Consider the following 72,089-nt stretch of genomic DNA (forward strand, 5'->3'; position numbering starts at 1 on the left):
AGAAAACTATAGGTTCAAATGGCTTCACTAGTAAAGTCAAATGATGTAAGACAAAAATGAAAGGATGAAAATTTAAGGATGAAAATCACTAATCCTTTCCTAAATTTATAATTCAGAGTATTTCCCAACTAATTTTTTTAGCTAAGCATAGCATTGATATCACACCCTAGAAAATCTATCATAATAAAAGAAAATTGTATGTCATTTTGTGTCACAAGAAGGAAGGCAAAATTCCTTTAGAAAAAGATGAGCAAATTCAATATAATACTGTAGGTAACATTATATAATTTATCATTACCATGCTGATCTCTTTCTCCCTAAGAATTTAAAATTGTCATAATACATTTTTTAACTGAAAGATTTAATTTTATATATTAACCATTTTTTAAAAATCTGACAACCTCAGTAGGTATAAAAATTATTTGATATGAATCAATATTCATTAATAATTTTTAAAAGGAAACAATTTTAAAAACTTTTTAAATACTGTATGTCTTCCCAGAAATGAAGTGCAAGTATACTTGATGAAAAACTGTAAATTGTTCTCTCTGAGTTCAGTAATCAAAGTGCTACTCCAGATAACATCGCATCTGTTCAGCTTTGCTCTAGAGAACCTTAACCAGAACATTTGGTCAGCACAAATTAATGAGGCTTTTTGTAACCATGTATTCAAATGACCCTTCAGTCCCCAATCTGTATTAAACTCTAGATGGTTGAACATTCAACCAAGGCAGCATAGTCATTCTCTCTCTGTCAAGCACTCTCCTTCTCTGCCATCTTTGTCTCTCACTGTGTCCCTCTGTCTGTCTGTTCCTCTCTGCCTCTGTCTCTCTCTGCTTCTGTCTCCCTTTCTTTTTCACACATCAGGAGTTATCTTTTGTTCCTAAATTGATATCCTTAGAAAAGTGCAGATAAAACCAAATAGCCACACTAGAGGGTAGGTGACAGAAATTAAAGGATCCCTTTCCAGGAAAAATATGAGGATAGGTTGCTTTCCAACCAAAAGCATTTTCTTTTTACATTGTCTTAGAAAATATGTTTTGTGGGCCAGGGATATAGCTCAGTGGTAGATCTCTTGCTATTGAGTTCTCGCGATTGAAGTCCTGGATTGGATACTGACACTGGAGAGAGAGAGAGAGAGAGAGAGAGAGAGAGAGAGAGAGAGAGAGAGAGAGAGAGAGGAGAGGGGGGGGGGGGAGAGAGAGAGAGAGAGAGAGAGAGAGAGAGAGAGAGAGAGAGAGAGAGAGAAGAAGAAGAAGAAGAAGAAGAAGAAGAAGAAGAAGAAGAAGAAGAAGAAGAAGAGGAGGAGGAGGAGGAAGAGGAGAGGGGAAGAGAGAGGAGGGGAGGGGAGGAGAAGGGAGGGGAGGGGAGGGGAGGGGAGGAGAGAGAAGAGAGAGAGAGAGAGAGAGAGAGAGAGAGAGAAAGAAAGAAAGAAAGAAAGAAATGGAAAGAAAAGAACTTGTTTTTGTTAGAAAAGCCAGTTTCCTGGTTTTGATGTGAAGTTCATCTTGGCTTCTCTGAAGTATCATATCTGCCTGACTCCAATGAAAAGGTTAATTGCAGGACAGAAGAGGTTCTCCAGGAAAACTAGAAAAGGATTCCTTAGTCGGTTTTATGTTCTTGGGCAAGTTACTTCGCATCTCTGGGTTTCTCCTTGGGCGTTATAAAGAGAGGGGACTGAACCATGTGACCTCTGAGCTTCTCCCACCACTGAAATTACATAGGTCTGTGATCTTCAAGGGAAAATCTATTTATTGTCTGTAAAGAACTACTGCAAGAACAAAGCTATCAACATTGCAGATAAGTGTTCTGCTAAAAAGCTAGCAAGTTAATAACTGCCTCTAAGGCTTTGCTTTAAGACCTATACTTTTTCTTTTAACGGAAAGAAACCACAGTATTTCTACAATGTAAAATCAGGAAAAATAACACTATTAACCAATTAAAACCATCTGAGAAAAGAGTCACCCTCTGGAGCATGATGTGTACTCCTTAACCCCCTATTAAATTTTCCAGTCTGAATGACTCACATTTTTCAAAACCAACTAGGCATAGATTCTCCTTGGGGAGAAAAACTCAGTGAAACTGTCTTTCTCATTCACAAGTATTTACAGAAGATATGAATATGCCATATGGCAAAAACATGTATTTCAGAAGTCATGCTTGGAATAAATCATGTCAAACAAGTTTCTTTAACTCAGAGTCTCATTCTTCTTACTGATAAAATGGGCAAAAGAGGGACTGCTCTTGGCAGCTCTTGTTTCTGGAATAGAAGATAGTGCATGCAAATGTTCCTGGGATTCATTAGACACTCAATACATGGCATTTGTATTAATATTTGTAGTCCTGTGGATTTCTTTCTATCTCTACTATTTAAAAACTTTCTCTCCTCAACATTCATTGGCTAGGCTAAACTACTTGAGATAAGATACACCAAGAATGAAATAATCTAAATGTTACATATGCATTTCTATTTCTCCATCTAGATAAATTGGGATAGGGCAGGGGTCTCTTGGTTCTTCTTCTCCATTCAGTCTATTCAGGAAGCCAAGATGGGGCATCCCAACCAGTGTCATTACCTGGGTTCCAGACCTACAACTGAATCCACTATTTCAGTGAACAAGAAGTGAGAGAGAACAAGGTAGAGGAGAAATAGCAGAGAGTATTTCTTTTTGTTTTTTCCCCCCAGTGCTGGGGTTCAGGCTAAGGACCTTACACTTGCTAAGTAATTGCTCCAGTATTGAGCGATTACCCAAGAGAGTGTCTCTCTTTGTTTCCAGGGACATGTATCTGACTCCAAGTTTGGGAAAATTGTCATGACACGGTTCTGTAATAAGGACAAAGAAGAAATGGATTTTGATGGAAGGAAATGATGACCACCTTTTGGAAAGTTCACACTGTCCTTCTCACACAGTGTGACAACATGTTCTCCAGTGTATTCATTGAGCAGTGACTCTCAAACATTCAGAAACACACTGAAAAACCTATTTTCCTAAAATACATGTTGCATCTTTGTTTCTCATTTTAAGCATTCACCGTGATCTTAGTTTTAATATAGAACCCCAAAAGCTGATTTTAGCATATGAGTCTCTTTATATAATAGTTTACTACACACCACTAATGTCTCACACTTCTGATTATAGCTGCTTCAGATCTGTAACTGAGTTAATATTTAATTTGTCTATCATGGTCTGCCAAAAGTTGTGTCCCCCAAAATTAAAATGTTGAAACCTAATCCCCATTCTGTAGTATTAAGTGGTGGGGGCTTTGAGAGGTGATTTTATGAGGATCAGCCCTCATTAATGGAATTAATGCCCTTATAAAAGAGGCCTGTGGCAGTTTATTCTTCTCTTCCATCCTGTGAGAACACAGAAGATACATCAGAAATTAAGAAATAGATCCTCACCAGATTATGAATCTGCTGGCATCCTAAACTTGGACTTGCCAGTCTCCAAAACTATGAGAAATAAATTTAAGTTGCTTGTGAACTATAAAAATTATGGTATTTTGTTATAGAGGCCCAAACAGCATAAAACATTATCTAATGCATAATTAAATTAATATTGGTCTGAAATAAGTGAATGAATGAACAAATGAAGAAACTGAGTTCCTAGCCTTTCCAAATAGATATATTCCCATACTATAAACCTAGTTATTCAATAATGTTTTTTTTTTTCTTACTACACTATATGTTTATTATCTTTCAGAGGAAAGCAATAGGATGAATCCCTGCAAGTCAAAGTTCAGAACCAATAACTGAGTTATTGGGTGGTGTTCCATGGTCAAGATAAGTCTATACTTTTTTTCATCCTAAACAAAAAATATGACATTTTATTATAACATGGGTGTATAATTACAAAGAATAAAAAATTCACATCCTTTTAAAAATATGTTTAAGAATATCTGTGTCAAGCTAGTGTTTTTTGATACATACTCTACTGTCTTATAAGACTAATTGAGAGAAAGGAATGCAGACCTGTAACAGCAGCTTCTCTGGTGGCTGATACAGGATGAACTAAAGTTCAAGGCCAGCTTGGGCAGCACAGTGAAACCCCCATCTCAAAAGAAAGATTAAAAGAGAGGAGGAAATATGGTAAGTGATGGGATGGGAAAATCTGAGATACTGGCAGCAGGTGGATTCAATATCAGTTTTGTCTTCATATTCATTTAAATCTCTTAATTTCCCCAAAGTTTAACTCCTGTCAATCAAATATAACCAATGCTGCATTTAAGAATGCTATAAGGACATAATTTGAGATGATGTACATTGAATAGCCCAATAAATGTTAGCACACCTCTGCATATTCAGGTGAATGTACCTAAACATCCATAGACTATAGTACTTGCCAATCCTCAGAAATGTTCTCCATGATATGTATTTAAGTTTTCTTATCTTACACTTCTGTGTGCATATTGCTTTATTTTTATGCTTATGTACCATATGATATGTATATATAAGTAAGTTGTATACACAATTTTTCTCATATTACATTTTTTACATGTATGTTTTTACTTTTTTCATGTACATAGCCACATACTTTCAGTGTTATTTACACTATGTCTTCTCTTATGCACATTTTGTTAGTGATTGACAGTGGTGAAACAGTATCATTAAATATCAGCATATAATATTAACAGATTAAAGTAATCTGGGAAATTGATGGTGATGAATTTGAATATATGTGAGTATGCTCAGAAGGAAATTTTGGTGATGAAATAGGGATGTAGTTGATGAAAGCAATGCATTAAAAATCTTTAACACATAAAAGTTAACATAAATACTGATCCTAGGTACCCTAAGAGCTAAAATGAATCTCTTTCCTTTCGTGTCTCTCTTTCTCCCCCCCCCCAAACACACACACACACACACACACACACACACACACACACACACAAATCTCTACCCCTCTAAATATATAAGCAATTAAGTCACATTAACTGGACTGTGTGTGATGAAGCAGCAACCTGTTCCCAGGGATATGGAAGGCCAGGGAAAGAAGTCATTCTTCATCAAAAAAATAGCCTCCAGGAAGCAGAACAGCAGAACTCAAGTCATCCCTTTACAGTTTCAAACAGACAACTGTTGCAAAGTATATGAGAAGAGTATAGTGAAAATTAGAATAGTGAATATTTAAGTTCATGGATTCTGTTGTGGATCATTATTAATCCTTCTTCTTCCATTTAGATATATTACTGTTTGTATTTGTAGCCTTGTACTTTACAGTACATTTTTGTGCAGTGTTAATACATTGCCATCTTATGCATCTTTTAATCCTACCTTGCACCCCTTTCCTTCCTGCCTCCAGAGGCATCCCTTGGCCTCAGGGATAAAAGATCCTCTGATGATCTTCTGATATGTCAATGTAACTAGGCTACAGTCTCTAGCTGTGGTTATTGAGTTATTCTGTAGATGTGATTGAAGGCTACTATCCACAATCATCTGATTTATAGTAAAGGGGATTATCCTAGATGATCTGGGTAAACCCAATTCAAAAAATTGAGAAGAATTAAAAAGCAGGGCTGGGCATCTCTGAGAGAAGAAATTCTGGGTACGAGCAGCAGCTTCAGTCTATACTTTCCACTCTGTACTTCCTCACAGCCTGCCTTACAAGTTTTGAAGCTGTAGCCAGTTCTTTGTAATAAATCATTTCACACATATTTCATTTTGATTTCTTCTTCTCTATTTGAAATCTGAGCGATACAAATTTCATGGCAGAAATGCAAAGAAAGGCATTGTTCCTCAGGGTCTAATAGTGAATAGGTTTTTTTTTTTTTTTTTCATTCTGTGACAGGACCATGAATTTACAGTGGTTCTCTTAAGAAGTAAAACTCAGATATGACAAATTAGCCATGATAATGACAATAACCAAATTTGAAGAAAATTCAGGATATGACTTAAGACAGTATTTCTTCATTTTAAGAAGCATCTATTGCACTTAGGGTCTTTTAAAATTTATCTTCTGATTTTGTAACTCTCAATTGTGTTCCAAGTTTGTGCAGTTTTCAATAATGTGCCTGTTAACTTGGAGACTGCTGGTCCATGGGTCACATTTAGAATAGCAAGAACTTAAGGGAATTATGAGGACAAAGAAAATGTCCTGAATTCCCTTCCTTGATGTCTTGTAAGGAGGCAATATGTTAATAAGGCTGAAGGGAAAGATGAAAGCTGAAGGCTGCTGCCTTGCTCAAAATGTGAACTCCTGGAAGAGTTTTCCATTGGTGCAGTGCTCTGTCTACAGCTGCACTGGCAAAGAGAGGAGGCTGAGAACTGAGTTGCATACTGGGATCCAAGATTTAAAATGTCTTTATACTTCTCTTCAGGGAATATAAGAATCCTGCATTCTCCTCTAAGATTCTTTCTGAAAGTTCACAGAAATACTGAAAATATGGAGTATTAGTATCTGGAAGTAGGAACCAGAAACTCTGGAACTAAGACAGATATCAGGAATTTGACTCTAGTGATGGGTGACAAAGTCAAATCCTGGCTGGAGAGGCAAGAATGGTGGAATCTCACTAATCAGTCTCAAGCACAAAGATGTGAGGCCTCTTTTCATTCAGTTTAAGCACAGCAATGGAAGCCTCCCTGAATAACCAACATACCAACTTGAGGAGGAGTTAGGAAAAAGAAAATCTGAATCTATAAATATTCCCCAAGTAAGGAAAATTCCACCTTATCTCAAAGTGTAGCATAATTCCATACAGGAGAAAGAGGTGAATTTAAACAATTATTAGGAGAGTTATGGGTATTATAACTCAAGGGTATTATGAGTTAAAAATGTTTTACATATTGACCTGTAATCCTAATCAATATTTATTACTTTATTACTTCGAGAACTAGCAAAAAGTGGAATTTTGGAGTCAAGCATACTAAACTAGGCTTTGAATTGACAACATTGGTGTAACTTGATTCAAATTAGAATGCTGTTTCTGGAAATAGCAAAATGGATTATCTTGTAAGACCCCTGCTGCTTCAAACAACTGGAAAACCTAGATAAAATTGTTTCAGAGAAAATATGTATTTGGAATTTCTATGACCATGAGGAATTAAAGGCTTAAAATCTGGGGCCGATGGAAGGACCTGAGTTATACTCACCATTTGCAGTCTCTCCCTTTGATGCAACTGCCTCTGAATGTGATGTCTGAGAGACTCAGATACTTGGTAGAGCTCTGGAGAGATGTGCCTAACAGGGACAAAACAACCCCCTGAGGTTTAAAGTCTGTCAAGTTAGAGAATTCCTGGCCCAAACCCAATGTTCCATACTAAGTGTAAAAGTGAAGGAGAGTAGACGCATGGGGTCAAGAAAACCAGACTAGACCATAAAGCCAAGTCTTTAGGTATTTAATACTAAGGTCTTAAATTAAATAAAATTTAATAAAATAGAAAGGGAAATGCATAATGATAACCATTATGGCTGATTTTAATACTCTTATTAGTAACTGATAGACTAATCAGGCAAAACCATCATAATAAAATAGGATATTTAAATAAAATAAATAATTGATTTAATTAACCTAAATAGAATACTGCATCTAAAGTTTCAAGCTTCAGAATGTGGTTTCTTAGCCTACCTGGAATGGTTAGTGATGTAACCCATGTGCTGTGCTGTAATATAAATGGAAGGATTAATTCGGTATATCCCTTGTGTAAAGCAATCTACATAATTATTTCTAGAGATTTAAAATATTCTTATTCACTTATTTAGTAAATTTTGTGCTAAAAACATAATAAGATGAAGACATGGTCTCTATATTTTTTTAGAACATGAGATATAACAGTTTTATTAGGCAAAATGTACCAAACAGGTGAGAAATCTCATGTATACATGTGTGGACACATACACATGTAATTAATAATATGCTGCCACAAGCACACACCTGTAATCCCACCAGCTCCAGATGCTGAGGCAGGAGGACCAAAAGTTTAAAGCCAGCTTCAGCAACTTAGCAAGGCTCTCAGGAAATTTAGCAAGATCCTGTCTCAAAATAAAATACATTTAAAAAGGGCTTGGGATATGACTTAGTGGTTAAGCACCTCTGGGTTTAAAAATTCTGGTATAATAATAATAATAATAACAATCTGCCATAAAAATTATATTTTTAAAGAAATTTAATGATTTTAGAATACAGTCATGATCAATTCTTGAATAGAATAGAATAGAAAATCTGAAATATTAAATCCAAAGAGCACAGAATGATTTATTTCAATGTTGTCTCTCATCATCTACTTTGTGACTGACATATACTAGGCATTCAATCATGGAAGGCATTGCCAAATGTTCTCTTTTCTGTCTAAATTTTCATGGAGTATTGTCCTTTGTATTTTCTTCCTTGAATTAGAATTATTGTTAAGAATAAGATCCTTGATATTAACATACCAAGAAGACTGGTACTAAATTTAAACTGGAATTCCATAGAGGCCTCAAAATCTGTCTGTTACAATCTAGGTGTGAGAACATTATCCATTCACTTTCCTTTGATTAAAAAAGACAAAAGCCTTATAATCTATATACTTAATGTTCACAAAAATATAAAAGTTATTGTTGAGTAGCTAACTTTATCATATCCAGGCTGAAAAAATGCCTCATCGGTAGAATTAATTCATCCCAAATATATATTATTTTTAGCACTCTGGGCCTCTCTTGATGCATACATCTTAAAAGGTTCTGCTTATTTCAGTGTTTCTGGGAGTGAATCAACTTACTGAATTTTTCTCTCCACTGCTTTCTTTTATTTCCTTGCTTTGCCGGGGGTCACTGATTAACTCAGAAAGAAAATAGCACCATTAATCCAGTCTACATAACTCTCAGTGAAGCATTCCCTGTCATGCATTTTTGCCTCCCAAAGTGTTAGAGTACATCATATCCTTTGGATATTCCCTTTTGTGAGGGAGACATCCTCTAATTGAAGAGATTTATCATAATAAAACACCATTTCCTAACTTTTTATAAAATACCTACAAGGAAAAATGCATGTCATGGTATTTTTAAAAATGTCCTCTCAAGCAAATACAAAAGTAAAAAAATCTAGAGGAAGATAATCTTGAATGATAAACATAAACCTTGAAGTGAAACTAATGAAAACAATTATTTTTTTTCTGTAAACAGAAAGTACTATTTTTGTCAATTGATTGTTTTTGTGTTTAGGTTTTCACCTTTTTGCTAGAGGCAAAGCAAAGAAATGTGCCACAAGCACAATGCTATTCCTCCTTTCTTATGTACAGCATGTAAATACTGTTCTGTAATTGTTACTTAAATTAACATGTCAATCAGCAAAAAAGAACAAATAACATGGGACTGAAAATACTGCTTGTAACAGCTTAGAAGTTGTGGAATAGGGCACAAGAGGCAAGGAGCTGCTGAGAATTAAGCAGACAAGCTCTTAACTTCCTAAAGATAACCAAGAAAGTATCTTTTATTAATGACCAAAAAATCAGTTCTCAGGGTGAGGTTGAAACAAATTGTAATTCGATTATTGTTAGCACAAAAAGATCTGACAAGACGAAAACCTCACGAGTCAGCTCAGCTGTTTATTCAGGAACAGGGGGTGCAGGGATGAAATGGTGCCGGTGAAATGGTTCCTGGTGGAATAGGAGCCACCAAAGAAAGGGACTGGGTTTATATAGGTTATTTTTGAGAGGTGGTCTAGTGAGTACATCAGTTTGGGCACTTAGGAAACAGGTTTTGTGAGAATTTAAAAATTTGTTCTTACTGGGCAGTATTTTTACTTGGAGAAGAATGGAGGGTCTTGGGTCAGCGTTCAGTGTTTATCTCTTTCCCTTCAGGGTCCTATTTTATTGTCACTGGGAAAGGATTTATTTGGGGAAGAATCAATGCTTTGGCTTCCTTTCTAGGGACTTCTGTCATTGGGAAGGAATGCACTGAGGAAGTTATCAATGTATGTATGTATTTTTCACTCCCTTTTCTCAGACCTCACTGTTTTTTTTTTTTTTTTTTTCTTCATTTTCCCTATCTAATAATTATAATATGGGGCTCCTCTCCACTTTGTTCCTTCTATCATTTTGGCTCACAAAATTGTCAAAATTCCATCAAACTGGACTGTAATGCCATATAGTAAAAAAATTAACACCTTAACTTCAAATATGTTCTGGTTCCCAAATACCTTTTGCTGTTTCCATTGTTTTTGTAGAGATTATGGCTGCTCTTTTAGTTTGCAATATACAATTGTGGCTTAACTGGTACAATTTTGAGTGCTGCCTGCTGATACTTCCAAAATGACATTTCCATTGTTCGGAAATCCTGAAGCCAAACAAAACAGAGAATAATTTCCTTTAAATTTGAAATATTAATCCATTTCACATGCTACCCTTGAAGTTTTGTATTTCTAGAGCTTACAAAAAAATTAAACGGTAGACAGGCAAATAAAGTACCATGAATGGAAAGCTTTTGACAGATGAAAATTTCACACACACACACATGCACACATGCACAAACACACAGACACACAGTATTTGACATAATTATTTACATGGAAACTATATTGCTCTTAGAAAAGAGGGGGGAAGGGCTATGGTTGTGGCTCAGTGGTTAAGTGCTTGCCTAGTACATGTGAGGCACTGGGTTCCCTCCTCAGCAACACATAAAAGTAAATAAATAAAATAAAAGCATTGTGTCTACCTACAATTAAGATATTTAAAAGATAAAGAAAAATGGGGTAAAATAATGGAAGTGAATGTTTTAAAGATTTTCTCAATTTTATTTTTTTTTTGTTTTAGTCATCATTGTTCCCTTATTGTGACAAAAATACCTGAGAAAATAAAAGTATAAAGAGGAAAGGTTTATTTTTACCCACAGTGTTGTAGATTTCAGTCTATGTTCAGTTGTCCTATTGCTTTTGGGCCTGAGGTGAGGTAGACCTTAAAGGGCATGTAGTAAAGGAATTAACTCCTGTATGGCAGTCAATATGTAAAATAGACATGAAGTGATCCAGTTTCCAATATCCACTTCCAGGACATGCCCCTAATAATCTAATTTCCTTCCACTAGGCCTCACCTCTTAAAGTTCCAACCACCTCCCAGTAGGGCCATGGGCTGGGACCAAGTCTTTAATTCATGAACCTTTGGGGGACATTTCAGGTCCAAAGCGTACCATTTACCATTATAGTCTGGTTACCAAAGGCCCATGCTCACCTCATAATGCAAAGTGGATTCCATTCACTTCTGAGGGTCTCCAATATTTTGAATCTTTTAGCATTGCTTAAAATCCCAAGTCCAAAGTTTCCTCTGAGACTTAGGGTGAAATCAGCTGTGGGATCCTACAGAAATTTGAAACTTGTTACATACTTCCAAAATGGAAGAATAAAACAATGATGAGGAGAAATCAGAACAAAGCAAGACCAAAACTCAGCATAGCCAACATTAAATCCTGGTGCTCAGTGTCCAGAATCCAGGGCACACAGTAACAAGTTAGAATTCTGACTCTGCTACACACTTCCTGGCCTCCCCATTTTTCCACGGAAATCTTCCTAGGTGGAAACCAGGATCCCACAATGCTTGCATTTGCAGGGCCTCAAAACCAGCATTGCATAGATGATGTCAAGGTTTTCCCATTAGTATAACCTCTGTCCAGGACAGCGTGGATCATGGCTGTAGTGGCCTCAGCATATTTAACTGGCTGAATGCAGGGCAGACCTGGGAGCACAAGGCTTCTTTGGCTTCCTTTCCAGAAACATTCTGCCCTAGAAATATTTTTAACATATTCACATTTTGGCATTTCTGAACCTGTGATGGATGGGGTGGTCACGCTGATTTTTAAGAGGTTCTCAAGGTATCTTCCTACTGCCCCAAATGCAAACCATTTGGATTCTTTTTTTCAGTGCTAATCTCATTTACAATTACACCCTCTTGGTTGGACCTTTATGTCCATTCCTTCTCTGGCCAAGCTGAGAATTTTTTAAATCTTTCTGCTCTGTTCACATTTGCTCTTGATTCTTAATGTAAATTTGAATAAAAGCAGGCAATCATATGAATGTTGTTGCCTAATTGCTTCGTTGTCTTGAAATTTCCTCTGCCAGGAAAAATTAGTCCTTCACCTTTAGGCTTGGATTCCTACAATGTTCATGGCATGAATAAGACACACCCAGCTTCTTTGTCCTGGTGTAACAAGGTTGGTCACTAGTCCAGTTCACACCAGAATCCTCATTTCTATCTCAGATTTCATCATCCTGTCCTTTAGCATAGTATTCCTATCAGCATTCTGCTCCTAGAGCCCCCTCCAGAATCACCCATTAAGCTTCACTGACACCGTTTCAGTCTTCCCCTCTCCTTTGTCTAACTCCTCCTCCACACATTGTCAACTCTTCCACCTTGTCAGGTATAAATACAGTCAACAATCCCCCTCTCTGTACACATTTTTGGTGTTATTAGACTTTCTGCACTGTAAGGAGATATCTGAGACAATATAAAGAGAAAAGGTTTATTTCGGATCACAGTTTTGGAGGTTCTAATCCATGAGCTTAAGAGGACCCTTTGCTTTGTGCCTCTGGTAGTTGTGCTGGGTGACAATATTTGGGAGCACATGGCAGAGCAACCACTTTCTTAAAGTCAGGAAGCAAAAGAAGAAAAGGAAGAGGCCAGGGTTCCACAATCCCTTTCAAGGTCACATCTCCAAAGACCTAACTTCCTTGCACTAGACCCCCTCTACATATTTCTACCACCTCCTAATAGACAAACCCTGGAGACCATGCACTTAGCACGCAGGACTTTGGGATACACTTACCTAAACCAAAGAAGGACCTCAAGTAGGTATTTTTAATTCCTCCATCAAGCTGATCACAAAGTTCCAATTGATTCCCTTAGCTACATGGAAACCTCTGTCTTTACGCTGTGCCTGTGTCAAATAAGATAAAGGTCTTTATAACCTTAACTATGATCATCTACTTGTCAAAATATTTCATGTGAGTTGAGAGAAATTTTTAGATGTGACTGTATAAAAGTTTCATCATTTTATTTTTTTAAGAGGAAAACCAAAGGAACGGGAATAAAAAACTTTAAATACTTAACATTCTGACTGTTCTCCATTTTTGTTCAGAAACAGGGCTATCTCCCCTACCACGCTTTACTCTTTCTGACTATAAATGTCTCCTAGCTCAGGTCTTTATTATTCTCCAGCCTCACCCTTGGTTTTGTGGAACAATTTCATTCTCTTGTGTATTTACCTACTCAGTTTTATGGAAAGAAAAAGTTATTATCATCATGAAGATGTAGTGGGCATTTGATGGTTTCAATGCTACAATCAAAAATTTTATAACCTTACTATGAGGGAAAATTTTACATAATGAGACCTGCTGGAAAATAATCTCCTAACTGTTGCAGTGCAAAGCTCATATATTTGAAAATGAAACATGCAAACTAAGCCTATTTTTTGTGAATTAAATATCTGCTGAATTGTCTGCTAGACCTTGGGGACAGGGGAGACAATGTTTGGCACTCAGGAGAGCCCGTCCATGTCTGTTGGTGCTCTCTTGCTGAACTTTCATGACAAATGAACAAGTGTAGCAACCTCAATCTGAGAAGAGTTTGGGTAATCAAGAGTACAGACCCTTCTGCTGACATGAATGCTAGAAATTTTGTTACAGTCCCACCATTCTTTGAAGCTGTGTTCATTTGTAATAAAGATTTTTTTTAATCTCCATTGTTCAGGTCGTGTTATTTCTACTGATCTCTATTCACTTTCAGTGACTCTGGAATTGGTTAGGAAATGTCATTGCTGATTGTTTTGAACTGAGGGAACACGGGGAAGACACGCAGAGGCTTCCTCTTTCTCTGAGGTCCCTACAATCTGCTTAAATCAGATTCTCCAAAAACTCAATTGTCATGCATCTCTGCCCTGAGGAATCTTATCAACCAGTGACACTGGAGGTTTAGAGCGCTCCTAACCAGTGTATCATCCATTCTTCTCCAGGTTACTCTAAAACAACTCTTTTCTTCTTATCTGCATAAGGAAATAAGAAGTTTTCACCATATGCTCATCCACCAAAACACTACTGACTTTCCATAGCTTGTTTCACAACTACCACCCGGAAACCAGAAGCCCCTACTCCTTCCTTTCTGTAGTTTGGGATGCTACATTAATATCCATAACTTAAAATGGAGATTGCTGGAGCTCATGCAACATTATGCCCTTTTTGGACTTTCATACTTTATGAGACTCCCAGGCATTTGTAAATACTTAATGAAAATGCCTTTTGTTCCTGTTAATATGTCTCATGCCAATCGAATGTGTCATCCTCAAGGAGAACCCAAAAAGTAAAGGGGGATAGTTTTTCATTCCCTACAACTCTGTCCTCTCTAACCTCCACTCTGGAAACATGCCTTTTCAGTAAATTGATATTTTCTCTTCCTCTTCCCTTTCCCTCCCCTTATCCCTGCCTCCTCCTGTTTTCTTTTGTCTTATAATTTTCAGTTGTAACTCTTTTATTGGGTTCATCTTTATATCTTTTATTTATTCGCTAAGGTTTTCTGCATTTTCATTTATTTTAAAATTATACCATGACTTGTTTTCATTTATTTTAAAATTATACCATGACTTCTTTGAACATTGTTTTTATGATAACCGCTTTTAGTTTTTGTCAGTAATTTAACATTGTTGTCACATTGTTTTTGTCATCTGTAGAACATCTTTACTTATCTATGGTGACATAATCCTTTTTCTTTCTACATGTAATAATAATAACTGTGCCTTCTTGTATGTTTCTCTACTATACCCTAAATCTTGGTCAAATACTTTTGAGAATGTAGTTTTTTTTGCAAGTTGGTTACCAATTTACTTAGGCTCCAGTTACAAACTCTCACCTGCATTCTATGGCTTCTTCCTCCAATGTGATTTTATTTTTCAAATTCTTAGCAAGTATTATTTTGGTCTGTCTCATCTTCAGGTATGCTGGGCCTTGGATACTGTCTTTTTTTTTTTTTTTTCCAGACCTCAAATTCAGTATTCTGAATATGATCAGATCAACACAAGAATAGCTTTCAGGTAAGCCCAGGAGTCACAAGCAACTGTCTGTGGTTGTTTTCCTGAATTCTTCCTCCTCCCACATCTTGCCAATACCTGTCTGCGTGCTTCCCTTTGTCAGTTCCCTGTCCAGAAAGTCAGCACTCTGATAATCTTCTGATGCACATCCCTGTGACTGTGCCTGGAACAGAAATAAATGACTGGAGGACCCAGAATGTGGATTTCCCCACTATTTTGGGACCACAGATATTTGACTTGAGAGGAGGGTTTGGTTCCATCAGAATTCTGGTTTCCCATTATTTGGAGACAATATCCCAAGGTTGGTGGGAAGTAACAGGGTTTTTCTATGATGTCTCTGAGCATTAGGATTTCCTTTTCCTTTTCTTCAACAGAACTAGAGGACTTCTGTGCATATGTCGAATATTTTGGATTGTGATGGGATTAGTTCAGGGGTAGAGAGGAGAAAAAATTAGGACACTCATGACCATTTAAGAGGTATTTTAAATTCTGGTCCTATTTTGTTAATTAGCCTGGTACTATTTACTTTTGAATCCTGAAATACTTGGCTTTTGTATTCCTTCCAGGTTTTATCCTATGTCCATTGAGAGACACAGTGTGCTTACTCTACTGTACGTTGAATAAAAACTCTAATATTTTATCTTAATATATTAAGAAATATTAAAGAATGGCTATGGGATAATTGCCATTGCTTTAAAACAGGTTATATTGTTTCACAAATTTTTGTGTTATAATAAATACATAGATTGTATTTTTGGGAAATCAATTTTCCATATACAATATTAAAAGGCTCACTTTAAAACTGCTTGGATGGAAATCTGCTCCTGCTTCTGCTGTTACCCTGAGCATCAGAGTAACCACTCACAGAAATAATTTTTTGACCAGGAGGGGAAAACAAATAAGAATGATACTGCCTTGGATTTGCAAATTTTTACTATCGTAATATTATTAAAATATATATTTAACTACTTCTTATTTCTTCTTTTCTCTTTCTGTTGATGGCTTCAATGACTAAAGGTAGAAGTTTTTAAATTCAAGACTTAAATTTGTCTAACAGAGCAATATTTTTGAGGAATAACTGCTTGGAGAACAATTTGTTTAATAGGAACTTATTGAATTAACTTTGGCAGTCATATTCAATTTCCACATATGAATAGATACAATTAAACAATGAGTCAGAGGTTGTAAGGAACTATTCATAGGTGTAGATCTACACGATCCTTCTTGGTCTCTAGGGCTTTGCTTGGAGGTCTTGTATCTTACTTGGAAAATAGTCTTTTTTAGGGTTTCTCATGAAAAATTATAAGTCTTTCTGATCCATTTGAAATTTGTGGATTTTCCATTGTCTCCTGCCCATGGCACTGGGGAGTTTCTATTTCCTTCCTGACTTTACCAAATGGAACCACAGCTAACGTGAGTGAGAAATAGATGCCTATTCTCTCATATGCTTGGCTCCTTCCCAGGCACACAGAGAGCAGAACTTGGAGCCAGCAGCTAACCCCTCAACCTGCTTTCAGCAAAACCTCCATATTCACATGCGTCCCAAGTCTTTCCATCTTGAGTGTTGTCATTTTACACACTTTCCTCCTTGGACGACTACTTTTATTATAAACTCTATTCACGGGCCTTCACTAATAGTCACAAGTCATTAGCTAACACTCAAATGCTAAGTTTCTTAACTATGTTGTTTTAGTCTTACCTTTCCCTAGTAACTCAAATTCATGTTTATTTATTTGGTACCATGGATTGAAACCAGGGGCTCTCAACCACTGAGCCATAACCACAGCACTTTTTAATTATTTGTTTATTTTTATATGAGACAGGGCCTCACTAAGTTGCTGGCTTCGATCTTGTGATCCTCCTGCCTCAGTCTCCTGAACCATAGCAAATCAAATTCCTGATTTCTCTGGTCACAGTTTCTAGTATATCCTAAAGTTTCTTAAAAGTAGCATAATCCTAAGAGAAATGAACCATTTATTGCTGCTCATAATGAAACAACAAACAATATCCCGTCTCTTGCTTTCTAGTTCTTAAAAAAGCATCAATATCTGCAACAATTTAATTTTCTTTTCTTTTAATTGGAAAAAATACATCTAGAAGGGATAGGAAGTATCATTAAGATAGATAAACATTGTTTTAGTCAGTTTTTTCTCTGCTATGACTAAAAGACCTGACAAGAACAATTAGAGGAGGAAAAGTCAATTTTGGGGCTCACGATTTCAGAGGTCTCAATTCATAGACAACAGTCTCTTCCTCAGGGCTCAAGGTGAGGCAGAACATCATGGCAGAGGGTGTGGTGGAGATAAGCAGCCTACACGATGATCAAGAAACAGAGAGAGGGAGATTCTGTTCACCAGTTACAAAATAAAAATCCCAAAGGCATAACCCCAATGACCCACCCCCTCCAGCCACACCCTACCTGCCTTCAGTCACCATGCTGGTTAATCCTATGGGGGATTATTTCACGGATTTGTTAATGCTCTCATAAACCAATCATCTCACCTCTGAATGTTCATGCATTGTTTCACACATAATTTTGGGGGGACACCTAGTATCTAAACCATAGCAGTCGTTTATTCAAAAAAATCTTACTGAACTCCTTAAGGATATATTTTTATTCTTTTAATTCCCAAATATGATGATGAACTTAAAGAAGACAACAAAATTACAATTAAGAAGAGTCTGCAAAATCTGTCATAACTTTCCTTAAGCAACAACATCAAATATCTGTGACTATTAACTAGATGCATCATACTTATTATTATTACTGTTTTAAATTTAAAGGGCATATGCTTTAGTTAAAAAAGAAACTCCTATTGCCCATTTCTGTATGGCATACATATAAGACATTTTAAAACACAGCAAGAGATCCCAGTGTGTTAGTGCTTAAAGTCACAAGCAAGCTGGAATAAAATAAAACCATTTTCAGCAGAAACAGATTCTCTGAGGGCATGACTTACATGTCGCACATCAATGTAAGCCAGGTCCTAGTGAACTTGCAGTGCAGGGACCCTTCTGCCAGCTCCTTTGGCTTCTGTGTTTTGTTTTGTTTCTAATAAATATTCATGTAAATTTCTTTCTACCTGGATCTACAAGAAATACATAATAGGTAACCTTTCTACACTACTTACCCATTAAATGTGCTCTTTTAGGCACTTACTTTGAGCACTTACAGAAACTTTTGTGTTGAAAGTAATATGCATTATTCGTATTTTATCAGTGAATAAACTGATGCACACGGAAAGTTTAAAGCATTATCTGCTTCTTACTAGTGGAGTGGGGAGAGGACCCAACTCATATTTCTCCAATTGTGGTGATCTTCACTGTTCTGTTTTGTTTTTGTTATTGTTTAACTTATTGTAACAACTGGAATTAAAACTAAATCATTGGATTCTTGGTCAATACTGATGCTTTGTTTGGGTAAAGAATGTAAATAACTACTATTAAAAGAAAAGAGGAAAAAGTCAAATTTTCTAATGATAATTGAGGAAACTAATTTTTTTTTTCAGTTTTGATAGAAAAAAATCATGTACTGCATTGTAGATGTCAGATAAAGCATCCAAGAACTACCATCACCAAGGGCACTGGTGGAAAAGTGATAGACATTAGGTCTTTAAAATGCAAATTAGATACAAGTGAAAGAACACTATATTTAACATATGAAACCGATTCTGAAGTCTCCATAGCAACTGCTAAAACGTTAAGCATAAATTATGTGATTAAAGTTATCAAAGATAGCTTTCTTTCAGTGGAAGCACATTCAAACCAGATGATGAGCCTGGTTCTTTTTCAGAATTTCCTAGCAAGTACACCTCTGGATGATAATTAGAACAGTTTTTATGTCATGGAAAATCTGACTAATAACTTTAGAAATGAAATACTTTGCTTTAATATAAGTGGAATCTAGAACTAATCTCTGTATTAAAAAATGGAGGCTTGTATTAGTTTGGCAGCTTGTATTAGTTTGGTATTTTATGATGATCCTACATTGGAAAAGGTAGGAACAGAAGCTCCTTGTTTTACTACACCATTTATTGATGATCCACATACTTTAATTAATTTTATTCCTTACACTACTTTATATGAGTGTGTGTATGTGTGTGTGTGTGTGTGTGTGTGTGTGTGTCTATCTGCGTTTCTGTGACTGTGTTAAATTCTTTTGCCTTAAGCAATTACATGCTAATGGTTTTGAAGGGAAACAGAATAGACCATCCCCAAAATATGCCACTTTGGCATCAAGATTATTTTGAACCAGAAGTCAAACGTGCAGAAGACAAGAGAAAAGCTCTCTGACCTCCCCCTGTGTGCCTAAACACAAGGGCATATGTTTTCCCTCCCTGATGAGACGAATGAAGGTTTATCAATACAGATGACTTTGGAACAATATCAGCCTGGAAGTGACAACCAAGGAGTCTGTATATCAATCTTTACTAACTTGACTGTACCTTGTGTTTACTTGCTTACAACTTGGTATTCCTAGATGCTAAAGGTTCTTCTTATCACTTGTCTAAAAATGTATTGTGATTGTGATTTTTTTTTTTTTTTTTTTTTTTTGGTTGAAGATGCCATACAAAAGCTGGAATTCTAAGCTACTTCCTGAGGAATATTTGTTCCCTGATTAACTCTCATGCACATTTAAGTATACATATTAATGAACTTTTTTTTCCCCCTTTTCTTGTTGATCTGTTTTTGTTACAGAGATTCCACCTAAGAACTCATGAGAGTAGAGAGAAAATTATGTTTTTTTTCCACTACAGTTTGGTTTCAGAGTCAAATAAAGACTATATTGTAAAGAATAAAAATCACTGATTCCTCGTGGATTTCTGGAGCATTGTTTTGTAAAACATTTTAGGCTTGATCTATTAAAATCCAACTCTGAAACTGCAACATTTAATACATATTTCATGCAATTCTTTTGCCACATATGAACTCACCATAACTCTGAAAGTTTGTGTATATTTTTAAAGTATTCCATTGAGCTCTGAGAGGTCTTGACGGATCATAGAAGTTGTCTAAAATATTTACCAACGTAAATAAAATTAGATGGAAAAGGTTATTACATTTGGGTCAAAAATCAGCTGTATAAAAATGGGCCAAACTGAACAACAATACTTTGTGTACCTGCACATTCCTTTTGTCAGTAGCATGATAGTTTGTTACAAAAGTAAATCAACAAACACACAAAATATAGTTTTTGTTTTGTTTTGTTTTGTCTTCTTGGTGCTGGAGATTGAAGCAAGGTGTGTTGTACCTCTGAGCTTCATCCCCAGGCCATTGAAGTGTTTATTTACAAGACATGGTCTCACAAATTTTCCTAGGCTCTCCTCCAACTTGCAATCCTCCTGAGTCAGCCTGCCTAGTATCTGGGATTACAGGTGTATGCTACCATGCCAGGTAACCCGGCAAGAAAAAATTAATATAAGTGCAGATGAAATGTTTATGTGGTGCTTTGTTTAAAAAAATGAAAGAAGAAATCACATAAAAGCTCAGATATATCTAGCAGATAAAGAACTTCCTTCCTTTCTCTACTGTTTTTACTGTCTTTAAATTGTTTTTTCACAACATTTTTGGAAGAATTCAACATTATTGAGAACAATCAATTACCTATTGATGTATGTTTATCTCTTTTACTTTTCATAGTTGCATAAATTATCATATTAATAATTCCATTTTCTTTTACTAAATTAGTTCGATTGCCCTACCTTAGATACCTCTTCAGGTATGATTTTTTCACTCAGGGTTTATCTTCTCATTGCAATCTTTCCTTCTCAATTCAAACGCTGTTCTTTCTCCTCAATACTTTCCATCTTTTCCTTTTTTTGGTAGCTTTGCCCTTTCTTACTCTCTCATTTTTGGACAGTGCCTTGAGTTTGTCTTACACATTTCTCAATCGCTTTTTAAAGTATGGGTTTTGCTTTTACTTTTTTGTCTGCTATTGATCTGAGCTGCCTTTCATTCTTTCAATCTACATTCATTCAAGTTTTCATTTTGCAGTATGCCCGTTCCTTGCTTATAGTTCCCTAGTCCTCCTTCATCATTGCCACTATTTCTTTATATTTTATTTTCTATATTTTGATATTCAGAGCACGTAACAAGAAGGAATTGGTATCTTTTTCTTAATCTACATTAAGTCTTTATATATTCTGATTACTGAAATTTTGCATAGCTTGTAGTTCCAGTATGCTATTATAAATCTCTTTTCATTAATGTAGATTTTACTTGAAAATTTTTCACTGTCGTGTGACATATTATTCATCTCTTTCATTGCTAATACCACTTCCAATTTTTATCTTTTCAGTGAGAGTTTGAAAATATTTTACTTGTACTTATGTGACTTTTAACCTGAAAGTTGTAACAGTGTCAAAAACTTTTTTCTCCTTTTTTGATGTTCAGTGATCAAAATTGAATACCATAAAAATAAAATTGAGTGCTGATAAGTAGGTTCTCCATATTACCCAGATATTCTTCTTAGTCTTTTATAAGAATATAAATTCATAATGGTCCTATAATATGGGTCTAGTCATTACCCAAATTGTTGAGATGAGACAACTGTAGTAGAGAGAGATTGGACAATGTATACACAAAGTATGCAGAAGAAAAGTTTGAGCCCAAGACCTTTGGATCTAGCTCAGGCATAAAGACTCTGCCAAACCCTTTCTTTCATTTTAGGTATCTATCTGTCATGAATTTTCAAATCTTAGCTTTGAATGTGTCCTGGTGTTCTGGTCACCTGCTCCATGATCCTTAAATAATAGTAGATTCAGAGTCTGTGATTAAGTCCCACTGGCTACTGGCTAGAGATATGCTGAATAACCCTGTAAAATTAGGGTGACAGGGAATTTGATTTCTCTATCACAATCCTCCATAGGACTGTTTGCTTTTTTAAGTTATCATATTAATATTTGCATGTTCTTTCAGTACTCTAGTTGAATTGCCCTTCCTTCAAGTATGGTTTTTATCTGCTTTTGGTCTTCTCATTGCAATCTTTCCCTCTTAGGCTGAACACTTTTCTTTCTCCTCAATACTCATTTCATGCCCAGTGTTTCAGATGTTCTCAAAATTTGTGTACATGAGCATGACAATACAACTCCATTTGATTCATTCTGTTGTTCTAAAACATTCAGACAACAGATGTGACAATGGTATCCATCGCAGCACCCCCATTCACCCCTACCATTTTGTTAACCCACACACACATAAAACACCAACAACCTATACCATAGCTCTTGAAATGTTGGCTCAGAGAATGTGAAAGAGAGGAAGAACAGAAGCATTTTCTTGTATATAGCACATTTCAGAAAATATTGCTACTAAGACAATGTGCTAGAGACTTGTTTGGAAGCAGAAGCACTGTTAAAGATTTAAAAAAAAAAATACAAAAACTCAAAAATCCACATTAGAGGTACACATGGAGGAATCATCATTTTAAATTATGAATTTCTGTCAAGAACATTTGAAGGTAAATTTGCAGATGAGAAATACAGAGAACATAAATTAAGGTCTAAAATGTGACCATTAGCAGCAATATGCTGATGCAAGATACTTGTTAGGAGAGTTGATGGAGAGGCTGCTATATTTTGGGAAATGTTTCTCTCCTATTTTTTTTAAGAGTTTGCAAATAATTAGCATTAATGTTTCTTTAAATTTGTAGTAGAATTAAGCAATGAAGACACCTGGACCTGGCCTAATTTTTTTTTCCTTTTGTGAATAATTCTTTACTATTTATTAAACATCTATTCCAAATTTGTATTTCTTCTTGAGTCAAATTCTGTAGTTCATGCTTTTTGGTAATTTTTCTCATGGCATGCTCTTATGTTGTTATGCAAATACTAGGAAACTTAATTCCATGGCATCCCAGTTTTCTCTGAAGTTCTATTTGTTCTTCCTCATTCTTTTTGCGTTTTGTTTTTCAGAGTGTAGTTCTATCAAAATATCATGAAATGTACTAATTCCCTATTTTCTCCAATTCAATTAACTTTTGCATCTCTCTAGTGAATTTTTCACTTGAGTTATGTTTTTCAGTAAAAAATTTCCTGTTTTTTTGTTTTTTAATAATTTCTGTCTCTATTGATATTCCTTTCTTGATGATATATGATCATCATAATTTTCTTTATTCTGTTGAGATTAGTTTCATTATTTTTTGAACATATATGTATTGTATCTTTTGGAGTATTTTTTTTTTTTTTTTGTTAACTCACACGTCTCCCTGTTTAATTTCACAAGCAGTTTCTGTTGTCCTGTGTTGTGATCTATGAAGATCAGACGTTTTTGTTTCTTTTCATATTTCACAAATTTTCTATAGAAACTAGACATTTTTTATAACTGTTGTTGCAACTCTGAATACCTACCCTCTTTAGAGCTTATTATTTTTATTTACTTTTTTTTTTTTTTTTTTAGTGATTGGAGGGATTATTCTAGTGATTATAATCTAGAGATTATTCTGCCCTTTTGTCCCCTCAGGATGAATCCTGGAATGTATTTCCTCCATTGTTGCACTCTTGGGTATGGGTACAGTCACAAGGCTTGACAGCAGTTTTAAGAGGAGTTTTTTGAATATATCTTGACATATTATCCTTTTAAGCTTCATTAACTGCAAGGCCGATTGTTCTGTTGTCTCCAATATGTATAATTAAAAAGCAGTATCTCAAAAGAGTTAGTTATATTTTATTTTACTGGTGTGAACATGGAAAATATTTTCTTTGTACCTTTATTCCTTTGTACATGCCTTATGGTATGCCTGAATGAATCACTTAGTGAAAACAAGTGAGATAAATAAAAAAAAAATCAAGACTGTACTGTTGGCTCTAATGCATATGGATTATCACACTATGGATACTCCTTCTGGTTGGTTTCCTTTACTTACAGAAACAATGTCTGTAGTGTACTGCTTTTATGTGAGGCTCAAAATTTCATGTTCCAGATGTAATCATTTGCCTAGGGCAAAATATGTTGTCTCCACTTTATGTTGCAGTAAAGTATTTTGATAATTCCAGCTTACATGATTGAAGCACCCCATTTATAACCACCTGATTCACCTTTGAAACTTCTCCAAATTAATTTTACATTTATAACTCATTTGAGTAGCTAATTTGGATTTCAAAACAAATTTATGTTAAATAGAAGTTTGCCATTAGGCCCTCTGAACATCCAAGTGTTTCCATATCGAAGCTATAAATAATATTAATAAATTGCTCCACATACCCAGCAATGACATTAAAATATGGAAATTTTCTTAAGATTGTATAAATTTCAAAAATTTAATTATGTTCAGTTACCATGTGTGGAATTATTAAATCCAATAGAGCTCTGTGTACGTGTTAGGTTAGGTAAAAGAGGTACAGCATTTTAAAAAGTGTGTGATATCACATATTTGCCAAAAATATCTCAATTAAAACCATTTATGAACACAAGGCACAGTGAAATGGTAAATAGGGTAAGAACCGAAAAATGCACCTTATGTTAGTGATCTCATGTTAACTGAGGTCTGTTTCGGGTGTAGCAGTTTCCTCTACTGCATCGTTTCATCAATAAAACCTGTGTTTTTTTTTTTTTTTTTCTGTTGTTGTTGTTGTCATTTGTTTGTTTTTGGTTTTGGTTTTTATTTCTATTGAGATTGAGGCCTATCTCAATCTTTGTTACTTTTCATGCTTTCCTACTCATACTATTTCACTTCCTCTAATTCAGACTACATCTTGGAAGACAGAAAAAATTAGTTTGAAAATGGAATCCACTTTTCAGTTAGAATTGCATAACCAGCACAGGATCTGGCCCTGCCTCTTCTCCAATCTTATCTCCTACCACTCTGCCTGTGGGTACTCTTTCCTGCTTCTTGTCTTTGGGTTGTACTGTTCCTTCTACCCAAACACTCTTCCCTCAGTAAGCTGAGTTCTCAAAGACATCATGTCATTGCTTCTGTGACCATCACAGCTATTAAGGTTCTTCACTTTATCCATGGTAACTCTGTAACTCAACACAACATTTTATTTCAAAGAGTAATTTCTATTAAACTTATTTATTTGTTGAACTACACACTATCCTTCTTTGCTCTGCATGGTGTCTACATCGGCATCTGTTCCTGTCACTTGATGTCCACAATAACGAGAACATTGCCAGATGTATATTTGATGCTAAATAAGATTTGCTTTTATGAATAAGTGAACTTATTTCGATTCCCACACCATTTTTATTACTCTGATGTGCTTTATTCCTTTTTGGTGAGTTCACCAATATTTTTATGAAAACTTATTCAACTTTTCAAGTTTTCAGAATAAATGAAGTAAATTTTATTCCACCCTGTGCCTTATGGTGCCGAGAAGGGGATTTAAAAAGTCAGGAGGGTTGAATGTACATTATCTGGATACTTTTATGATGTTTGATAATATTTAAGTGTTAAACAGCATATGTTGTAGATGTACAACTTTCTCCCTTGGTCTTTTCAAAACAAACAAAGCTGCAATCTCACTGCTGCAATATCTAGTTTATTGTGCTATTCCTGGATGATGCTTTTAGGCTCATACTCTTCGGTGTGTACCGACATCACAGATGGAACCTTAATCAAAAGACTGCCTGGGCTGGGGAAATAGTTCAGTCAGTAGCGTGCTTGCAAGGCAAGCACAAGGCTCTGGGTTCAATCCCCAGCACTGCAAAAAAAAAAAAAAAAAAAAAAAAGACTCTGCCTGCTACAGTCCTCCACTCTACCAACTGAGCTATCGACAAATGATCTCACGGATAAGCGGATGATGACACATAACGGGGGATGGGGGGGTGACAAAAGTATAGGAAGGAGGGACTGTATAGAGGGACAAAAGGGGTGGGAGGGGTGAGGGGAAGGAAAAAATAACAGAGTGAATAAAAAACTATTACCCTGTGTAAATGTATGATTACACAAATGGTATGCCTCTACTTTCATGTACAGAGAAACAAGATGTATCCCATTTGTTTACAATAAAAATAAATTTATAAAAAAAAAAAAAAGAAAAGAAAAGACTCTGCCTGGCTACTAAGCCTTGAAAAAACAGAGGAAACTTAAATGCATAACACTATGTGAAAGAAGCCAATCTGAATAAACTATACACAGCATGTTTCCAGCTATGTGATGCTTCAAAGTTAAAAATATGTCAGAAGATCAGTGGGGTTAGTGAGGAGGTAGAAATCCTTAAGCAGGGCATAGAGAGATTTGAGAGCAATGTGTGGTACTGGAATGTGGGTTTGTGTCATCATACATTTGTCCAGAGAATGTACAAGAGTTAAACCTAATGCAAACCATGGACTTTGGGTGATAATGGCATGTTTTTAGGTTTACTGACTTTAATAAATGTACAGGATGTTGTGAATAGGAGTGACTATGCAAGCATGGGAACAGGGGATATAGGAGAATTTCTCTATCTTGCTCTCAACTTTGTGTGACCCCTAAAATTCTCTTAAAAAACAGTTTTAAAAATTAAAGATGTATAGGGAAAAAAAAGGCAAAAGAAGATGGAGGAAGAGCAAGAGGAGGAGGAGGAGGACAAGGAGAAGGATTCAGGACTTACCCTGGGCTCCTCTCCTGTGCTCCATTCGGCTGTTTGGGGTGGAATCAGGGCCTCTGTAGGTTGACTGTGCTACAAAGGTGGTTCCACGGACACAGGAAGTTGAGAAACCCCCTTGTATATGATCATAGTTCCTTCACCAGGGGAATATTATAGATTCCCTGCTCAGCTAGACATAGTCAGAGATGCTATTAACTGAATTCATATACATGGAGTGTTTGGGCTAGGTTACTTTCAGTGGTATTTCCAACCCTAAGGTCTTAAAAACAGACGAACAACATTCCGAAAAGATATATCTGAAAACCCAATTGATACAATTTCAGTGATAGTGTTGTTAGGCATTATTGATCCCAGAGGTGACATTAGAAGGGTTTTCCATTCAAAACCCAAAATTTTATTTTTTAAGAAAAGTGCACAGAAGATTTAAATTTAAATATGTTCCTTAAGTCTCTACAGGCATCAAGCTACCTTGCTCAAGAATCTCTTGCTGATCCTTTCACTAATAATTTTAAAATTCTATGTCTGATTCCTGTTTCTTGGAAATATTATACTTATACACCAGTTATGCGAAGCAGCATAGTGAAATAAAACTATGAATCTAGTTAATGCATTAAATTTCAAAATATTTAACTTTACTATTGGTAGAAAGTTTATGTTATTTGAGATTAGAAAAATCATAACACTCTCCATGAGATCTGTTGCTAGTAAAGTATCCCATCGCTCTTTTCTGAGCTTAATCCTTGCCTCCAGATCTTCCCCATAGGTAAAATGTATGGCTGGTGTTTGATCTGGGGCTGTGGCTGCAAGCGCTGGTTGTATTTATTTTCTGACTGTGCCTTGGAAACCTATAGATCGTTCTCAGTTGCTTGTCTTACTGCTCTTCTGTCAGTTTAAAGCACCAATCTATATACATGTATTCTGCGCTTTCACATTCTGATAACTAAACATTTTTAGTAGGCTGCCTAGTGAACAGAAAAAGCAAGTTATAATTTGTTTTTCCTGAAATAAGTGTAATCTTTATTCCCTGAGCAGGGTTGAGCCTGTTAACCACCTTTCTCTTCATTCCTTGAAGGTCATATCCTCAATATTAATTTTAATTTCTGCTTTTGAGAATGAGGGAGGAAAAATAGTTTTTTTGTTTTGTTTTGTTTTTGTTTTAGTACTGGGGATCGAATCCAGGGGCACTTTACTGCTGAACTACATCCCCAGTCCTTTTTAATTTTTGTAGACTGGGTGTCATTAAATTGCTGATACTCCCCCAATGTTGGTGAGGCTGGTCTTGAACTTGTAGTTCTCCTGTCTAAGCTTTTCAGATTGCTGAGAATACAGGCACGCACCACATCCTTAAAGAAATTTTTTTTTATCTGAATGATCTTTTTAAATCATAAAACATTAGACAAAAATATTATTTTGGAGACAATAAATGGATTTAAAAACAAGAACATGTCCTTTCAATTCTTCCAACATGGCAAACATTGTAAACTTTCTCCCAAACTTCAGATTCTAGTGGTTCTCCTATCTGGGCTTCTGTGCAAGAAACAAAGGAAAGAAAATTTGGGAAATGAGAAGGTAAAGAAGGTGGGAGTCATCTGAGAAAAATTGGTGGATCCCAATTGTGATGGGTAATTTTACATGTCAGTATCAAGGGTGTTTGGGATGGTGTTTACATTTAAATTAGTGAATACTGAGTAAAGCAGATTGCCCTCCATAATGTACTGAGTTGGCTTAATTTAATCAGTTGAAAGTGCGAATAAAATAAGAAGACTGATCTTTCTGAGGAAGAGGTAATTCTCCAGAAAACAACCTTTAGATTCTAGATCTGCACCAGTTGCTGTTCTTTGTTCTGCATCAATACAAATTAGGAACTTTTTGGCATTTATAATTAGGTAAGCAATTTCCCTACAATCTCTCTCTCTCTCTCTCTCTCTCTCTCTCTCTCTCTCTCTCTCTCTCTCTCTCTCTCTTTCTCTCCTCTCTTCTTCTTCCTCCCCCATCTCTCTCTTTTACTGAAAGGTTCTAGGGTTTCTGAACTTGAATTTATAATTCAATTAGATTTAAAGATACCAATGACTCTATTCCAGTAGAAGAAAGTCCATATTGTGATTGGACAATAGAGAAACACAAACTAGCCAATCAAACACTTATAAAAAACAATAACATTAGTGGTTATTTGAGATTGGTTGCTCCAATGTCACTGGACAATATGAAGAAAGAAAAGCATGAGCTCAGGAACTTGAATTCCCAGCTCACCCACCTGTAGGGAGACTCTAATGAAGCTGGGGAAACTGAGCCCCTGGGTTCAGATGAGTTCTTCTTGCCATTAGAAATAGCCTTTCCACTTTCAGCAGAAACATCTCTCCACCTTCTTATGAGGATATTAACCTTGGATTACCTGAAAAAAAGCCATAATGGTCTTCTCTGAGGCCATTAGTGATTCTTTTCATGACACACCAACAACTCCTTTTTCCTTCTAGACTCCTAACCAAAGTCAGGTACCAGCAGTACCCAAAGGAAAGGTACAAAGTATAACTTATGAAAAGGTGTCCTACATTCCAAAAGAATTACTTACCATCATCAATTTATATAGACAGAAATTTGGAAAATATATATGGAAATGCATTTGGAGAGAATCCAGAAGACATGCCTCTCACCAGGACTGTGAAAAATAAATTTGTGAGCTACAATGTTTGAAGAGCTCTGTGACTGCTCTTCTCTGTAGGTCAGACCTTATAGTGGAAACTGCAGCCTCTGAATTTGGAAAGCTAAATGCAATTGGAGTAATTGAAATCTGGGGTGATAGGGAACAAGTGGTGGCACTCAATTCCCAAAGGCAAAGTGACTGTAGTTATGGTAATGGACAGCAGTTGAAACAGCAATCTGAATGACCATACCTATGTCATTGCCTTGTTGATTCTGTTGCTCCTAGAAATGAAATAAAAGGAGAATATTGAATTTTTTAAGATTTGTGTAAACAGAAAAGTTCAAGGTCAAGTAAACAAGTCTAACCTGAATCATAAAAACAAGAAGTTGCAAACTCTGAACAATATTCCAGACTCCAGCCAGGTTACAGATCCAGAACCCTGGCATTCCCTTGAAGAAAAGTTCTAATAAACTGTGAATGTTTACATTGTAAACTTTCCCCTAATCTTTCCCAAAGGGACCTAAATGAGGAGTGGGTACAAGGAAATAATCAGAACTTTGGGGAACTACTAGATGTGAACTCTAAACTGACACTATTTCCAGGAGGTGCAGAATGTCGCTGTGGCCCATTAGTCAGTGTAGGGGCTTGTGGAGGTCAAGTGACAAGTGGAATTTTAGCTCAGGTGTGTCTCACAGTTTATCCAGTGGGCTATTTCCCATTCAGTGGTTATTTCCTCAGTTCCATGTTTCATAATTCGAATATATATACTCAACAAACATGCAAAATCCTCACATTGGTTCCATGACTGTGGAATGAGGACTATTAAGTGGAAAAGGCAACATGACAGGTTCTATAATTGCCTCTATGTGGAAAAGTAGTAAATCAAAAGCAATAATTCATCCCTGAAGCCATTGTAAGGATGAGTGCTACCATCAATGACTTGAAAGACATAGGGGTGGTGATTCTTTCCATATCTAAATTCACCTCTTCTTTTGGCCCATGCAGAAGACAGATGGAACTTGGAGAATGACAGTAAGTTACTGTAAGATTTTCTGAGTGGTGACTCTAACTGCAGCTGCTGTATTCAGATATAATTTCCTTTTTTGAACAAATGAATATCTTTCCTGGCATCTCGCATGTAGCTATTCGCATGCAGCTATTGATCTGGCAAATACATTTTTTCTTCATGCTGATTTGTAAGATCTATCAGAAGCAGTTTGCTTTCATCTTGGCATGACCAGCAATATGTCTTCATTGCTCTACCTATGTCATAATTTAGTTTGAAGGGATCTGGATTGCCTTTGCCTTCCACAAGATACCACACTTAACATTACATGGTCCATTACATTGATGGTATGATGCTGACTGGACTTAGTAAGAGAGAAAGCAGCAAAACTACTCTAGTCCTATTCACATTTGTGAGTCAGAGGATGGAAAATAAATTTGACTAAAATTCAGGACCTTTATATCTCAATGATATTTCTAAGAATCTAATGGTTTGGGGCATGTTGAGATATCCTTGGTAAGGTAAAGAATAATTAGTTCCATCTGACCCCTCTTACAACAAACGAAAACACACAATGACCAGCTAAGATGCTACAGAATGTGTACTGAAAGTAGTTATAAATACCATCACTGACTATATAGAAATAAAAACTGTAAATTGTCATAACAATTTTATTTTTATTTTGCTATGAAGAAGATTATCTGAGTATATGTCTATCTACCATCATTATGCTCGTTTTTTTCATTTTTGTTTTCTTCATCCCATCATGTAATATATAGTGCATTTACTTTACAGGATTTTGTATTGATAACTTTACATCATAGTATTAAAGTTGCAGGATATCAAGAAGGAAACAAAATATTAACCAATAATTTTTCATGCTTTGTTGGTTTGTCTGCAGATGGTAGTATCATATTAGGCACAAGCATGAACTTTGTTATTGTCCTTATTTGCACATTAAATATGGTTTAAGATGATGTACATCAAATTGGACATGGTGGTGCATGGCTGAAAGACACCAGCAACTCAGAATGCTGAAACAGGAGGATCGAAAGTTCAAAGTCAGCCTCAGCAACTTAGCAAGGCTCTAAGCAATTTAGTAAGACCCTGCCTCAAAATTAAAAAAAAAAAAAAAAAAAAAAAAAAAAGGGCTGGGAATGTGGCTCAGTGTTAAAACACCTGGATTCAATCCTCTATACAAAAAACAAAAAAATGCATACAATGCCACATTGACAGGTTGTTAGGCTCATGTAGTTTTATGTATTTATGAATGTAATTAACATTTGAATTGGTGAACTTTGGTTTAAAGCAGATTGTCCTCTACAGGAGGCCTCCTTCCATCAGTCGAAGACCGAACAGAGCAAAAAGACCAGCTTCCCTTACTCTCCAGCAGAGTGCTTTCAGACTTTGTTCCTACCATGGGCTACCCAGGTGTCAGCCTTCATCTTTAAACTGCATCAACCTACACATCTTGGACACATCAGTCAGTTATTATAGATAATAACTATCTATATATGTATAGACATATCCTTTGGGCTCTGTTTCTCTGTGGAACTCTACAACACCACCCCACAGCCTTTCAATCAACATCGGGATATGAGAAGAACTCAGATCATTATAATATGTAGATGAATGTGAAACTTCTGATTTTAACCCTGTAATGCACATGTTATAGTTTCAGAGAATAAAGCCTCTATTTTCAAACCAAAAGAATTGAAAAATTTCTTAAGTATTTAACTCTTTTGTTAAACTCCTATGGTGACCATAAGACAGAAAACACAGATGGGTTAAATAAAAATAAAGAAAGACAGATTTCTGGAGCACTACTGCCATAAATAGCAAGTGTTTGAAATCTATAGTTGCAAACTCATGTGTGTGTGTATGTGTGTGTGTGTGTGTTTGCAAGATTATGATGAAAGCCAATTAAACATTAACCAGGAATGAGATTGGGACTTCATGCTTTAAATGTATCAAATTTGAAATATGTCAAAACAGTCTCTGGTTTAATTAAATTTTATCCAGTAACAATTTTGCTGTAAGAAGCTTATGTGTAATGTTGATAAAGGGAAATTTATTTTTTTATCAATAATTGGTTAAAGGAAGAATACTAACTAATAAATGCAGTCCTAAACATTGTACTCTTGTTGAATCATTAAAGCATTTGATTCAATAGCAAAGAATACAGGCAGTGGGGCGCCGCCCACCATCCCAAACTTGGTGGCTCTGTTGGGCGGTATGTCCTCCAGGCAGCCTTCGGGGCCGCCGCCACCAAAGCTGGGACTCCCAGGCCAGGCCTCTCTTGTCCAGGCAGTGCCTGGTGCACCAAGAACTTCTAGCAGTACCTGGGTGGAGGAGTTGGAGTCGTCATTTGAGGCTTGCTTTGCTTCTCTCGTGAGTCAGGATTACGTTAACTGCACCAAACAGGAAGAAATTTGAACTGGTGTTGAACAGTGTATCCAGAAGTTTCTAGATATTGCAAGACAGACAGAATGCTTTTTTCTACAGAAAAGACAGCAGTTGTCAGTCCAGAAACTATAACAAGTTACCAAAGAGGATGTCTCTGAACAAAGGAATGAATTGCAGCAGAAAGATGCGCTGGTGCAGAAGCATTTGACAAAGCTGAGGTATTGGCAGCAGGTGCTGGAGGACATCAATGTGCAGCACGAAAAGTCAGCAGAAGTCCCTCAGGGCTCCTTGGCCTACCTGGAGCAGGCTTCTGCCAATATCCCTGTGCCTCTGAAGCAGACCTGAGCTGTTTCTGGCCTACAATGTAGCCTTTTGCAGAGAGTTCACCCAACCTCTCTCTGTGTGGAGGTGTCATTTTAGAAGAATTATTTGCCAGGGAATGAGTTGGTGTTCATTTTGTTTCCACCTAAAACTTTTCCCAATTTTTATGAGCTGTTAATTTCTTGATTAGTTTATAAAATGCCTAAGACTTGGTGAGCCAAGGGAGGTTTTGTTTTGTTTGTAGAAAAGTTTAGACTTAGTTTGATAACACATATTCTTTCTTGATTTTTTGCTTGTTTTTAAAATTTTATATGACTTTCATATAGTTTTTTTTCCAGTTGTTAGTTTGTTGTTATCTGAGGGGGAAAATTATAATACTCCAGAATCAGGGTTAAAGGAGTTTGGTTTACAATTACTACCCATTCATGGTAGTAGAGAAAAATATGTAAATATGCTATCTCAAGACCTTGCACTACCTCAAGAGGAGGAATCTAAAGCAATGTTTGTAATGCTTCTATAGTAGTGCAGATATTTTGTAAATGGGTCGGAAAAAGGGTTAAAATATGCTGTTAGTGTAGTAATATCACAGTAGCTCAAGTTGATGCTGCCATTTGCTGAGGTAAGTTTATGTATTGTGTGGTGTTGACTGTTTCGAGGGGAGCTGTAGTAGGAGCATGATATGCTAGATACCTTGCAGTAATGAACCAGTGTAAGTAATAAGGCAGACCCAGTCTCTAGCATGACAACTGGGATACGCAGGTGAAGTTCAAGGGGTTAAAACTGGGTCTGATTCTTTTTCTTTTGAATTTTGTTTTGTTTCCTTGTGTTTTTGTTTTACTTTTTGGAGAAAAGGCAGTTTACATGAAGAAAGATTCTTGCTCCTGAATTTGATTCCAAGGGACTAAGTCCCTAGGGTGGAGTGTGATCTGCAGAGTGATCCTCTGCTACTTCACCTCCACAGAGAGCACGTGGCTTCTCTGTGGGGAAGGTATTTTGCCCTCTTGTTGGAGGAGGTTTTCTCTTCTGTTTTATGCTTCTCTTGGATTACATCCCTTCTATTGGCATAAGATCTGCTATTTTGCTGCTGCCATTCTTCTGCCTTCCCCACACCACTTTACAACCCAGATTGTTAGCCCAGGAACCTCCTAGCCAGTAATTGGTCCAGACTGGTAGCCCCGAACCTCGCCAACCATTGGTCCGTTGTTATTGGCCCGCGAAATTCCGCTACTTAAGAATAGCTCCCCGCCATTTTCCCATTTTCTCTCTCCTCCTGGCTTTAATTCTCTCTCTCCTCCTCACTCTTGCGGGAGATCTCTCTCTCACTCTCTCCTCTCTCTCTCTCTCTCTCTCTCTCTCAAACACACACACACACACACACACACACACACACACACACACACACACACCCTGCAGGGAGACACTCTGCCTGTCCACATAGTAAGTTCCCTTGCGTTAGTCTGGAGTGGTTTCTGGGTGCTTTCACCTTCAACCAGTACGAACACTCCACTGTCTTCTGAGTACTCGGTAGTTCTGTGGCTATGTCCTGGTTCGTTTTGTCCTCTCCAACCATGCATATCCTTCCCCACATGTGTCCATATCCACTCATGTTCCTGGTCTGGCCTGGATGCCACCTAGTCCACAAAGCCTCCACTCCATTCCAAGACCTAGGACTTATTTCTTCCACTATCTTGTGAGTTAGTGGATGGTACTTGTTTCTGTGCCCCTTGCTGCATTGAATGCCCATGGGTACTCCCCTTGAATATATACATGTATTTTATATGATACTTTGTACTCACTTTGTGTGTGTACATATATATGTGTGTGTATATATATATAAATATATTACTCATTTTGTTTGTGTTCTGTGAAGATGATATTTGTCTTGTGGACCTATGACCTGTGATGACCAGTCTGAGGTCAGCATATTCCCTTGGTTGGAATGTATAAGTCAAACTTAAAAGTTATTTTTTACTCATAAGGGTTTAACCTGGTCATCTTATGCTAATTAGAAGCTCTGATTGGCAACTTTAGGTTTCTTGATTAAAAACCTAAATAGACTAAGTTTGAAGCAGTCTTTCAATGATAAAGGTGTATTTGGTGAAGATAGGAAACTGTTTTACTTGGTGCTTAGTGAAAATGTTTTGAATTAGTGTACATACAAGTTATTGTCATTTCTTTATATTAATTCAGAAGTTATCTGTCAAATAAATAACAATTTTCAATAAAAAAATAATAGCAAAGAATACATTTCCACCTAAGTTATCTTCCACGTGACTGTGCTAATCCTGAAACATGCCTAAACTTGAGTCATTGTCTTGACAATTTTGTGCTAATTTTAGATGAAGAGAAAAAAGAACTATGAAATAAGGACATATTCTTCTAGTTCATGCCCAACTCAAAGAAGAATTGAGTAGCAAAGAATAGTAACATTTTCTTATTTTTAAAATTTTTGAAGTTCTTACTGGGGTATGTTAGAGATCAAGTCAATTAATCCATTTTTTTGTATGTATTCTAGGGGAAATTTAAGAGTAATAACTTTTTAATTCTATGTTGAAAATAATAGAGTCCTTTAAGCATTATAAATATTTTAAAGTCAGGACAAAATCTCTGTCAATCTTATAGTGTTCTATTGCAGTGAGAAATTTCATGTGGCACCCTGGACATTACCTGCTTTACACTTTATCATAGCCACTTCAGGAAATTAGTGAAAGGCCCTGGAGGCAAAGTGAATATGTGATTCTCAAAATAGTACATTTTTTACCAAAGGTTGATGCTAGGAGCAAAACTTCTTGAGAAAACCAGCAAACAGTGAACATGAAAAGTAAATATGGTTCTAGAAACCAAAGTGTGACTGTCTTCTATGTATTTATATTTTGTAACAGAACACCAGGTGCATGATGTATTAGCCATGCAAGTTGAATCCAGCATGAAGCCTAATAGAACAAAAGCAATTTGCCTTATCTGACTAATTAGGGCATAAATAATTATAATGATCAGTCTTGTAGAAAATAAAAAAGACTCATTAAAGGGAGGGTGTGAACAGGAGTGCAATGTTAATTTGGTTAACATGCCTAAACCCATATTGATTTTTAAATTGCCATTCTTGAATGTCCAAGGCTCAAGAATCTAGAAAAACTTGGCCTAATCCTCAGTGCTTACATGCTGCAATTAACCAGTTCAATTCTTTTTAGTGAAGTAGTGTTTTGGGTATGTAGTTGGACATCAGAGGTTAGAGTTAATAAGCAATGAGGTATTTATGATCCCTGTAGGCAAAGTTCTTTGAAGAAACATGGAGACTTGGAGTTAAAATGAAGCAAAGTACACCAGTTAAAGTTCAAGGAAAGTTGGAACATATTAGAATGTAGTACCTAAGCCCTCCCAGAGAGACTCATCTTGGTTAGATGACTAGGATTCCACCTGTGATAAAAGAGTCATCTTCAACTTTCTAAGTTGGTTTGAATGTCAATCATTCCTATCAAGGTGACAGAGCCATTGTAGCTCGGCAGGATGATTTTCATGCTTTCTTGGAGCTCCACTGATAATAAGCAAGCAATTGCTGATTATGTGCCTAGTGAGGGGCAGACAAGGAAAGAAGAAGAAAACTGAGGGTGCTCTGAAAAATAATTTTTCAACCTCTTATTTCCTCTTTTGTCTTAGACTGAAGATGGTAAAATCATAATGTGAAGCTTAGAACCATCTGTTGACAGGATAAATTAGTTAACTGGACAGAAGTTACCAACAGAAATAGAGAATAATGCATTTTAGAACCCGCCTCAAATAAAATGCCTACTTTTCCTGAGGCAGACACTTACTGCATTTTAAAATTGAGGTGTATTTTCTAACATTTTCTTTTCTTTGATCATATTTTTCATTAGTCCAGCCATAAGGTATGTTTGGACTGTTTAAAGCCTACTTCACAGGGGAAGATGCTCTACCAAGGAACTTGATGTATAATAATGCTTCACATAAAATGGTTTATGATACTGTCTATTAGAAGAAAAATTCCCAGTAACTATTTGATGTGATTCTGGAAATATGAAAAAGTAAAACAGCCTTCTGGGGAAGGACGAAAATGGGCATTCTGTTGCTTTATGGAACTCACTTTTGTGAAGGAAGCAGGTTCTCTTTGGCAACCTGTTCTTCTAGTATACAGTTGCACAAACTGAACAGTTGATGTATTTTGGCAAGGGTTGTAAACAGAGTGATACCAATTCTTACTAAAGAAGTCAAAGTCCATGTTGAGAGCTCCCATCTGGACCATGATGTTAAAAAGATGGTCTAAGAAACAAGCACCATTGTATTGGCAATGTAAACAGAGAAATGATCAAATACTTAAAATCTGGCACATAAAAAATAGTGAGAATATTTATCATTAATTTTTATGTATGTATTTGAAACGACTGCTTTAACTTGTACTGAGATAGATCAATAATGAGTATCAGAAAAAAAACCCTGACCAGATTTTCTGGGATTTAAAGACCAGAATGCCATTTGGGTTTGATTCCTGAGCAAGATCCGACCAATATCAGCTGACTAAATGCATTTAAGAACTCATGTGGTTCAGCTTTTATGGTCGTTTGTTCCATCTGATGATATGTTTTGTTTATTGTCCCAAATAGGTGGTTCTGATCATTGTCACTCCTGTATTACTGCAAGCCTGGAGTAGAGGTGTATAGGTGAAGTTTTTTATTCTCCATGATTATGCTCTTAAATTGCATCCTAGGAGCTTGAAGAGACCCACAAACAGTGTTTCTTAAACTTTAAGGTGCACTTAAATTACCCGGAGATTCTGTTAAGATGTAGAGAATGTTCTTAGCATGTACAAGTCCCTAGGTTCACTCCTCCACACAAAAAGTAAACAAATAAATAAAAAAAAAGAAAAGAAAATATGGGTTCTAATTAAACCTAGGGCTTATTCTGCATTTCCTGTGAGCTTCCAGATGATGCTAATGATACTCACCTGTGGATGCAGCAAGTACTCAGCAGGCAAGACCCTGGTAACAAGTGCATAGTCCCTTTTTCCTACTAAGTACAAGCTAATTTGTTCTTTTAAAAACACACATTTATTTATTTTATAGATTCTTATCCTATATCAATATCCTATATCAATATTCTTATCCTATACCAGACACTGTTAGGCACACGTAATACATGCATGAACAAGAAAGCCCCTAATTCCGTTTTCATGGAACTTACGATCTAATATGGGGAAACAGATAATGAACAATAATTGTAGTAGATACGTAAGCTGTACAGTATAACAGAAGGTCATCGATGCTGAAATAAAATACAGAGATGACTAAACAACTTTAGGAGTGCGGAGTGGAATGCAGGTTGCACTTCAAATAGGTTGGTTGGAGCCCTTTGAACATTGGGAGTGAGGAGGAATACTTGGACTCTGTATATACAAAAGCAAAGCTCCAAGGACTTCTTGATGGATTAGATGTGAAAAGAGAGAGAAGGAGAGGTGAGATTCTAGAGGGAATTGATCCGGATGAAAGTGTCAAGCCTTGGTAAATGAGAGAGGCAGTCTATTTCTTTCAGGTTTGTGCAAATATTGAAAACACTGAGCAACACAGAGTGTTCTGAATCGCCCACTCAACAGTGCCTGCTATATTTCAGTAATATTTTGCATTCAAATTCTTTCCCTTTTGTTGTGTTAATAATTATTTTATCCGAAACTCTTAACAGATGCCATTTTAAACTGTAAGTTTGGACTATTTTCTCCATTCTTTTCTCACTTTTAAACATTTGAGGATTATCATATTTTCCAAGCCTGAAAATCAGTTTCTGTTAAGAAAGACCTTAAAAAAATGTGATATATTCAGATAAATCCATTTGAGGTAGTTCATATATTAAATGTTCTCATGCAATTAGTCTCTGGAACTTGAAGGTCCCATGACAATCTGACTAATGGCAAGTCAGAGGCAGAGTGAAGCATCTTATAAAGGTTATAATTTGGTGCACTCAGAGTGAGTCTTAATAAATTCTGTTACAAAATTAGAAGTTACAGACTGTGATCATCTATTCAGAGACTTAAGAGTTCACGGAGGTAAAACTGTCTGGCAAACATACTCTTACCTTCCAGTTCCTCTGGCAGCTGTAAGTCACTGGGGTGAACTAAATGCTTACTTTTCAGTCTGATAATTTGGATTCAGTGCCCCTGGGATAGACATCCAAACAAGTGTGCCCACAGCCTACTGGAAAGCATCTGTTATTTCTTGTGCAACACAGCCTGGGTAAAAAATGAAAAATGGCAACAATGAAAACTCCCTCTCATTTAAAAAAAAAAAATTGAACAAATTCGTACTCTCATTCATCTGGTGGTCCAACTAAGCAAGTGTCAGAGACTAGCAATAATTCTCTAAGGTATAGGGGAGTCTTATAATGATGTGGATGTTTTAAAAGAAGAGCAAAATCATAAAAGATAAAGTAGGAAGCTGCCTTTGTGAAATATCTTGAAGGCAGGAGAGTTTGTAGATGGAGAATCCAATTCCAAAGAGTTGTTCGGAGCACTAAGCTCACTTCCCCACCCGACCTCCCAACATGCCTCCTCTCCCTAATCATCTACCTGGAACTGCATCCTCATTGTGAGAGACTGTGCTTTAGTTGTGCCTACACAACTAATTCTTTGCTGGGGTTTTTATCACCAATGACTTAGTGTAATACCCCAAAGTATCACAAAGGAATATATTGATGCAATTTTAGCTTTGTGGTCCCACAAAAGGTTTTGGATGACTGTCGTTTACTATAGAATGTGGAAGCATCTATATTGCTCTGGGGCATGAAGATGGAAAAGAGAAGCATGTTTCTTCAATCCTCAGATGCCTCCCTAAATTATATACTGCACTGTATAAAAGAAAATTTAGTTAAGAGTAAGCTTTTTAAAACCATTACAATTCAAAAGCAATAAATGCCCATCCATAGTTAGAAAAGGAAAATATACGTTCTGAGTCCTTGAATGGAGACCTTCACCCTAGCTGACCAGTGACACTTCATACAAATAATATTATCATGTTCCTTAAAAGATGTCAATACCATAATAATGAGCATTCTCTTATTCCCTGGGCAATGTTTTCTCACTGTTCTGAGCACAGTGCACTTGATCTGTATCTATGGTGTCACAATTCTTATTAGCAGCATCACAGATATTGTCAACTGCTTGCCATGAAGTTTTCCCCTAGCATTGCAATCCTGATCACACATACACCCTGTTTGAACAAACGCGATTTAATTTTCAGAACTTGCCTCTGCTCATGCCATTAAAACCTGCAACACAAGGGATAAACCACTGCCCATTCCCATACCTAACAAAATCCAACAAGTAAAGTCCTGTTACTAAGTACCAAGGAAAAGCCTACAGGTAGGTGGGAAGGTCTGTGTATTGATAAGAAATGTGTTTCTTAGGGGAGAAGCAATACAGAGCAGTTATTCAATAGTCTAGCTAAAAAATTAGGCCGCCGAGATACAGAGTGATGCTCCATCACTCACTAGTTGGGGCAAGTTATAGAATTGCTCTGAGTATTTGTTCGCCTGGCTGAAAACCAGTGATAAATGTCTATGCATGTCATAGTGCGGTTGTGGGAATTAAGCAACTTAGTAACTTATAAAATGTGGAAAACTGCTTGGCACAAAATATGCAAACAATAAATACTATCCACTGTGTAACCTATTTTCCATGAAATTGTAAAATGCACAGGAACTTGGGATTTTTATATTTTGTCCACTGTTATGTCACCAGAAATAGTGTGTCTTCCTTGCAGCAAATGTTCAGTAAAGACTTAAGGAAAAAAATGAAAAAAAAAATTGGTTATTGTTTTATTATTGACAGGGGCTTATATTTTCACATATGCAAAACTTTGTTTTAAATAATTTAAGGACTCAAATATATTATGTTGATTTCTGCCTTCAGAAACTTTAAGGACATTACAGGGCATTATCAACATAATCCTCTTCTGTAAAACCACAGGACTCATTAAATGTAACTTTATTGGGGTATTTTCCAAATGCATGCAAGAGGAGAATTAATTAATAACTTCATAGTGACATGTATGAAAAACCTGCATTGTGCAAAATCACACAAAGTAATACATTCATCTCCTAGATGTTGCTCTTGAAAGTTAGAATGCACCATGTTTTTAAGAAGGAGTTAGTAGGGAAACATGTTACTGACAAGGATAGCAGCCTTCTATATAGGAAGATTTATTCTGTCCAGACCAAGACTAAATAAGGCTCTGTCAACATACCACCAAGATCTTAAAAATAGAAAGATCAAGAAAGGATGTCACAGGGTGAGGATTTAATTGTTATTAGGGTGGGAGTGACTGATATTTATTAGAAAAAGCAAATATCTTTTTAATATATTTTTATTTTATTAATTTTTTTATTTTTACAAACTGCATTTTGATCCTTTGTACACAAATGGGGTACAACTTTTCATTTCTACGGTTGTACACAATGTAAATTCATACCATTCATGTAATCATACATATCCATAGGGTAATACTGTCTGTTTCATTCTACTATCTTTCTGTCTCCCACCCACTCCTGTCCCATTTTCCTCTACACCATCCAAAGTTCCTTCATTCTTCTCTTCCTCTCCCGCCACCCCCCTCGTTATATATCGTCATCCACTTACCAGAGAAAACATTCAGCCTTTGGTTTTTTTGGCTTGGCCTATTTCACTTAGCATGATATTTTCCAGCTTCATCCATTTACCTGAAAATGTCATAATTTTTCTTCTTTATGGCTGAGTAATATTCCATTGTGTATATCCCATATATTTTTTTTCCTGATGCATATAGTTATACATAATAGAATTCATTGTTATACAGCCATACACAAGGTATAATCATATAATTTGGTCAGTATTGTTCCCCAATATTTCCCCTACCCTCCTACCTCCCTCTCTTGGTACCTCTCTTCTACTCTGAGAGGTCTCATTTTTATGAGATTCTCCCCACCACCGTTCTTTTTCCTTTTCCTCTCAGGCTCCCACGTGAGAGAAAGGATATGAACCTTGACTCTCTGAGATTGGCATATTTTGCTTAACATGATGATGCAAATTTCCATCCATTTTGGAATGGAAATAGCACAATTTCATTCTTTTTTTATTATTTTTATTTGGCTTTTAATTTTTACAGATTGCATTTTGATTCATTGTACACAAATGGGGTATATAATTTTGTTTCTATGGTTGTACACAATGCAGATTCATACCATTTGTGTAACCATACATGTACATAGGGCAATGATGTTTATCTCATTCCACCATTTTTCATACCCCCCTCCCTCTCATTTTCTTCTACATATTCTAAAGTACCCAATTATTCTCTCATTCCCCACCCCAGCCCCATTATATATCATCCTCCACTTATCAGGGAAAACATTCAGCCTTTGGTTTTTTGGACTTGGCTTATTTCACTTAGCATGATATTCTCTAATTCCATCCATTTATTTGCAAATGCCATAATATTATTCTTCTTTATGGCTGAATAGTATTCCATTGTGTGTATATACCAGAGTTTCTTTATCCATTCATCTGTTGAAGGGCATCTAGGTTGGTTCCACAATCTAGTTATTGTGAACTGAGCTGCTATAAACATTGATGGGGCTGTGTTCCTGTAGTTTGCTGATTTTAGGTTCTTTGGGTATAAATTGAGGAGTGGGATAACTGGGTCACAAGGTGGGTCCATTCCAAGTTTTCTTAGGATTCTCCATATTGCTTTCCAGAGTGACTGCACCAATTTGCAACTCCACCAGCAATGTAAAAGTGTGCCTCTTTCCCCACATCCATGCCAATATCTATTATTGTTTGTGTTCTTGATAAAAGCCATTCTAATTGGAGTAAGATGAAATCTTGGAGTTGTTTTAATTTGCATTTCTCTAATTACTAAAGATGTTGAACACTTTTTCATATATTTATTCATTACCTGTGTGTCTTCTTCTGTAAAGTGTCTGTCCAGTTCCTTGGCCCATTTATTGATTGGGTTCTTTGTATTTTGTTCTAAAGTTTTGTAAGTTCTTCATAAATTTTGGAGATAAGTGCTCTATCTGAAGTGCATGTGGAAAAAATTTTCTCCCACTTTGTAGGCTTTCTCTTCACATTCTTGATTGTATCCTTTGCTGAGAAAAAGCTTTTTAGTTTGAGTCCATCCCATTTATTGATTCTTGCTTTGATTTCTTGTGCTCTGGGAATCTTATTGAGGAAGTCTGATCCTAAACTGACATGATGAAGATTTGGGCCTACTTTGTCTTCTATTAGGTGCAGGGTCTCTGGTCTAAATCCCTAGCCACACTAATGAACAGAAGGAGAGAAAAAACTCAAATTACTAGAATTTGTGATGAAAATGGAAAGATCACGACAGACACCATTGAAATACATAATTAGAAGCTACTTTGAAAATTTATACTCCAACAAAATAGAAAATATTGAAGACATTGACAAAGTTTTAGGGACATATGATCCTTCCAAACTGAATCAGGAAGACATACACAATCTAAACAGATCAATTTCAAGCACTGAAATAGAAGAAGGCATCAGAAGCTTACCAACAAAAAAAAGCCCAGGACCAGATGGATTCTCAGCTGAATTCTACAAGATCTTTAAAGAAATACTGATACTAATACTCCTCAAAGTATTTCAGGAAATAGAAAAGGAGGGAGCCCTTCCAAATTTATTCTATAAGGCTAGTATCACTCTTATACCAAAACCAGACAAAGACACATCAAAGAAAGAAAACTTTAGACTAATATCCCTGATGAGCATAGATGCAAAAATCCTTAACAAAATACTTGCAAATCGCATACAAAAATATATTAAAAAGATAGTGCACCATGATCAAGTGGGGTTTATTCCAGGGATGCAAGGTTGGTTCAACATTCGGAAATCAATAAATGTAATTCACCACATCAATAGACTTAAAGTTAAGGATCACATGATTATTTCAATTGATGCTGAGAAAGCATTTGATAAAATACAGCACCCCTTCATGCTCAAAACACTAGAAAAAACAGGAATAGTAGGAACATACCTCAACATTGTAAAGGCTATCTATGCTAAGCCCACGGCCAACATCATTCTTAATGGAGAAAAACTGAAAGCATTTCCTCTAAAAACTGGAACAAGGCAGGGATGCCCTCTTTCACCACTTCTACTCAACATTGTCCTTGAAACACTTGCCAGAGGAATTAGACAGACCAAAGAAATTAAAGGGTTACATATAGGAAAAGAAGAACTAAAGCTGTCACTATTTGCTGATGACATGATCCTATATTTAGAAGATCCAAAAAACTCCACTAGAAGACTTCTAGAACTAATAAATGAATTCAGCAAAGTAGCAGGATATAAAATCAATACACGTAAGTCTAATGCATTTCTATTCATAAGTGATGAATCCTCTGAAAGAGAAATTAGGAAAACCACTCCATTCACAGTAGCGTCAAAAATAAAATAAAATAAAATACTTGGGAATTAATCTAACAAAAGAGGTGGAAGACCTGTACACTGAAAACTACAGAACATTAAATAAAGAAATTGAAGAAAACCTTAGAAGATGGAAAGACCTCCCATGTTCTTGGATAGGCAGAATTAACATTGTCAAATGGCCATTCTACCAAAGGCACTATAGAGATTCAATGCAATTCCAATTAAAATTCCAATGACATTCTTCATAGAAATAGAGAAAGCAATCATGAACTTCATCTGGAAGAACAAGAGACCTCAAATAGCCAAAACAATCCTGAATAGAAAAATTGAAACAGGAGTTATCACAATACCAGACATTAAACTATACCACAGAGCAATCGTAATAAAAACAGCATGGTATTGGCACCAAAATAGACAGGCAGACCAATGGTACAGAACAGAAGACACAGAGACAAAACCACATAAATAGAGTCACCTCATACTAGACAAAGGAGCCAAAAACGTACAATGGAGAAAAGATAGCCTCTTCAACAAATGGTGCTGGCAAAACTGGAAATACATATGCAGTAAAATGAAATTAAACCTCTACCTCTCACCCTGCACAAAACTCAACTCAACATGGATCAAAGACCTAAGCATTAGACCACAATTTCATTCTTTACGGATGAAAAGAGTTCATTGTGTATATATACCACATTTTCTTAATCTATTCATTCATTGATGAATAGCTAGGCTCATTCCATAATTGGGCTATTGGGAATTGTGCTGCTGTAAACATAGGTATGCATGATTATTATGATACAATGACTTTCATTCTTTAGGATAGATATCATGGAATGGTATAAGTGGGTCGTATGGTGGTTCCATTTCTAGTCCTTTGAGTGACCTCCATACTGATTTCCATAGTGATTGTATTAATTTACAATCTCACCCTCAGTGTAAAATTGTCCCTTTTATCCCACATTCTCTTCAGCATTTATTATTGTTTATATTCTTGATGACTGCCATTCTAGCTGGAGTGAGAGGAAATCTCAGTATTGTTTTGATTTGTATTTCCCTGATCACGAAAGATATTGCACATTTTTTCATTTAGTTGTTTACTGTTTCCGTTTACTGCTCAGTATTGTTCTTTTGAGAAGTGTCTATTCAGTTCATTTCCCCATTTATTGATTGAGATATTTAGTTTTATGGTGGTAAGTTTCTTGAGTTCCTTATAAACTCTGGATATTAATCCTCTGTCTGAGGAGTAGCTAGCAAGATTTTTCTCCCATTCTTCACACTTTTACTTTGTTTACTTTGCTATTGAGAAGTTTCTTAATTTGATGCCATCCCCTTTATTATTTCTTGGTATTATTTCCTGAACTTCAGGAGTCCCATTGAAGAAGTACTAACCTGCAACTGTTGAAATGTTAACTCTGTGTTTTCTTCAAGGAGTTACAAACATTTTGGTCTAAATTTCAGGACTATGATCCACTTTGAATTGACTTTTGAGATGGGTGAGAGAGATTTAGTCTTCTTCTACATACAGACAACTAGTTTTTCCAACAACATTGTTAAACAGGTTGTCTTCTCCAATGTAGGTTTTTGACACATTTGTCAAGGATCAGGGGACTGCATTTGTGTGAGTTTGTCTATGTGTTTTCTATTCTGTTCCATTGGTCTTTATGTCTGCTTTTATTTCTGTGCCATACAGTTTTTGTCACTATCTTTCTGTAGTATAATTTGAAGTCATATATTGTGATACTACAACATATTTTTTGGTTTCTGCTTTTGTTTTGCTTAAAATTACTTTGGCTATTGTAGGTTTGTTTTCTTCCAAATGAATTTTAGGACTGTTTTCTAGTTCTGGTGAAGAACATCATTGGTATTTTGATGGAGATAGCATTGAATCTGCATATTGCTTTTAGTAGTATGGTCATTTTAGCAATGTTGACTCTGCCTGTCAATGAACGTTGAAGGTCTTTCCATCTTCTAGTGTCTTTGATTTCTTTTTTCAGTGTTGTCTAGTTTTCACTGTTGAGGTCTTTCACCTCTTTGGTTAGATATATTCCTAAAGTAATTTCTTGTTTTGTTTTGTTTTTTGAGGGTATTATAAATGTTATTGTTTTCCTGATTTCTTTCTCAGCATACTCTTTAGTGCATAAGAAGCTATTGATTTTATGTGTTGCTTTTGTATTCAGCTACTTCACTGAATTTATTAGCTCTAGCATTTTCTGGTGATGCTTTTTGGACATCTAAGTATATAATCATACCTTCTATAAACAATGACAATTTGCCTTCTTTCTTTCTGGTTTTTATCCATTTCATTTCCTTCTTTTGACTAATTGTTCTGGCTAAAATTTCTACTACTGTACTGTAAAGAAGTGATGAAAATGGAAATCCTTGACTCATTCTGGATTTTAGAGGAAATACTTTCAGTTTTTTTTCCATTCACTATGATGATGTCTTTAGGTTTTTCACATATAGCCTTTGTGATGTTGAGATAAATTTCTTTTAAACCTAGTCTCTTCAGTGTTTTTTTCTTTTATCATGAATAGGTGCTGAATTTCCTCAGTCTTTGCTTCTATTAAGCTGGCTATGTCCTTAATTCTGTTTATGTAATGAAGTATATTTATTGTTAAATCATCCTTGCATCCCCATAGTTAAATCAGCTTGGTTATGTATGGTGTACAATCCTTTTAATGAGTTGTTTAACATGATTTTCTAATATTTTGTTAAGGATTTTTATATTCATGTTCATCACGGACATTGGTTTGCAGTTTTCTTTCTTTGATATGTACTTATCTGGTTTTGGTAATGGGGTAGAACTGGTTTCACAGAGTGAATTTAGAAATGTTCCACCCCTTTCTTTTCATTGAATAATTTGAGGAGTGTTGGTATTATTTATTTTTTAAAGGTCTGATTGAATTCAGCTGAGAATTCTTCTGGTCCTGGACTGTTCTTTGTAGGAAGGCTTTTTATTACTGCTTCTATCTCATTGCTAGTTATTAGTCAATTTAGGCTTTCTATATTCTTTTGGTCCAGTTTTAGAATGTTATATGTGTCTAGAAATGCATCCATTTCTCCTAGATTTTCAATTCATTGGAATATAAGTTTGCAATGTAGACCCTGGTGACTTTCTGGATTTCTGTGATGTCTGTGTTGATATCTCTGTTTTCATGTCTGCTTTGTGGATCTTCTCTCTTTTTCTTTGATTAGTTCAGTTCAGGGTTTTTCATTCTTGTCTATCTTTTCAAAGAATCAACTCTTTATTTCATCGATCCTTTGTATTTTTTACCTATTTCATAGATATTGGCTCTAATCTTATTTATTTCCCTTCTTCTATTGGCTTTGGAATTGATTTGTTCTTGTTTTTCCAGGGCATTATTTTCTAGGTGTGTGATTTGGCTGTTTACCTGGGATCTTTCTGATGTTCTTATGTAGGCACTCAGCTATATTTTTTCCTCTTAGAACTGCCTTTATAATGTTCCAGGCGTTCTGGGATGTTGTATCACTATTTGTGTTTAAGTCATTTGCTGATGAATTGTGAACTTTAGGAAGTTTCGTGTTAGCTTGATTTTTCATATTTCTTGTATTCCTGTGCTGTGTTTCATGCAGCTGTTGGGATGGATTTCTCTTGTAGTTTTATTTTGGAACTTTTTAGACCACAGCCTTCTCTTTGTAAAGTATTTTTGGATGTGAGCTTATTGTGAATTTTTTCAGTGTTTTCAAATGGGTTTTGTAGTATAGTTCACCTGCTAGCTTTTTGGTGATAGTGTATTTTGATGCAGTGCATATTGTGACAGACCTTGAGGATCCCACGTTTCCTATAGGTCTCACAAGAGTGGGATTCTTCTTGTAACTCTTGTAGATCTGTGTTGTATATTGCAGGGTATATGGGGTATACACTCTCTAATTTCTCCTCTTCTCAACACAACTCTGTATATTCCAAAGGGGTAAAGGAGCAATCTGGATTGCGACCTGTTATAGGTATGGTGTCCAGAGCCTTCGTGTTAGTTCTGTTTTGTAGAAGGGAATGTCCATGAATGGGACCTGAGGGTACCCTACCCGAGACAAGGTCAAAGTTTTTGAAGGTGTGTACATAAAGGTACTCACTACGATTTTCTTGCAACCATAAAGGGTAGCATCAGATACTAAGAAAACAGGAATGCAAGATAGCAGAGACACCCCCTTTCTAAACTTCATGGTTGGTAAATCAAGGCAAGGAACAAAATGTCACCACAAAGAGTAAGTTTTTCATAAAGCTGCAATTTTCATTTTGAATGCATGGGACATATTAAGCATGCATTTCCTAATAAACTTTAAAAACTATTTTTTCACTCAGTGTGCCAACAAGTGGTCTGGGTTGTCCCAATGACTTATATTCCCCGGATCTCAGGAAGGAAGATGAAGACTTCATGTCAGTAGAGCTGATACCTCTTACCCAGTCACCCTAGATAGTAACAAGAATAATTTCCGTGAATATAAGCATTGTTACTCTTTCAATGTTTTTTCTGGGTCAGTTTTATTTTATCAGGTATCTGAGTTTAATCTCCTTTCTCTGTAAACTGTGTGATTGCTAACTTCTTTGTGTTGACTCTTCCAAGCCTGGTGTTAGATGTCTTATACTTACTGCCCTCCTATTGATCATCACCATAAACTGTATCTGCTAACTCAGAGCTTATATGCAGTCCATTGAGACATGGGTTATTTCCTGATACACTAATAGAGAAACAAGTACGTATCTAAATGCAACAGGAAATATTCCAGATGCTGTTAAGAAGATATTTCTGAAATTAATTTCTTATTTACAAATGTCAAATGTCAATAAAGTTGCCTTGAGCATGAAATGAAAACTTTACAGTTCAGAAAAAGGCATCTTTTACAGGAGGCTTAAGTCATTGTTCCACATTTTTATTCATTGGAATAGTGTATTAGAATAGGTAATAACAGTTAGGACTTTCCACTGTCGACAAACAATTACAGGTTGGCAGTGGTAAATTCTGGCATCTTGGAAATACAGTTAGTTGTTTGAGGCAATCTACAGAGTCTTTGTGAAATATGTTTTTAAGATATTGCCTTCAATATCTGAGCAGTCACCTGCATTTTTCTTAAAATGCAACGTTATAAGTTTTGTATATCAGGAGTTGTTGGTCTCAGTTTACTTCTTTTATAAGAAGTAATTTTCTGTGCTAAGGATTTGGTAAGTAATTAGATACTTTAAAAATAGCATTGTTTATACAGGTAAAGGCATTATTTATAGGGGTTGAATTATTTATATGTACAAAAGAGAAGACCAGAGTGAAAGTAATTTTTGGGGATTAGTAATAAGGATGATATAACTAGTAATCAGTGATCAGATTATGGCCAATAACAGACTAGATAAACTGACTTGGATTAATATGGCAAACTGTGGCTTTTTAATAGTCTTTTTGGAAGTACAGCTGATTCTGCAAATAAGATCTTCAGAGTGTGACAAAATACATGATTTATGTATTACTATTAGAAAGTGGTTTGACTGGTAGACCTTAGAATTTCCAAATGCTTCCCAGGTACAGTCTGAAGTTATAAACAAGGAATGACTTAATGTCTTAATTGATGATTCTTCTAGTCAATTGACAGGGTAATGAGGTAAAACTTCTTTATGCACAAAGAGTTTCAGAGGCAATGTATTATAAACTATAAATACCAAGTAATGAGAATAACAAACATGAGCCATTGGAGCAACACCCAATGGTGTGATGTTTCCTTCAAGAGAATTGTCCTGTGAAGTAAAAGATTAAGAACTGTGGATGGTCTAGGGACTCTTATTAGGGATCCCCACAACAGTGGGGCCACTGAACTTCATTACTTTTGTACCCAGATTTCAGCAGTGCTGTGCAGCAGGTGTGTTCAGCCCTGAGTGATCTGTATACTGCCCCAGGATGGAGGGTGTGCACTAGAGAAGTCCACAGTTGAAGAGCTACATGGGACAGAGGCTAGCACATGTCTGGATGAGGAGTGATCATGATCCACTCCAGCTGTGTTGGGAAAGGACTGGGCCTGGCGGGGGTCATACATGCTGCCTAAAGGGACATTGTCACCCACAATCACGCTCCTCCTGGCAAAGTGTTTGCTTAAAAGTTTTTGTTTGCTTGGAAAGGTATTACAAATATTTTCTACCTCTCCAGAATTTGTAGTTTTCTTAACAACAAGAGGTTTTATTAATTAGCACAGGTGTTGTCTGAGTCCCAATTTTTTTCCAACAACCAAAATAATGACTAGCAGAAGGATATATTATTATCAGAATAATGATGCGCAACTGATTTTTTAAATTCCATTTTTATGTTCTTTCCCTCACTTTTTTTTTTAACCCCCAACCAATGAAAGGCAGGTAGCATTAATGCTGTGATCAAAAACTGGTTCTTCTACTCTTTATTTATTAAGATGAATTTTTTAAACTGCTGGGGAGGAAGTTCAGTGGTGGAAAACCCCCAGGCCCAATCTCTAGTAACACACACACACACGCACACAGATTTCTAAAAGCACTGAATTATTTAAAAGCAAATTTTGCACATAGAATAAGAATATGTATTTGTGGAATGATTGCATAGAAAGCACTTATATTACTCATTGAATTGGATGTGTCTGTATATTCTATGGCACTCTCTGAAATTTTAGTTTTTTAGAAAATATAGTTCTTTGAAATAAAAAGAACTACCAATGAAAACATGGACTAATGAAAAAATTCAGTTCAGCGTATAAAACTATAAATGTATAAAAGAATAAACACCTGACATTTAAAAAATTAGTGGACTAATGTGTGAAGGCTAGCACACTTGGGGTTACCTACAAACATTGGCTCTGGAGCTTTCTATCATAACTACTCCTGTGATACTTTGCTTCTGGCTGTCAGGAATTACAACCTCCAGCACCTTCAATTCAGGATTCCAGCCCCCAGAAGTGTAAAGAATTAATTTCCATTGTTCAAGCCATTGAGACTGCCATCAGTATTACTTCTTCCTTCCTTCCTTCCTCCCTACCTTCCTCCCCTTCTCTTTCTCCCTCTCTTATTTCATGCCTTACCTAACCAACTAATACAAGTTCCCAACACAGTGTTCTTTGAGAACATGCTACTGTGTCACTAAAACAAGAAAGTCAAAATAACAGAAAGACAAAGTTGAATAAAGGTAACGATCGAGTAAATTGCAACACGTTTTATCTTCTTGTGACTATGCCTCATTCATGAAGTGATCCCTCTTTTGCCACTACATTGAAAAGCCTTCTCTGTCATAAGTCCGATTTCTAGACAAATACAAATCTGTATCAGAGCTTTTTACTCTCTTACAATGGTCCATTTACCTCTTCCAGTAACTACACCAACTTTCAAAAACATAATTTATACTATGATTATCGCATGTAAAGGTAAATTTCTCCAAAGTTACTTCTAAGAAAATTTCGGTTGCTATCCTCTCACTGCTTCAACTCCTTTAATTTCTATGTGCCTTTGTGTGAGAAATCTGATAAGTTAGATATTAAGTTACTGTTTTCTGTCTTGTGTATTTCAGTTCCTCCTTTATGACTACTACATTTTGGATATTGTTTTTAAATCTGTAAGATCTAATTTCTGGTCCTTTGATTTTTCTCTTCCAATATGTTGCTCAACAAATTTATTAAAATACAATGTCAATTTTTACATTTATATTTGTATATAAATCATCAAGTTATTATTTAATTTTTTGACATGTTTTATCATGTATTATTGAAGTTTTCTTTTTTTTATTCATAGAAGTATGTCAATTTTTTTTTGTTTCTTTAAATCTCATAATTCAAAAGTCTCTGGTCAAAAAAAAAAAACAGATTTTTTTGTTTGTGCTGATCCTCTTCTTTATAATTTTTGTGCTGAATGGTGAATTCCTTTACTGCATTCATTTTATGTTAGAATGGTTTGAGGAATAGGGTAAATGCATGAATCTTTAAAGAAATTTAAACATTTATTCTCTTAATCACATTTGGAAAATATTAATTTGGAGCTATTTTACATGTTATTTATTTTGTTTGTCTGTTTTTCGTTTGCCTGTTTGTAGAAACTGCAAAAGCATTGTGGATGCAGGTTCTCAACTCACACAAGCAATTACTTGGGTGGGGCTTTCCAATGGTGATTGTTGACCCTCCTATCTAGGGCCACAATTGGAATAAGAGAGTTTCTTTGATGCCTCTCTTTGTGGGATTATTACTATCCTTCTTCTTATTATTATTATCATTATTATTATTGTTTGTAGTTTCATTGTCATCTAGGGCATGGCTCACTCCAAAATGGCAGATTTATTTGGGGTCTCAGATAGAACAGCTGCTTATAGTCATTATACACAGAGTGACTTCACATCATGATTTACCCTTGTTGTTATGGATATTATCATATTTATATTTGTTCTGGGTTTTTAATTCTTAAAGATAAAATGATATTATTTTTGGCAGATTCCAGAAAGTTGCTGTAGTCTTGGTAGAAATTTCCTTTATACTTACAGCTTCTGCTATGATCTGGTTGAATAGTATGTGGGGTATTATTTGAGACCAGGAAAACAATTCTTTTAGTACCAGATTAAGTTGGAGAAATGACCTGCTCACCTCTTCTGCCCTTCTAGACCCAACATAGCACACATGTAGTTTTATGAACAGCATGCTGGGATCTTTCTGATAAAATAAAATGCACTCTGTCACAAGAAAAGAAAAACAGGATGTGTTATTGTGAGGACTCCACTACTAGAAAAAAAATTTTTTTTCAAAGAGTGAAATAACTGTTTTATATCATGTCATCAGTTGCTACAAATAGAAAATCAATTAATTCTATAAAAGTATTGATTTTATTTTTTAGGCAATTCATGAAAGCTTTGGGATGTTTATGCTGCCCAAGGTGAAATAGTATTATTGTGAATGTTTTTATAAATTCAAATGAAAAGCTCAATACTGTGTTTTACAATAGCACATCAGATTCAAATACAGACTTTGGTGATCCAAAGCATCAAGGAAAAGAATGTTCTTATTATATTAAGAAACTTTTGGAGTAGAAACGCACTTTAATTTGTTGTTCTAAGATACAATTCATGCTGTGTCTAAGTCAGCTATGCTAATCTACCAATGAAAATAAATTCTAAGATTGTTTAAAATATTTAATACACACACACAAACACACCCCTCTTGTAGACCAACTATGTATCTAAAAAATGTCTATTAAAAAGTAATGCTAAGTCACAGGAATAGATATATAACAGATCATATAGATTGTCATATCTATCTGTATATTTACTTAAACATATATGTATGTTACGATGGAAGGAACATACTTTCTTTGCTGGCTATCAATAAATTTTTAGTAAGGTAAAGAGCTTTAAAACTCTTTTAATAGTCAGCCTAGGTGACTACCATGGCATTGAACTATATTTAGTAAGAGTCCTCTAAAATCTGTTCACATAGTGTTTATATTCTGTTGGAAAATTGTAATAAAAGCATTCACTAAATGAAGACATACGTTTTCAGATTTAGAAAGTATAATAATGGTAAATTCTGCAAAGAAGAAGACATTAAAAATTTCCAAAAATAAGTGAGGTGCTGACTAATTTTGATAACAATAGCTTAGGTGATACACAGTGTTGCTTTCCTTTAAATGCAGTATATAATGTCTCAATGTTTGGGAAACCTCTGATAGAACATTCGTGATTAATTTAATCATTTGTTTTCCATAGTCAAATAGAATGAAATTGAGAAGGTTTATGATTTTGCAGATTCTTGGTGAAATGTGCAACAGAAGGACAAACGGATAATAACTCTGATGAATTTTGTTGTGTCATACTATATGTGAAAGAGAAGGTCTCCAGAAAGGGAATAAATAAATATATTTGTGAAAATATTTGGACTAAAATATATTTATATTTTAATATAAGCACGTGCACATATACACATACGTGCGCACACACACACACACACACACACACACACACACAGCACTGGGATTACAAATGTCCTCCATTTAGCATATTTTTCCCTGTTGTTCAGTATTGTGATAAAAACACTTTTTCTGTGGTCCACAGAACAGTCAATGAAGATGTCAAGATTTTCAAATGTGTTTTCTATAAATGGTAAACTTGAAGAGGTTCATGGATAGTTTTCCCATAGTTTACCTTAAAAAAGGCAAGAATATGTTTTAAATTTTACAATTCTCAGAAATATCTCCACAAGCTGGTATTAGAGACACAGTAGCTAACGACTGAGCATATGTTTGCTGAACTAGCAGAAAAGGCTCAACTGCATCATCAACAGTTAGGAAAAATAAAATAATGCAGATAAAATTCCCAAGAAGTATTATATGTAGGCAACAGAAAGAAAATTAGGAATAATCCATGAAACATTTATAAGTAAAGTAACTGAAATGTAAGTGTGCGGAATAATAGGAAGGGATAGCAGAACCCAGAGGAAACATGTCCACGAGTCTCTGAATGTATGTGAGACCTTGGATGATCCTGGGGCCTGAAATTGAGCATTGTTTGCTGCCTCTACTCTAAGTCAGTGTGTGTTCAGCTAAGAAATGGATGAAATGCATTCTTACTCAAGTCAAGCAGAGAGCCCCAATGTGGCAAATTATTTGTCCTAACTCTCTCTGAAAGAACAAGCCCAGTGGGCTGGGGAGATAGCTCAGTTGATAGAGTGCTTGTTTTGCAAGCACAAGGCCCTGGGTTCATCCCCAGTATCGCAAAAAAAAAAAAAAAAAAAAAAAAAAGACAAGTCCATGATGCTCTCACCTCCTAGCTGCTCAGCCAAGTTTCTCATTCTCACTCTGGTTCTTGTAGCCACATCAGCAGGAATGACTACTGTGGCAACAAGAGCAATAATGCATATGACAGTATGATAGTATGTGAATTCAGGTGGCTTGAGCTTTACTCTTATGACAAGATCATGTGTGAAGCTCCTAGAAATTATTAGGAGACAAGGAAAAAAGAAGAAACTGGCTGTTTATGCAAAGGAGACCAAGTTAGGGTCTGGGAGTGTAGCTCTTACTTAGCATGTGTGAAGCTCTGGGGTCAGTCTCCAGCATTCGGTGGGAAGAAAAAGGAGAACAAGTTAATCTGGACAAGATGCAGATTTAATCTGGAAATGACTAAATTTTCTTGAAAAAATTAGCCATTCTCACTATTCAAAAGTTATAGGAGCTCATAAGAAAATTGAACTTAATTCAAATTACATATTTCTTTACATTGAGGTACTTCTGTTTTATATTCCAATTCTCTATATGTTTGTGTGTTTGTGTGTGTGTGTGTCTGTGAGAGAGAGAGAGAGAGAGAGAGAGAGAGAGAGAGAGAATGGTAAAATTAAGAGATTCTCCATGTGATGGGATTTCAGGGAAATTTTATTTTATATTTGATATATTTACTCATATATAATTTATCTACAATGTAAAAACATGGAATTTGTAAGTACAAAGAAAAGTAAAAGCTATTATGGCTTTGGAGACTGAGGTAGGAAGATTGCAAGTTCCAGACCAGCCTCAGCAAGTTAATGAGGCTCTAATAAATTTAGTTTAGACCCTGTCTCAAAATAAAAAATAAAAAGGAATAGGCATGTAGCCCAGTGGTAAAGAACCCCTAGGATCGATTCCCAGCATCAAAATAATAATAATAATAATAATAATAATAATACAAAAATCTCGGTCCAGTTTGGCATATTAAGCCCAACAGAAGCAGCCCATATGTTAAATTTCACAGGACCATGAGTGTCTGAATAAGTATCTGCTAAATTGTGACTTGATTCATTTCTGGCTGATTTCCATCCTTGCTTCCTGGCTTTTCTTATACTTGTTTTTCTTTCATTTTGGAGACCTATTTGATTGACAGTCCTATAGAAAATTTGATTGAAAATTTCAATAATATATATAGGACTTGTATGGTAGGTGCCAGGGAAAACAGTCAATACAAAGATAAGCCAGAATCAGAAATTATCAGCTAAATACAGTCACACTGAGGTGGAGATCAAGAATGGTCAGGTCTAGATAGCGGTCATTCCTGCCATGCCTGGATTTCCTCAAGTGCTTCTAGTCAACTGGTGGTACAAAAACTCTTCTACTCCCCCTACTCCTTGGAATCATAAGAAGAAATTATTTAACTTTTGGGTTAATGAGAATTCCTTTCATGGCTCTACTTCCCCAGCTACAATGACACTGATCTCAGATCTATTCTGTGTAATTGAGTGGGAAATCACAGTCTGGCAATTTGTCAGTGACTTTTGTGCCTTTCATGTTTCTACCATAACATTTGCTGGATCCTGATTAATAGATGACTTTGGTCCTCTCAAAAGAAATAACAATGTCAACTTCACACTCGTTTTATGATGGAAAATCTTTGCCATCATAGTTTTCACATGAAAGATATATTTGCCGCTTCTCAAATGTCAAACCTAATAGAAAGGGGATATAAATGATGTATTTCTTTTTAGTCATCAACCCTTTAAGGTTATGACATGATGTGACATACCTATTTGTCATGATAAAGTAAGCACTTTTATTGATGTCTTGAATTTTTTAATGTTTTCACTTGGACATTTTCTGAGTTTATTCTGAGGTATACAAACTTTTACAGCATGTATCATGTGAGGGCTTGTTTATAGTTAATTACATTGTTACTAGTGACAGTTTAAATATTTAAAAATTCACCATAATAATTGTTACTATTTTGCATTAAATATTTCACTACAAAGTCATATTTATTTGAGCTTTTGGCTTTTAAGTATAAATAAGAATCAACTTTAAAAAATGACAAAAGAAATGAGACATAATCTAATAGAGACAGTACAATTGGAACATTGAATTCTAAAATGCAGTTACTAAAATTTTTGATTTCTCTCTATATAAAAATACATAGTACATGGCACCATTTTTTAAATAAAATTATAGATTAATTGAACATTAAAAATTCAATTGAAATAGTTAATACTTATGTCATGAGAGCATCAGTGGTTGTCAAGAAATGACTATTTTAAAAATTTCAAATCATGACATATTTTTTGTTTTTCCTACTTTGGTATGGTACCTTATTTTATACTTTCCTTCATAAAATAAAGACATAAATTTTCATTAGTCACTATTGCATCACTTCCTGTTTTTCCAAATAATATTGTCACAGTGCTGTCTTTTGATGAAGTGAAGTCATACCAGAAGTTTGGAAATACTTATATTTCAATGTTCTGTGAATTTGACATCAAAATGAATTTGTTTTGCAAATTGTTCCAAATGTGTGTTAGTGAAATAGATATTGTATTTTGGACATCACTTTTACCAGTATTTCAAATATATCTTTACTTAAAATATATTTTAGAAAGTCTTTTGTTTTGTTCACTAGACCTATGACCTAGCATTGTTACTACCAGTTCCCACTGGGTCCTTCCCAACTCTTAATGCTTTCTAGCACGTGGAATGTATTTTTCATGAGAAACACTGCAACATACATACTGGTGTCCTCCTTATACAATTGAATTTATATGAAGGTGTGAATAACCATTGAACTCTAGTGAATACTTCTTATTTAACTATAATCTAAGAGCTCCATTTCCCTACCAGCAGAAAGTTCCTGTCTCTTATTCTTTCCCCTTCTGACTAGATGAGAGCTGTTTTGAATGGAGAAAGTATCATTCTGATGCTCAAAGTATTATGCCAAGGGATATTTTGGTTGAACAGATTATTCTGAGAATGATACATTTGTATTATACACATACATATATATATATAAATAATCATGCATATAAAATATGATTTATTTACAAAGAACCAACTATTTATTTTGTCAATTTTTTGTATTGTTTCTTTTGTTTCAATTTCGTTGATTTCAGCTCTGAGTTTAACTATTTCCTGTCTTCTACTACTTTTGGTGTTGGTCTGTTCTTCTTTTTCTAGGGCTTTGAGCTGTAGTGTTAGGTTGTTTATTTGTTGAGTTTTACTTCTTTTATTGAATGCGATCCATGAAATAAATTTTCCTCTAAGTACTGTTTTCATAGTGTCCCAGAGATTTTGATATGATGTTTCTTTGTTCTCATTTACCTTTAAGAATTTTTTAATTTCCTTCCTAATATCTTCTGTTATCCATTAATCATATAATAGCATATTGTTTAATCTCCAGGTGTTGGAGTAATTTCTGTTTTTTACTCTTTCATTTATTTCTAATTTTAATCCATTATGATCTGATAGAATACAAGGTAGTGTCTCTATCTTCTTGTATTTGCTAACATTAGCTTTGTGGCATAATATATGGTCTATTTTAGAGAAGGATCCATGTGCTGCTGAGAAGAAAGTGTATTCACTCTTCATTGGATGGTATATTCTATAAATGTCTGTTAAGTCTAAATTATTGATTATGTTATTGAGTTCTATGGTTTCTTTGTTCAATTTTTGTTTGGAAGATCTGTCCAGTGGTGAGAGAGGCGTGTTAAAATCACCTAGTATTATTGTATTATGGTCTATTTGGTTTCTGAGATTGAGAAGGATTTGTTTGACATACATGGATGAGCCACTGTTTGGGGCATAGATATTTATGATTGTTATGTCTTGCTGATTTATGGTTCCCTTAAGCAGTATGAAATGTCCTTCTTTATCCCTTCTGACTAACTTTGGCTTGAAGTCCACATTATTTGAAATGAGGATGGATACCCCAGCTTTTTTGCTGAGTTCATGTGCATGGTATGTTTTTCCCCATCCTTTCACCTTTAGTCTATGGGTGTCTCTTTCTATGAGATGAGTCTCTTGTAGGTAACATATTGTTGGATCTTTCTTTTTGATCCAATCTGCCAGTCTATGTCTTTTGATTGATGAATTCAGGCCATTAACATTCAGGGTTATTATTGAGATATGATTTGTATTCCCAGTCATTTGACTCATTTTATTTATTTATTTGTTTATTTTTTGACACAACTTGGTTCCTCTTTATTTGAGAGTTCCTTTAGGATAGCTCCTCCCTTTGCTGATTTGCTTCTTTGTTTTTCATCTCTTCCTCATGGAATATTTTGCTGAGAATGTTCTGTAATGCCAGCTTTTTTTTTTGTATATTCTTTTAGCTTTTGTTTATCATGGAAGGATTTTATTTCATCGTCAAATCTGAAGGTAAGTTTTGCTGGGTATAAGATTCTTGGTTGGCATCCATTTTCTTTCAGGGCTTGAAAAATGTTGTTTCAGGCCCTTCTAGCTTTTAAGGTCTGGACTGAAAAATCTGCTGATATCCGTATTGGTTTCCCCCTGAATGTAATTTGGTTCTTTTCTCTCACAGCCTTTAAAATTCTGTCTTTATTTTGTATGTTAGGTATTTTCATTATAATGAGTTTTGGTGTGGGTCTGTTGTACAAATGAGGTTCGACACAAATAAATTATATTGTTCATTTTGAAAATATGAACGTTTGAGCCAGGCACAGTGGCACACACCTCTAATCCCAGCACCTCAGGAGGCTGAGGAAGAGGCAGGAGGGTCATGAGTTCAAAGCCAGTCTCAGCAAAAGCAAGGTGCTAAGCAACTTAGTGAGAGCCTGTCCATAAATAAAATACAAAATACTGCTGAGGATGTGTCTCAGTGGTTGAGTGCCCCGAAGTTCAATCCCTGGTACCGATAAAAAAAAAAAATGAACCTTAGAAACCTTGTCTGGTTTGAATATGATATCTAAATTTTCTGTAGTCCTGTGGTCCTTCACTGTTTCTTTTTTGTATTTATTTTTGTTCATAAGAATGAGCAATCAAGAGTGTACTGCCTTATTTGAATCATGATCACTTGGATGAATTCTTATATTGAAACTGTTTCCTTTCTACTCTCAATCTTATAATATGTTTTGTTTGTGGTAAGTTTTGTGTTCTGGTCAGCAGTGTGCCCCCACAACCTAGTGAGTGTTCTCAGTGAACATCAACAAAGAAATGAAAGAGCCATTCATTAATAAAAGAACAACCATACCAGAATGCTTTAATGATTACATTTTTTAAATCCTAAGTCTTAAGTTGCTTGAGCCATTTTATATAAATTGCAAGAACAAAACATTTGCATTTCTACAAAAATAATAATCATAGGGTCACTGAGGTTTCTTTATCAGAGCCAGAGATTGTGATAATTTTTTTCTTTCAACCAACAACATATTCTTTATTCATTCTGCACCCCAACCTTTGTTGAAAGGAATTGTTACCCTGTACATAGAGGTGGGTTGTATGAGTTGTTCAAGGTTGAAAACTAGTAAGCATCAGAGCCAGGGTTTGCACAAAGAATGGAGGCCATAGCATAGTCTGAACTCCTAGTTAGTGTCAACTCTCCATATTACTGTATGCCCAACATCTAGGTATTTTGTGATTACTAGAGGTGGACAGAAAATTGAACATTATAAAGCTTACTAGCTAGAGACTTTCTTCAGTATTTTTTAGTGATTTTATTTTCTTCTCTACTTCAGAGAAATTTCTTACTTTTGTTCTGATAAAATTCGTCTTATTCTCCCATTGTAAATTTCACTTATTCTACAGTTGCATTGTCTTTGAATGAAATATTTTAGTTGTACTTAGTTGTTCCTAATGTTTACGTTTTGAAAACTGTGCCTGTTGTGTCAAACATAAGATTAAAAAAAAAAAAAAAAAAAAACTGTAACATTCAAATTGTGCCTTCTTGGAGATAGTTTTAGATTTAATTTTTTTTTTCATACATGTAAGTCAATGGGAAAACAAATATGTTCACTATGTATTCTACCTCTCAAGCTCGGAGTAATAGAATAAGGTGAGATTGATGTTACAGACTGCTTCCTCCCAGGTAATATCTAAGATTCAATTATTATGCAAGATAAACATAGCATAGTTTGCAAATTTTATCTGGGTAACCGGATATAACTGTTTTTAACTTGTAGATGTTAATACAGGATTTATATGTTTTAATACAGTCTCTGGCAATAGTTGGCAACCCTGGAAGCCTTATGCCCTTCTGCTACATGCAAATACTCTTTGGTAATACCACCTTTATATTATAATTTCCATAGCAAGTGTTGCTAGCAGATGTTAGAAAATATTTTTCATTTTGAATTTTCATGTTGTGTCTACAACAGTTATACCATACTCTATATAAAAATTGTGATGATGAAAGTCAGATGTTAATTTGAACATAGATACCTAATAAATATTTGAAATTCACAACCCTATTTAAAGTCACCTGTCATGAATATTTCAGAACTCAAATAATGACTTCCTCATTTATATGATTAAAATTGATACTGTTTCTGCACAAGTTGCTTTAACTTCTTTTTTATTTTTTTTTAACAAAAAGTCATTTCAGCTCACAGATGTTCCTTTCATTCTTCAACATTTCCCGTTCAACAAACCAAATATGTGTGTGTGTTTGGGTATATGTATAAATTATATATTATACACACACACACATATGTAAAATATCTAATTTAACGGGAGTTCTGAAAAGCACAAAAGCTTGTTATCAGGAACCCAAATTCCTGAGGCATTCTAGGATAATTAGAAGCAAATACAGTTTCATTGATGAGAAAAGCCAACCAGTTGAAAGGGTTTTAGTATTAACACAGAGAAACTTTGAACTATGTGCTTGCCTTGAAAATAAAAGCTCAGATTTCCTGACTTGCACAGAATCACAGGAAACTGAGTAGGACTTGGGGATAAGTAGAGTACTCCACAGGCATGAAGAGAGGGTCACCTCCACACACATGCTTCTCAAGCTCCTTAGTGCTAGATGCTTTCACAATCTTCCATCAAAAGAGAGAAGCCAAGAAAATGGAGCTGTATCTCAGTTAACTTCAGGTGACTGCTGCAAAAAGGTATACTGGAGGGAGGACATATTCTGACCATAAATGCCATCAAGCATGAAGGATCCTGTTGAAATTGCCACTTAGAGGTCTCTTCTGGTTTCACTTGGTTATTTATTTTTCTAACATAATGACTAAAATGTGTTTTGTAATACTGGACTCTTTGCAGTAATTTAGATTTAAAAGCATAGTCCTGGAGGTGAGAGCTCATTTTTATTGCATAATGGAAGATAAAGAATTTAGAATGGTGGTGATGAACATAGGGAACGAAAACTCAGAAGCAGTCAGAGGGAGCCAGCAACATGTCGAGATACTGGTGGGGCTGCACCTTGGCTGGCATATGGTGGGGGAGCCTGGAACTCAGGATGTAGAAAGGGCTGTGAAGGAAAAGGCCTTCTGAAATTTAGGTTGTTTTTCCTGCTGTTATATAAATTTACTCCATATTTTGCTGAAACATTCAGCAAAAACTGCTACTTTCTTCAGTGCTTGATTTGTGTGTGTTTATGGTGTTACTTGTTTGTTATTATTTTTTCCTCGTACAAAATAAAGAACTCCAGTGCCCCAAAAAGCTCTGGTCATATGAAGTAAGAACAAATGTACTGGACACCAAGAAGATCCAAAATGCAGCAAAAGCAGGAACTCAGAGAATGGGAGATCTTTGAGCCTTAATATGTCACAAAATGGGGATCAAGTCAGTATTTTTGAATATGAATTAGCATGGCATTTTCTGTTAGTGTTACCTAGAATAGTTAAAATATGACTCCACACAGAAATCAAATCCAGAAAAGATATACTCTGCCTTTTCAGGAAAACTTTTCGTACTTCCCATGAGCAGCTACTCACATAGAAAGGAGTTGACAAACGTGAAAGGCCATAAGAAATCATAGGTTATACCAAGATAATTCAGAAGACATGGGGAGTCCTGCTGGGGCTCAGGACTGCACATTACTGAGGTCGTCTGTCTCCATTAGTCCAGGCCTATCGTGGTCCAGGCCTATCGTGGTATAGGCTGAAGGCTATGTGTGGAGGTGCTTGCCACAAAGTTCACACAAAGACCTTACTTGAATAGACCCTGATCTGTGTCCCTCTGTTGGCTCCCTGTTCATGGGCTGTGTTGAGAGGTTTCCTGGGAGTTCTGCTTACCCTCTTACAGCTCCTGGAGGACCTGGGTAAAGCCCATTCTTTTTAAAATAGAGATAGAGTCAATTTAATTGTTTGTTTATTTAAATGCCAAAATGGTTCCTTTTTAACTTTATTCACATTTTTCTGTTGTTGGTTCCTATAGGATCTTACAATGGTGAGAAATGTGTATCATAACCCCAGAATATAAGGAAAATAATATATATTTATCTTCCACTTGCCTCTTCCTTTCTTTTCTACCTGTTTCCTGTTTTAACAAATAGTTTCATCCTGGAGTGAAATTGCTTCACAGGTAACAAGACTGGTTGAAATTTGTGCATTGATTAATGGAAAACCACTAACTACATTATAACATCAGTTATACAGGGAGATATGATAATAAATGTATTGGAATAAATAACTTTGATCACCTATCCGGTATGGTATGTATGTCCAAATATACACAGTTGTCTTGAGTCTCAAGAGTAAGAAACAAAACAATGTAATTACAACATGAGAAAAAGTATATATATAGGTATAAAAGGACATAAAATGATGCTAAATACAAATATGTCATTAAGAAAATCCACTTCACATCTATTAGAATGGCTAAAGTAGGAGGAGTGAGGAATCTCTGAAATACCAATTTCTAGCTGGAATGTGAAGCAAGAGAACTTCCATTTGTTACTGAGCCGAGTACAAAATGGTACAGCTACTTTGAAAGAAGATTTGATAGTTTTTAGAAAACTAAATATGATCTTGTTATACAATAGGTAATGGTATTCCTAGGTATTTATTCCGTTGATTTGAAGACTTGTTTCCACAAAAACCTGTATGTGAGTGTTTATAGCAGCTTTATTTGTAATCTCCCAGCTTTCTTTGTAATTCAACTAAGATAAATGTATAATCCAATTGTTGTACATTGACATGGTGAGATACCACTCAGCAACAAAAGTAGAATAGACTATTGAGCTAGAGAAAGGTGTGGATGAATTGCAAAACACATTACTAAGTGAAAGAAATCACTATGGAAAAAGTCAGTTACTTTATTATTCCTTTTATATGATATTCCTGAAAATGCATAATAGAGAAACAGTGAACAAAACAGAAATTCTCAGGAGTCTAGAGCAGGGAATGGCTTCAATAGATGAAACATACATGATTTTTTTAACTAATATTTTAAAACAATTTTTGGACCTTTATTTATTTATTTTTATGTGGTGCTAAGACTCTAACCCAGTGCCTCACACATGCCTGGAAAGCACTTTGCCACTGAGCCACAACCATAGCCCAGCATACATGATTTTTTATGGTGGAGAAATTATCCCATATCATGCTGTAATGGTGAATATATGATACCAAGAATTTGTCAAGACCTGTTGAACTTCTGTATCTGTATCTATACACAAATTGGAAAAAAAAAAAAAAAAAAAAAACATGTAATAGAATGAGAGTTTCCATACTGTGATGCAAAGTGTGACTAAATAATTTAGTTGGATTATAAATTCATGATACAACCTCACTAATTGGGGTGGGTGTACAGGTACCACTCAACTTCATTTTGGATGTCAGTGCACTCTGGAAGACTAAAGTCAAAAGGAACTATCCCAAACCAATATACTGTAGTAAATAAAATTGTTTCCCATAAATGTATAGGTTAAAAATTCTGAAACTCCTAATTAAACAGCTTAAATAAGTAGCTTGCAGATTATGAGGGTCAGAATTCTCACTGTTAAAGTGTAAAGTTACAGATAAGTAACAGTAGGTTAGAATAATCTATATATTAATGACTTAGAATAAAATATGTCAATATAACTCAAGTTGAGCTTGAGAAGGACTGGTCAGGTATTCTGTAGAACACCCTTCTCTTAGAATTGGTCTGATATTTTTTTCATGACGAGAAAATGTTTATGGATTTGGGTGAAGTAGATTGATGGATTACCATTCCATTTTCATAACATTATATCAGATGTATATACTATCACTCAGTGGTGGCTGCTTTCATCCTCTTCCCATCACTGTGACAAAAGAATTGAGAAAAACAACTTAGAAGAGAAGAAGTTTACTTTGGCTCTTGGTTTCCAGGGTTTCTGTCCATCATCACCTGACCCTGCCACTCTGAGCCTGTGGTGAGGTGGAACATCAGGGTGAAGAGTGAATGGTAGAGCAAAGCAGCTCACCTTATGGTGAGCAGGAAGAAATTTAAAATAAATAAATAAAAAGGAGGGCAGTGGGGTGGGACTTTGGTGCTGATATTCCCCTCAGGGGCATACCCACAATGACATTAACTCTTTCCACCAGGCCCTACCACAACACAACATGGGAACCCAGCATTTAGCATATGGACCTTTGTGGAATCTTTAAGACTCAAACTTTAACAGGTATGAGCTGTGAATAGTGATTTCTTCTCAAAGAGTCCAGAATGGAGAGGGAGAAAAATAGAGTAATTTTATAGTGGAGAAACTTGATGAACTTCCGGAAGATGATCAACATTGAAATCAATAGTCATGAGTCCAGGTTGAGAGTATACGAACTTGATATAATGTCAGGAAAACAAAATTTTACCTCATTGGTCTCTTCTTTACCAAAATCCATAGCCATTTTCTCTTATCATGTGAAAAATATCAGACAAATTTTGACTGAGTGAAGTCCTAAGGAATACCTGACCAGTTTTCATTAAGACTGCCAAGATCATTAAAAACAAGGAAAGTCTGAGAAACTGTTACAGCCAAGAGAAGCCTGGGGACATGAGATGTAACACCCAAATGTAATGTGGAATCCTGAATGGGAGCCTGCAACAAAAAAGGGATTTGGGAGAGAGAGAGAGAATCTAAGTAAAGCTGGGCTTTAATAAATAACAATGAGTCAATATTTCTTTCCCAGTTGTGATAAAAAAAAGTACCTCACTAACACAGGAGGTTAATCAGGCTAACTGACAGATAAGGGACAGATGAGAACCCTCTGGACCCTCTGTAATTTTTCCGCACATCTTTAAATATTCCAGAAATAAAAGGTTTGTTAAAATACACGAGATACATATTATCTGTTTTAAATATGACATTTTTACCACTTTATATCTTTGTTTGCCTACAAGCAACTAGTAATTTGACTCCAATTAAAAAAACAATGCATAAAAAATTCCTAAGGACAATAAAGAAAACCCATGAACTAACGGGTTTTTCATGTAAATATTCTCACAGCAGTCTTCTCTCAGACAGCATTTCCTAAAGGCTCCCCGCCTCTGGATTCATTTCCCTACCTCTGGATTCAATTATCATCTCAATCACTCATTTTGCATTTTCACTTCATTGCTTGTGTTTCCAGATAACTGTGCTCCTGTGATGCTGAGGGGCCTTACATTCCTTGGTATCATTGGGTGCCTCGCTCAACAGCAGGCCAGTGAATACATACTTGATTATGCAAATATACCTTTGCTGTTCAAAATTTTTCTTTTACTTCTTTTTTCATGTGCAAATTTCTTCTCCAAGTGCTTGGTCATAAGGTGGCAGTAGATGCTCCCTGCCGTGCACTTGAAAGTGCATATTAAAGGGATTAGTGTTTGCATAGATTTGGTAGATTTCCCTCCTGTCTGTTGTCCTTTACTTTAGAGCACTTGGGTAAAGCTAGTTTATAATTACTCCCCACCCTTTTTTTTTTTTTTTTTTTTTTCTTCCACCATCAAGCCAAAGTGATGAACTTCAAATTAGTGCTGTCCACTAGGGCACCTCTCCTCCCTGATAAGAAATGGAAATAGCTCTCCTCTTTTTTCCAGATTAAATAATGATTTCCAATTATAATTGTAATCTACCCAAAGTACTGACCCTTAGCATTTCTACAGATTCACTGGAACCACACTGGTGTTCCTATTTGAGTGGCAGTGGCAGGCAAAGCCAATCTTTGCAGGATGACAATTCCTGCTCTTTGAGGCAGTTCGTTTTGATGCATGATTTTCTTTATCATATTTGCAGCTTCTAGAATGTTGTTCCTTATGAGTTTTCTGTCAGAATCTTAAAATAACTGTTTAAAAATAAGCTCTATATGCATACTGGAAATTTCTAAATATGATTTCAGTTCATGTAAATAGAAAATAATTTTTAAGAAATACTTATCTCTTTTAAATATTGTATTTACAGAGACACTTCATGACTCTAGTTAATCATGTGTTCGTCTTAGCGTGTACAGGACTAGCAAAAAGAGACAATCTAAATTTTTGGAACATGTTTTAGTTACACTATTTATTAGCATAGAGCATATAAAAAGAAAATTCCAACATCTGACATAATATAAATTAGAGAGAAAAAATAGGAAAAAATTATGTTCAAGTTCATGTTTCAAGATGTGTTCATAAAATTTTTAAAAATGAAAAACATACTGAGATAGAGATCCTCAAAATAATCTTTTATTATTTGTACTAAAAGAAAGAATTGCTCAGAAAAGCAGTCAAATGTAGCTGCTATTGAGGAAAAAAGAACTTGTATTAACAAGTACCCCAGGTAGCTTCATTAAGAATGAACTATCACAGATTAAAGCATTTAAATGGATTTTTCTGATGCCAAATTGAAAGCAGAAATAATTAGAACTATAATATTAAAATACTACAATTCTGAGGTTAATGTATAACAAATGATCATTTACAAACAATAAGTCCTGATATAAAATCATTTTCATAGTATCTTTTTTCATTTAAATTCTGAAGATTATGATTTAATTTCTTGTGTTTTCCAGATAGACACAGCATTATCCTAATCTATTATTTTTTATTCTTTTGTAATAAACATTTATCTTTTATGTTCATTTCATATCTTATTCATTGATCATATATTCTAGCATCATTCAAAATAATGCTGATATTAGCAGTTATTAGTTATGCTAAATTTCAAAAGTATTACCTTTACAATTTTGCCACAGAAAACAATAATTGAAAATATATCTGCCTTGTTGTTTAAAGAAATTATCACTGTGTGCTATCTTTGAAATATTGTGTATTTTTTTTAGAGAGTACATTTAATTTCATTGAATCATTTCTAATATGATAAAATGTATCTGTTATTTTGATATATTGTAGAAATGGATTCCCAAGTATATCATTAGCTTTTTTATTCTTGGCTTAAATTATATTTAGTATCAGTAGATTAATTTTAATTTACCACTGAAATTAATTTTTTTCTGTTTTAACGTACTCAGTTTTTACAACTGTGATCCCTAATTGCAATTGATTCATCAGGATTTAGAATGAGGGTGTACCAGTCTAGCAAAAAAGACAATCTAAATTTCTGGAATATGTTTTAGTTACACTATTTATTACATGAACCATTTAAATGCAGAATTCCAGTATCTTAACTAGAATAGGAGATACTATATATAGGAGAGAGAGGAGACAATGGGGGTACTTGATTTTTGTGTGCAAGATGTGTTCATAAGATTTTAGAAATGAAGTAATACGGAGCTAGAGATTTTAGTAATATAAAAGTAAAAACCAAAATCAAAATCCCAAATTACATTTTGCCTTAAATAATGTCTGAAATTCCTTTAATAACAAATTTAACATTAAGCTATACACAAGCACATTCCTGCTAAGACTTGTACTATTTGTACTATACCTGCTTGATCCTTTAAATATACACATCAAGCAAATGTCCCGTTATTTCTATTTTCCTCGGTTTTCAAAGTAGACCTTCATATGGCATTGCTTGCATGAACTTATGATGAAAAGCGAAATTCCCAGCCTAACTTTGTTAAGTTGTTCTATTTTCCATAAGTAACATTTTTAATGTTTTTTGTTTTTCAGTCTTACATAAACAGGTTTCTCTATTACTCCAAAAATACGTTTTCGCACTTGTACTGGGAATATTTTAGTTCCTCTCCCCTGCCTCACTTGGGGATTTGCTCCACTCTTGGTAGATGTGATCCCTTGAGAGGTAGGATCCTACCGTGTGCAGATGAGCATGCTAGACCAAATACCACAATGCCACAGAAGAGAGATTGCAAACAAAAGATTGCTACACGTGTAAATGATTTCAAAGTTCCTTTGGAGGAACCAGTGAAAGCAGAGGAAAATGCATTCGACAGTCATGTACAATTAATTAGAACAAATAAAATGAAAAAAATTTTTAAAAAAATGCAAGGACCACATCACTTGAGTTGTGCTGGAGCAACATTGTGCACAACGAAGAGGAAGGAAAAGTTAGCAAGTTCAGACAACAGAGGAGCAGGCAGATCCAAGAGATTAGACTAGTTCCCTAATAACATTTGGTGAGTGCTCAGGGCCACTTGGACATGAAACTAGAAATTCTATTTTTTTTTTTCCATTTTGTTCAGTTAAATGAGCCCAACATAAGTTAGTTTGTAATGTATTTCTCTTACTTGCAACTTAAAAAAAATCCTAGTTAAGCAGAAATTTGACCTTCTAGTGAATCTGTGAAAGGTAGACTATACATTTTGGAACTTATTTAACTGCAGTCAGACACAAGTCAGGAGCAATTCTCTGAAGGGACTTAGTTGGTTAATCCATTGCATTTGGTGAATTGGGACTCCTGCCAGGGGATGCTCAAAGCTGAAGCATTGGGAATATAGTAGGAAAAGTAGCCAGTTGCTATAATAAGTTGATTATTTGCTGCAGACTTGAGTTGCATCCTATAAGACAGAGGCAGGATTTAAGGAAAACCTAAATATCCTGACAGAGAAAGAGAACAGCAGCATTGCTGGTCATATGAAATATATCTGCAGGTAGTCAGTAGTCTAAGGTAAGTCTTAGGCTGTGACAGTAACTGAAGTCTGGGTCTTCAGTTAAAATTACTATAAGCAAATGCAGTGAGGTAAAGAGGTAGAAGCGGAACATGATGCTTAGTTTTTTGCCTGGAGTAATAAGTGAACACTTACACTTTCCCCAGGGGAAATGGTCAAGTTAGAGCTGAGACCTTACAATGGACTCCTTTCTTCCAAAGAATAAACTGAGAAGTAAATGATTCAACTGAGGGTTGGGAGAATCAATAGTGCCAGCATGTATTTTGCTCAATAACTGAAACTCAAATGCTAAGCTTTAGATTCAATGGACCACAATTTGAAAATCCGTTTTAATTTTATTTTTTCATAAACTACAAAAATAACAAAAGCTGTTTTTAGATTACTATTTCCAGAAAAATTCTATCCATTCCTGGCACAAATGGCTTATGCCTGCTTGGCTCCCGAGGTAATTTGTGGACCCCAGAGTAAACAATGCGGTGTTGCCCATGAAGTGTACCTCTGCTCCCTGAATTATCCGTGGGTCTCCACAATCCATCAACTATTGATTTTGTCTTTCTCTTTCACACTGCTAAATTTGTTCATGTGGTTGTTGGTCTGTTTTTATGCATTTATATTTCAAAGTGCAGATAGCAGTTTGTGGTTCTTTTGATGCAGAGTACATAAATGTGTTTTCTTCTAGGTCTTTGTATTGATTGAGAAAGCTCCCTGAGACCATTGGCTTGTTTATGGATTTCATCACAACTTTCCCAAACAGCACAAGAGGGGTTTTTCTCTTGGGAGTCCACTTACCCTCTAGGAGTTTTATTTCCACCTGGATAGATCAGTCCATTTCTTTGGCATTGGAACTTTAGGACTTTCCTAAGTGCTCTTGGATAGATGGTTCCCACTTTCCTATAACATCATTCATGTATGTTGACTGTGTGTGTTTGATTGTTTCTAATTGGTATAGTTGGTCCTTTGTAGCTGCAGCCTCAACATCCACTAATTTAGTCAATCATGGGTCAGAAATATTAGGAAAAAATTTCATCTGTATTGAACATGTGCAGACTTTTCTTCATCATCACTCTCTAAATGATATAGTTTAACAATTAATAATAGAGCAGGTTTGCTGTATTAGTTAATAGAAGTAATCTGGAAGTGATTTAAAGTATACAGGAAGACATGCCTAGATTATATGATAATACTACACAATTTTATATAAGGGACTTAAGTATCCACAGATTTTGGTGTCTGCAAAGGATCCAAGAGCCAGTTATCCACAGATACTGAGGGAGAACTATTGCATGTCAACATATTTCCATAGTAGTAGACTGGGAAGATCCTTGAAAAAAGAATAACAGTAATACAGTTGTATCTAAGTAGAGCAGGGAATGTTCTAGGAATCACATGGACAACAGGCTTAGAGTTCTGAGGCAAAGCAATCACAGAGCATGATGAGCCAGACAGGGAGGTAAGCACAAGATTATGCAGGGCTGATTGGTGTAAGATGATAACATTGGTCTTTACTGTAGGAATTGTGGAAAGACATTTCTTCATAAAAAATAGAAACTACACTGTGGAGAATGATATTGTGAATGGGAAAGAATTAGAGAACTAGAGTATAATTTATACTATTTATAATTCATAATAATTGAGGAGTGATTATAGGGAAAATGAGGGCATTTTATATAGAAAATTAAAAATACATCATAATTTTTTTTAATATTGTGGATTAAGCAGTTGATATCAATATGGAGCTCAAATTTCTACGTTTTAGCATGCTGAATGTTGTAAAATGAGATACAGGACCCCTACTTAGGAATGGGAAAGGGCTCTCTAGTATAGAGTATATTGTGTATGTTGAACATGAAATGGTTTGAGGATACCCAATTGCCCTTGCTAAGTATATTGGGTTTGCGTGGGCTTGAATCTCAGAGGAAAGGATTAGCCTGGGCAGGGGTGATATTGAGTCAACAGCATTTAGATGAAAATCACAGGATAAGGGCAGAGTGAAAAGACTGAAGAGCCTGATGCACAGTAATACTATTTCTCACAAGTTCAATCACAACACGTGGCCAAAAACCAAAATAAAAATACTTAAACAGAAGGATGTATTTGTTCCTGTCAAATATGTTCACTAGCCGACCCAGCCACGTGGCCC

At 35.5% G+C, this 72,089-nt stretch overlaps 1 pseudogene; it reads left to right on the forward strand.

The window, feature by feature from the left end:
- The first annotated feature begins 14,192 nt into the window (after nt 1-14,192).
- LOC124991390 (mediator of RNA polymerase II transcription subunit 28-like) lies at nt 14,193-32,910 on the forward strand (annotated as a pseudogene).
- The last annotated feature ends 39,179 nt before the right edge of the window (nt 32,911-72,089 follow it).

This window comes from Sciurus carolinensis, chromosome 8 (genome assembly GCF_902686445.1).
Source record: "Sciurus carolinensis chromosome 8, mSciCar1.2, whole genome shotgun sequence".
Lineage (NCBI taxonomy): Eukaryota > Metazoa > Chordata > Mammalia > Rodentia > Sciuridae > Sciurus > Sciurus carolinensis.